Source organism: Carya illinoinensis, chromosome 4 (assembly GCF_018687715.1).
Source record: "Carya illinoinensis cultivar Pawnee chromosome 4, C.illinoinensisPawnee_v1, whole genome shotgun sequence".
NCBI lineage: Eukaryota > Viridiplantae > Streptophyta > Magnoliopsida > Fagales > Juglandaceae > Carya > Carya illinoinensis.
Window position 1 is genome coordinate 44,810,453 of NC_056755.1, and position 72,089 is coordinate 44,882,541.

The 72,089-nt window shown below is 38.4% G+C and overlaps 2 protein-coding genes across 2 annotated transcripts; one reads left to right on the plus strand and one right to left on the minus strand.

The window, feature by feature from the left end:
- The first annotated feature begins 2,105 nt into the window (after nucleotides 1–2,105).
- LOC122306170 (flowering time control protein FPA) lies at nucleotides 2,106–26,748 on the plus strand. Its single transcript, XM_043118610.1, has 4 exons — nucleotides 2,106–2,349; nucleotides 2,667–2,978; nucleotides 22,601–23,802; nucleotides 25,278–26,748. The coding sequence occupies exons 1-4, from the start codon at nucleotides 2,347–2,349 to the stop codon at nucleotides 26,512–26,514; spliced, it is 2,754 nt and encodes a 917-aa protein (XP_042974544.1). The 5' UTR covers nucleotides 2,106–2,346; the 3' UTR covers nucleotides 26,515–26,748.
- Nucleotides 26,749–58,096: 31,348 nt separating this feature from the next.
- Nucleotides 58,097–59,515, minus strand: LOC122306172 (chlorophyll a-b binding protein 8, chloroplastic). The gene is made up of 3 exons (XM_043118612.1): nucleotides 59,209–59,515; nucleotides 59,001–59,062; nucleotides 58,097–58,883 (listed from the first exon to the last, which is right to left on the minus strand). The coding sequence occupies exons 1-3, from the start codon at nucleotides 59,359–59,361 to the stop codon at nucleotides 58,268–58,270; spliced, it is 831 nt and encodes a 276-aa protein (XP_042974546.1). The 5' UTR covers nucleotides 59,362–59,515; the 3' UTR covers nucleotides 58,097–58,267.
- Between the last annotated feature and the right edge of the window lie 12,574 nt (nucleotides 59,516–72,089).

The window sequence follows — 72,089 nt, forward strand, 5'->3', positions numbered from 1 at the left end:
TTCCAATCCGAAACCCTTCAATCAAGTTAGGCCCCTCATTGATTGAAACCCCTGATATTATTTTTCATTATTACACAAATGAATATTCACTCACTTACTTTATTATGATCTTGACAGACACCAAACGTCTCAATTAATGCATGTATTATTTTTAATTAATAACCTATAAAGAGCATTATAATATTATTTTTCATAATATAATTTTAAACATATTAATGTGTCATGCATCAATAAATGAATATGATTTTCTTACATGATCAACGTTACCAACCCAATAGGATGTGCCTAAATTCTAAAAAAGGTGCTCACCTTTGATGCAAGCTAATGTGTATATATATATATACCGCAAGTATTTTGATGGGGCAAGTGATGCATCATGAATGGATCAGAGCCTAGATCGATCAAGATAAATGGGCTTAATCCTTCATTAATTAATTAGATATTAGTCATCCGCATTAATTGAAAGTGGACCAACTTAGGCTAGGCAAGGCAGCCCATCATGTGTAGCCTTTGGAAAATATCATAAATCGTACGTAGGTGTTAATGAGGAATTTAGGAGGACGTACGTAGGTGTATATAATATCATTTTTAAGTCCAAATGAAAAGGCCTTGGCCCATGTTGTGCCTTGAACCGCATCATTGGCACGACGCTCTAACCAGCTGAGCTAATAGGCCCATTTCGAACGTGTTATCTACCCCATGCGGTTCATGCATGTGGCAAAAGAAGATTGTTGTTTATAAAATTTTAAGAAATGCCTAGATCTAAAATAAATTATCAAAACTTATTTATCATTAACTATTTTGAGATTTATCGTTTTCAGTCCTTACTATATTAATTATTATTTTAATTTTCTTAGGTATCAAAAATGCAATGGATCTATAACCCTATCCAGTTTAAATATATTATATCCCGTTAAATGCAATGAAAATATTGAATTTAATTGTTACATTTCTAATTACTCTTAATTTTTTAATAGTTTACAAACTAGTTTCTAAACCCCATAAAAAAATTAGGGACCCCACAATCCGAAACCCTAAATCAAATTTAGGGGTTTCAATAGTTGAAACCCCTAAATCAAATTAGGGTTTCGGAGTGAGACCCTAATTTAATTTAGGGTCCCAATCCGAAACTCTAACCCCTAAATTGATTTAGGGGTTTCATGAACTCCTAAATCAATTTAGGGGTTAGGGTTTCAATGAAATTTACAAAAAAAGAAAAACAATCCAATGAATCCAAACAATCACACAATCACACGAATCCACAGCACACAATTCACAAATCCCATCCTCCATCTCCGATTCAACTCCATCCTACCTCCAATCTTCGATCAAAACTAAAAATAAAAATAAAAAATAAAAACTCAACGGAGAAAATCAAAAGAGGAGGAGAAATGTTACCGTGCGGCGTGCGTCCGGCGTCGTGCGTCGTGCGAGAGAGAGGGAGGATGGAATATGTGCGGCGGACGGACTGGTTGCCAGTAGGAGGAGGGAACATCGAACACGGGGGCGTTGCAAACGGGGAAGGCCAAAGGGGGAGGAAGGGACTCGGGAGGGGAGGGGAGGGGAATCAGGGGATCGGGGGGGTTATGGGTTAGGGTTAATGAAACGGCGCCGTTTCTTTTAGATATCCGATTATATAATATATAATATATAATATATAATATATAATATATAATATATTATATATATATAATATATAACCGGTGCGGGGCGGGGGAAAAACGGACTAGGGGGTTTGTTTCCGTCCCCCGCCTCCGCTAGGGGTGGCCATACGGGCCGGGGGCCCCTGCCCCGGCCCTAATGGTGCGGGGCGCCCCGTACCGCCCTATGCAGGGGCGGGGCGAACGGGGCGGGTCAGCGGGTTTGGGGGCCCCGCTGCCCACCCCTACCGCATTATCTTCTGACTTCTTAAAAAGAATTAAAAAAATAATAAAAAAAATTTTTAAATTTGAGATAAAAGTTTTAAATTTTAAGATAAAATATTAAAATATTATTTTTTAATATTATTATTATTTTTAAATTTAAAAAATTAAAAAAAAATAAATTATTTATTATATTTTATATAAAAATTTGAGAAAGTAATAATAATGAGAGTTTAATCTGCCAAACCGAACCTAATCACCACTCAATCCCAAACCCTACAACTTTCTACACTTTCTACAAGAAATTCGTTGTGGCTCTCTCTGAGCCTCTGAGATAGCAACCGAGGGTCTCTGAGACAACGATCCTGTTATTGCTCCGACCCTTTCAAATTTTCTCAGCAAACCAAGAAGAAGTTAGGTTTCATAAATTGGAAATTGGATTTGGTGGTGCTCCTCCCGTTACAACAAACATCACTGCAACACAATGGTAATAGTTATTCACTGTGAAACTAATTTGCTCTATTTTGTTTCTCTTGTCTCGGCCATCAATTTCATTGGAATCAAAGCGAATCTCTTAGCCTTAGGGTTTGTGCCCTTATTGAAGGCTTCTTAGGCTTTCATGTTTCGGGCTTTTATTCATGCTTACTCATTTTATTAGTCACTTGAATTGGCTACTGAAACTGACCTAATCAAATCCACGTTTTCATACTTCTTCTTTATGGTTACAACTGCAATAACAGTTCCATTTTTTTGGAGTAGCAATTATTTTATTTATTTATTTAAATTTATGTGTTGGTATTTTAGTCGGGCCGTGGAGGACGGGGCCGATTCCGAAGGGCTTCGAGATTTGAAGACAATTTTGGCAGCCGCAACATCAGTAACAAGAATCCGCCCTCCAGACACCTCTGGGTTGGCAACCTTTCCCACGCCACACTCGAGCACGACCTTAGCCATTATTTCTTACAGTTTGGGGAGCTCGAAAGCGTTGCTTTCCAGCCTGGCCGTAGCTATGCTTTCATTAATTTCAAGAGGGAAGAAGATGCCTTCGTCGCCATCAATGCACTTCAAGGGTTTTCCATTGCCGGCAACCCTCTTAGAATTGAGTTTACCAAGGCGGTTAGTCCTGCCCACCCCCAGCTACCTTTTATCATGTCTGTTACATTCTTAGGCACGCTTTCTTTCTCCTTAAAATATTGTGTGATACGTGTATGCATGTATCTATGTATACTTTTACACAGTTAATATTTCAATTCATTTCGTCAATATCAGGGCCCCCATATATAGTACCCACCTTTCATAGTTTTCAAGCAAGAGCAATAGCAAGAGAAATATGACTCGTTGTTAATCTACTTATTTGCATAATCTAACCAAGGCAATGGATGCACTCCATCATGTACACATTATGGTTAACAACGGTGGCACTCTCCATTTAATTGTCCATTTAAACGGAAATTACTAAGCGATATCGTCAAGTTTCACACTCCAATGCCGTGTGCTTATTAATATCAGAAGTCTTAGGTCTTAAATGCCAATATGAAGGCTTGAATGTGCCTTCTATATCACAAAAAGACGAGGCATGCAACTTATTTGGCTTTCTACTTTCTTTCTTGTGCGCTTACTCGTAAGAGTTTCGAATTTGGTCTGGTCTCAGACCCTCAATAGTCTAAAAATAAACACTAAAAGAACACATGCAAAGTGTTCATGGGGAAATTCAAAAGAGGAAAAAAAAAAAAGATGAGGTAAGAGGCAAAGCGGCCTGTCTTCTAATTTTCCAATTCATTAATTGTGGCTATAGAATGAGTGTAATATATATTTTTTTGATAAGTAAGAAACTATATTGAAGTGAATGAAACTAGGCGAAGCCCATGTACATAGGAAGTGTACAAAATGAGACACCTAATTACATTATAGAAAGCCGAAAAGAAGACAAAATCTCATGAGCATTCGCTCCCTTTACAATAATGAGTAATATATTTGGACATATGAAAATAAGATATATATATATATATATATATATAGCAGCTGCATGGTTACCTGAGAAGTATGTGCAATAACAGGAAAAGTTTTTTCATCGCTGCTGTTTAGTGTTGAAACCACATACAAGCTTGAGAAATCAAGGTTTTATTCTAGAACGGAGTATGGCATTTTTCTGCACCTGTTGTCCCTTTAAATTAGTAGTTTATAAATAGACCATAGAAAATGAGTTACGCCAACCAAAAAAAAAAAACAAAAAAAAAAAATGAAAAAAAAAAATCTCCCTTTGCCATAGAAAATATCATGCTTGCAGTTTAATGGGGGAAATTTTCATAAAACTGATATAGATCATCAAATTTAGATAAAATTTATATAATCTAAAAAACAATTATTCACAATGTTTTTAGTGTTTAAAGTTATTTTTGATTTAACATTTGGCTTTTATCACAAGGACCCCATATGGGCAAAATGCCTTTGGAGGAGATTGATCTACAGTTGTGGGTTATAGCATATAGCATAGGACAATAGATGGTGCTCTATCTGCTTTTTCAGATGGGTAGTCTAAAATCCATTGAAATCCATTGACAATTGCTATATGTAGCATTGGAAAGTTTAGAATTGATTTTCGTTAGAAGAAGGTCGTATAATTATGCTAACAATTGACTGTTCTCCTTTTCAAAATCCTTCAATATCAGTACAACTAGATTCCTGAGAGGAAGGCATGTAAGTTTCATTTTTCAAGTGGCTTGACAGTGGAGGAACTAAAGTTACAAATTATCATGATCCAGTAGTGGAATCTTGTTTCGAGTCTCTCAGTGCATTTGAGAAGTTTTTCACATGTTCTAGCACAAGTCCAATGAATCTTCCATTGGTATTTCTTTCTACCTTTTGATATGCGCACATTTTCCACAATACAGTAATCTGAAATATCCTCTTGGTCCAGTAAAGCTTGAATTACTAGACGAAACAAGGTCTTTGCATTTGTTAACCAGCCATATTCGGTGGTTCCACATCATGAATTTCAATTTGGATTGCTAATCTCTATGCACATTAACATATCCAAAAGACTTGCAGAGGGTGAGAGGCCATAGGATCATGGTTATATACTACGCTAGGGTTAATCTTCTTTAAGCATGTCCATTTTAATCTGCCAATTGTGGTAGTGGTCACATAAAGTTTACTGGTTTGTCGGGCTTCGCCTAGTCTTTTATTCATATTAATAAAATTCTTATGTATCAAAAACAATTTACTGGGTCATGATGAGTCTGCAGCCTATACTGGGTCTACTGATGAAATATTCATTTGATGTGGCTCATTTAAACAAATTCAAATCTAGGTATTTTTTTTATTTTATATCAAAAGGTAAGGTGACCAAAAAAAAAAAAAAAAAAAAAGTGCAAAATGCAATGCAAGTCGGATGTAATATGAGATGTAAGAAATTCTGGCTTCATATCCATTGGTAGCAATTCTTGGTAAGAGTAGAAGATTGTATGAGAAAGATATGGGTGCTTCATGTGTTAAATAACTAAATGATTTCCATCCTTAATTACTATCATAATTTAATAAATTGCAATTGTGAGGTAGCCTTGGAGCATTTGTTCTTTGACACATGCTGAAAGTTAAACAAAAAACTCATATGAGTTGAAACAAAGGGTGTCCACCATTCAGCATAAAAAATAGCTTGAGCAGACTGATCTCTCTTTTATATATGAACCTTGAGCACTTCACTAAACTTCCTGATTCAAAAGAAAAAGCATCTTGTCTGGAAGAAACTTATTACCGGAGTCCCAAATAGTTGCCTCGGGGAACTGATATGATGGAAGCCCACTACCTTTACCACTAATGATCAACAAGTGAGAGAATCCTGCAGGTCTTAATGCTTTAACAAAATTGTTGTTTGCCACTCATAAGACTTGTCTTCCAGTTTAAAAACCTTTCATGCTTTTTTTCTATATGTTGGAATTATCTTTCGTTTTAAAAATTTAATTCAATTGTGCCTGAATTGAAAAAGGTATGGATTCACGTATACATGGGAGAAACAGCTCAAAAGGTTCTGTTGCTTCACTTTTGCTACTAAGTAGTGCAGTATGTACATTTTTCGTGATTGTATGGTGTTATATTTGGGAATTGCGGGAGGGAGTGACATATATGTGTGTTTGTAATGGCCTACTGCATCTGATGATTTTGCTGCAGCATCTAAAATGTACCTCATGGAAATAGCATTGGGAACTCTTATTAGGAAGCTTCTTAGATAATGTGCTCTATCTTTCGGTTGTGATGTTTGAGCAGCTGCTGAATAATTAATTTTCTTTAATGGGAATTGTCAAGGTGGGGGAAGGAGAAGTTCTTTTCTACCATTTTAATATGCTTTATGAGAGTTTTGGAACTCTTTAGGAATTGTTGAGATAAGTTTTATTTAATCAAAAAGGGTGTGATCTTAGTCCAGAAGAAGCATACAAGAGATACACTAAAATGCAGAAGGAAATAAATATAGGAAATCCTGAAAAGTAGAAGTGGGAAAAGCATTACTGTTGTGTACCACAATCCATTGACCCACTGTGTTAAGAAAGAAAAGACTTGAGGTCCAATAATCAATTCTCACAATCTTTAAAGCTATGCTCAATTCGCTCTCACCAAATATGTCGCATCATACAATGGGTTATTGTCCAAAGTAATGCACCTTGATGACTATTGAACTGTCCTTTCTGACATGTTGGAAGATCCACTGGTCGAGATGGCATAACCCAATGTAATATTCTATAGCAAGTATGGAAGCCTACGTTGTTTTGGAGGGAAAAGTCCTTGCCTTTTATAATGATTCTAAGAGGTTCTAATTGTAGCAATGACTAGTCATTTTAAATAATAGGCCTAAATCCAAATGTGGCTTGAGTCTTCCTTGGATCGTTATAAAAGGTATTGGAGAAAACCCAAACAAGAAGTGTGGGGTTTAAGCCATGCCATTTATGATAGAATGGCCTGACAAATATGCAAATATTTAATGGATGGAGATTGTAATACCCCGTAATGAGTATAGGTAGGTGGTGATGGGAATCCTACATTACTTGGGAGGGAGAGATTCTTGCCTTTTATAATGATTCCAAGAGGTTCCAGTTATAATATTGACTATTCTTTTTTGGAGTATAGGACTAGTTGTGGCTTGGACCTTCATTAGTAACTACACTCAATCTATCTTGAATAGGACAGAGATGGCTTTCCTTGGGTTTCTAATGATATCCACTTCCTAGTCATTAGCTTCTCTAACAAAATTAACACACCATTAAAAGAAATTATGTGATAGTTGACAATGTTCCTCTCCATAAGCATCCGTAACACTTGCAATGCTGAATTTGTTTGGGAAAGTACCTTTCAAGGATTGATTTTTACACTGCACATTATGCTAGAAACATATTTTGGATCCATCACTACCAAAAATCTAGTAAAGTGGGTAAAATCAATCCAACCCCTTCTAATGTTCATCCAAAGGCCAACCCCCAATAGATCCATAACCTCATAAGAACGCCAACCTCCATCCAAACTCCCATACTTTATCTCCACTAGTACAAAGGCTCTCTCTTTTATAAGCATAATGCCATAGTCACCTTCACAAGAAAGTTTGGTTGAACATAACTGAATTTGTCACCCCTAAACCACCTTTTACAATTGACGAACACACATTGGACCACTTCACCAGATGGAATTTAGACTTTGTCCTCATGCCTCTACACAGAAAATCTCATTGTATCTTTGCTAGACAAGGTGGTTTAGGGGGAAATGAACTGGGCTTACGCCCATTTAGGCCCAACGGAATACCCATTTCAAAGTGGGATCTACATCTACATCTGGGCTCATGACAACACTAGCACAACGGCCGGGGGTGTCACTGACTCCTCTGCCAACAAGGTCTGTGGTAGTTCCCAGCTACATCTGTGCCGAAAATCTTGCACCGATACTGACCAAGAAATAAATACAGAGGGCAAGGCACGATGAACTATTGGGAGGGCCAATGCTCTGTGGGATGTCACAGATCAATTTGCTGGTGACCTCTGGGCTGCCTCCTATCACCATGACTGCGAGGTTGACGTCTCTGATGCTGGACACTGAGATTATGTCTCAATGTTTGGTAGATGTGAGGGTAGCAGTGTATCTGGGAGGTTAGACGCAAGGGGGAATATCACATAAAGGGTCTTTGGAGAGTTCTGTGTAGGAGATTGACCATAACATGGTACAAATTACTATTCCAGCGCCAGAAAAAGACCTAGCAACTGAGACAATCTGTTCTGTCATTTCTAAGAGTATGGCATCAATGGGTGAAGTAAAAGGAACATTGGTGAGGAGTTACAACAGTGTGAGGAAGCTAGATCCTAGTTAGCTTCCACCCGTTCCAGTGATGTTTCCCTGCCATCTTGATAATATGGAAGATAAGGAAGCTGGGGATGATCCTATCCCTATTTGTATTGTTCCTCCTTGTTCATCCTCAGATTGGGTCATTCGAAAAGTGGAGTAAATTCAAAATTGTGTAGGGATCTCTTGTGAGGGTTTTGAAGATCAATTCAAGGCACTCCTAGTAGCAATTGAGGTAGGTCACTACCACCAAGGTATGGGGTCTAAAAGAAACAGAGAATTGAGAAGGCTATCTTGGTCTATTAATTATGAAGGAAAGGAGGGGAGTGGAAGCCGAGGTAGGAACAAAGGGAGGGCTGTAGCTATTGATAAATGAAGCCCAAGCTTCTTGTTTGGAATGTAGGGGGTTGAATGAGATAGGTAAACGCCTCCGAATAAAAAATTTGTTGAGACAATGGAAGGTAGACATCATTTGTTTGATGGAGACTAAATTGAGTTTATCACAAGAAGTATTATCTGGAGTATTTGGGGCTGTTGGTACATAGGCTGGTCATATTTAGCTTTGAATGGGGTGTTGGGTGGGGTCTTGGTAATGTGGGATAAAAGGGTGGTGAGGATCTCGATGAGTGTGTAGGGGAATACTTGGTGGGGCGTTCGTTTAAAAATTCTGAAGATGGTTTTTTGTGGGCCTTTGCTGGGGTTTATGGTCCTAATTTGGATAGCGAGAGACGGTTATTATGGGAAGAACTCGCAAGATTGTGTACTTGGTGGGATGTCTCAAGGTGCATCGGTGGGGATTTCAATGTGACAAGGTTCTTGAGTGAGAGATCGGGGGAGGGATGTCAAAACTATGCAATGGTTGAATTCTCTGATTTCATATTCAAGATGAATCTTATTGACATCCCTTTTGTTGGGAATACTTCTACATGGTCTAACAATCATACCTGGTCTAGATTGGATAGGTTTCTTATATCCCCATCTTGGGAGATGCATTTTTCAGATGTATGCCAGAAATGATACCACATATATGTTCAGATCACTTTCCTATATTATTGGATTGTGGAGGTATCCAAGGAGGATGAAGGTACTTTAAATTTGAGAACACGTGGTTAAAAATTGATGGGTTTGTGGAATTGATTAGACAATGGTGGAGTTCATACCAGATATAGGGCACTCCGAGCGCTATTTTGGCAGGCAAATTGAAAGTTTTGAAGAATGGTTTGAAGTCGTGGAATGAGCAGATATTTGGCAATTTATAACTCCAAAAGAAGACCTTACTACAAGAGTTACAAGGATTGGAGGGTGTAGAAGTAGAGAAAACCCGCAAAAGTCAAGTCATTTCAGAGTTAGAAAGGGCAATTCTAATGGAGGAGATTTTTTGGAGGCCAAAGTCAAGGGCATTGTGGCTTAGGGAGGGGGGTAAATGCACAAAGTTTTTTTGTCAGGGTCGCAGACTCACATAGGAGGAATGATGCCACCAAGACCCTGACCATGGATGGTTTTGTTTCTTATGACCAATCAATTATCAAGGATCACATTGCTGGACATTTTGAAGAGCTGCTTGTGGAACCTTTTGATTGGAGGCCTAGATTAGATGGTCTATATTTGGAGGCCATTGATCAAACAATTGTGGTTTGGCTTGAGAGACCTTTTGAAGAGGAAGAGGTACAACAGGTAAGTAGGAAAATGAATAGAGACAAAGCTGTGAGCCCTGAAGGTTTTTCTATGGCATTTTTTCAGACTTGTTGGGAGGTGGCGAAAGAGGATGTCATGCAGGTTTTTCATGAATTTTTCACTTTTGGGAAATTTGAGAAGAGTTTAAATGCTACATATATTGCACTTGTCCCCAAAAAGGTTGGTGCAATGGAGGTGCAAGATTTTCGTCCTATTAGTCTTGTGGGCTGTATATACAAGTTAATTTCAAAAGTTCTTGTTAATAGGATGGTCATAGTCATGAATAGAATCATCTCTAAGTCTCAAAATGCATTTGTTAGAGGTAGACAAATATTGGACTTGGTCCTTATCACTAAAGAATGCTTGGACAGCAGGATTAAATCAAGAGTCCCGGATATTTTATGCAAATTAGACATGGAGAAGGCTTACAACCATATTAATTGGGAATTCCTTTTTTAATTTGTTGATGAAATGTGGTTTTGGGGAGAGATGGAGGTTGTGGATGAGGCATTGTGTGCCAATAGTTCGCTTCTCGATTTTGGTGAATGGTGACCCCGTGGGATTTTTTAACAGTTTGCGGGGGTTGCAATGAGGCAATCCATTATCACCCTCTTATTTATTATTGTCATGGAGGACCTAAGTAGAATGTTGTCGGCTTTAGTTGAGGGTGGTTTTTTCTCAGGTTATTCAGTGGGGGGTACTAACCAGGGCTCTACCATTATTTGCATCTTTTGTTTGCAAATGACACACTGTTGTTTTGTGAGTTAGATCGAGGTCATATCCAATATCTAAAGGCTATTTTGCTTTGTTTGGAAGCGGTCTCCGGCTTAAAAGTAAATCTCTCTAAATCTGAGCTGGTTGCTGTGGGTAACAAGCACAATGTCAGGGGGTTGTCCAACATATTGGGCTCTATGGTTTCTTTGCTGCCTATGAAGTATCTTGGCCTTCCGTTGGGAGTATCATCTAAAGCCTTACTTATCAAAAAAAGAAAAAAAGTATCATCTAAAGCCAAGACTATTTGGAATGAGGTGTTAGAGAAGATAGAGTGAAGGTTGGCTGGGTGGAAAGGTTGTATTTGTCTAAGGGGGGTCAGATTACCTTAATAAAGAGTACACTCTCAAACCTTCCCACATATTTCTTGTCATTATTTCCTCTCCCAGCTAGTGCTGCCTTTCAGATCGAGAAGTTCTAATGAGATTTTCTGTGGAGTGGACTTGGCGATGAGTTTAAGTTTCATTTAGTTGGGTGGGACAAGATGTGCTCTCCAATGAGGGGTGGCGGATTGCAGGATAGCAATTTAAGGGTCTTCAATAAGGCTCATCTTGGGAAATGGCTGTGGAGATATAATTATGAGAAAGAAGCTTTATGGAAGGTGGTGATAGATGCTAAGTATGGTAGTATAAGGAGGGGTTGGTGCTCTAATGAAGTCAGGGAGCATATGGAGTGGGGCTATGGAAGCACATCCGGAAAGGTTGGAGGTCTTTCTCTAGCCCCACTAGGCTGTGTATGGGGGATGGCAATAGAATTAGTTTTTGGCATGATCTTTGGGTTGGAGATACGGCTCTTAAGGATGCTTATCCCTCTATTTTCATAATTGCACAGGAACAAGATGCTTTGGTGGTTGGCTTGAGGGAAATTACTAATGGTTCACAGCAGTGGAATGTCAGTTTCATTAGGGAGGCTCATGGTTGGGAATTAGGTGTCCTTGTTGAGTTCTTTAACTTCCTATACACCATTGGACCTGTTGATACAGTGGTGGATAAGTTGGTGTGGCTGCCTTCCAGCAAAGGAAAATTTCCATTGGACCTGTTGATACAGTGGTGGATAAGTTGGTGTGGCTGCCTTCCAGCAAAGGAAAATTTTCTGTATGCTCTTTCTATGAGGCTCTCACTACTCAAGCTAGTAATCACTTTCCTTGGAAGAGCATTTGGCAGAGTAAAGCGCCTCCTAAGGCTGCTTTTTTTGTTTAGACAGCATCCTTAGGGAAGATTCTAGCCATTGACAATCTAAGGAAACGTGGGCTTATCCTCATTGATTGGTGCTGTATGTGCAGAAATAGCAGTGAAACAGTGGATCATTTACTTTTACATTGTGAGTTTGCAAGGGTCACATACAGAATTACTTTTTCAGTAAAGTGGGATTAGCATGGGCTATGCTGGGGAGGGTGGTTGATCTACTAGTTAGTTGGAGAGGGATCACGGGGATACCACAGATTGCAACTATGTGGAAGATGGCTCCCATTTGTCTACTTTGGTGCGTCTGGAGTGCAAGAAATGACTGAAATTTAGAGGATTGTAAGCGCTCATTGGAAGAGGTTGTTTTGTTTTTTATTTTTTTCTTCTCTGGAAGACTTTATTTATGTAGGCCATTGTTATAGACTTAAATGGTTGCACCTTCCATGATTTCCTCGTAACCGTTTCTAGTTCTTACCTAGGTGTACTCACATGTATACATCCTGTGTACTTGGGCTATACTTATTTCTGTATTAATAAAATACCTTCTTACTCATTAAAAAAAAAAAGAAAAAATCTCTAGACAGCTGGAAACTCCTACAGGGAGTGGAGTTAGACATAATAGGCTGGAAAGTTGAATAGCATGCTCTTCATGAACATAATTCTACCACCCCTCAACAAGGACAACGATTTCCAACTAGAGAAGCATCGTTTTGTCTTCTCAACGGCACTGTTCCAAAACATATTTGGCCTTGTAGGGAGCTTATAATGGAAGAGCAAGATAGGCAATGGGTGAGGTTGAAACCTCAAAACTGTGGATATCTATCACACTAGCAGCGTCCTTTTCCTCTTTCTGTCAATATTGCCAATTCCCAGAATACTAATAATGTACCCTTGTGCATATAGCTGCCCAACTACTTTATTCATCTGACCTCTTTAACCACTTCCACATCTATCGTATTCGAGAGAGCTTGCTTCTTGGTGGAGCATTTAGCAATGCCAGCAGCCTGGTGAGGGCTGGCTGTTTGGGGACAAGTTAAGGTAGGGTCTGCTGGGCTTGCTTCTCATGAGATTGGGTGAGGGAATCGGAAAGGGGCTCATAAACCGGGCGGACGGGGACCATTGAAGAAGTGCCTAGACACACCGCAGCCACTACTTTGACTCCTTTTTTGCAATTATGAACTCCACAGAACTTTCTCAATTCCAACACAACTTATCCTTTTGGAGCTGATGTAGCAAACTACACAAGCCTCCCGACAAAGCCAACATAAATCCTATCCAAAAAAGAAAAAGAAAAGGCAGTTTAATTATGGTGGTGTACCAGCAGCTTGTTATGGAACTTCTAGTTCCATTTGAAGCATATAGATCCATAAATGGATTTGTATGTATAGCCACTTCAGTCGTGCTCGTAGTTTCTCGAAAGTATCTTTTTTCTGGGAACATGGTCAACCAGAAATTATTTGCTGGGGATCTCGGCAAGGAGTTTCTTCCAAGTGTGCCTCGGGTAATTCAAGGGAAAAATCTCCCAATCTGATGACCCGTAGAGATTGTCTACAAACAAAAGATGAGACATACCAACCCCTACTTCCTCCCTGACACTGGTGGAAAAGCCTGACAAGCTGCCCGCCGATATACACTGTTGCAGAGATCATCCCACTCAAAGCCTCCATAACAATAACAAAAAGCATAGGGATAAGGGTTCTCTGATTCTTTTTTTTTTTTTTTTTGTTTTTGATAAGTAGGAAAATTTATTAATCCACATAATTAGGCATAACCCAAGTACATAAGAACTTTTTGGTCAGATCATTGTACAAGGTTATGTCGAACCAATCATCTAATGCTTTTCCTTGGAAGTGTATTAGGAGAAGTAAAGTGCCCTCAAGGTTGTTTTTTTTGGTTGGTTGACATCTCATGGGAAAATCCTGACTATAAATAATTTGAGAAAGCATGGTATACTTTTAATGGATTGGTGCTTTATGTGCAAAAGGAATGGTGAATTGGTGGACCACTTTCTTCTCCATTGTGAAGTGGTAAAGGTTCTGTGGGATGAGATTTTTGATAGGCTTGTTATTGCCTTGGTGATGCCTTGGAGGGTGGTGAATCTATTGGCTTGTTGGAGAGGAAGTTGGGGTAATCTTCAAATTGCGGCTGTTTGGAAGATGGTGCCATTATGTCTTATGTGGTGTATATGGAATGAGAGGAATGTAAGATGTTCTAAAAATAGAGAATGTTTGCTGGGAGGGTTTAAAGATTTTTTTTCATACATTGTTACTTTGGGCATCGGCTATTGTATTGGATGAGACTAGTTTTCATGATTTCTATGCTGCTCTCTCCAGCTTCTAGCTTGTAATTAGGTGTTTTATCTTGTATACTCTGTGTACTTGGGCTATGCCTAATTATGTGGATTGATAAATTTTATTACTTATATAAAAAAATAATTCTTGTTTGCAAATTACTTATCACTCATCTGATCTCAATCTTCTATCAAGGCATTCATTAGAAGTGAGGACTGGGTCAAGAATTTGCCTACCTTTGCCAAAGGCAATTTGGGAGCTGGAAATCACCTATGTCAAATCCGATTTTAAAATCTGTTTTGGAGAACTTTGGCAATAATTTTATATACAACACAAAGATTCTTGAATATACCATATTCAGAATATTGAGACTAAATGAAAATGTGGAATCCCCTTCAAACAAAATCTTTTTGTAAACAATATTAAAACAGCCAGTGAAAGGAATGCAGATGTTTCGACATGTGGTTTGCAGCCCTTGGATTTAGGGCTTGTTTGGCAAACATGAGAATTCAAAAAATTTCTCATAACTTCATTCCCAAACATCACTCAAACACAAAACACTTTTCAATTTCAAATTTTTATTGTTTGCACTAATCATTACTCAAATACAAAAATCAATATAACTTTTACAAACTTCAAAACAAAAATAATATTAAAAAATTATATTGAAACAATTTTTTTTTTAACTTTATCTAGTCACTTTCACAAACTCCAATACAATACTTATTTTAGAAAATACTTTTATTCAACTTCTCTCTCCTTTTCCAAAATTGAATAAAACATCTTCACTTAAATCATTTCACTACTATTCAGAAAATTTTGAGATACTCTAGGCATCCAAACATGCCCTAAGCAGTTATTAAATGATTGAGTATTTCATGAAGCATAAAAGCAGCAGCTTAGAGGGTGCAAGTTTTCGTAAAAAACTTAACAGGTCCCCCCCCCCCCCCCCAAACCCCCCTTTTCCTGGCCCTGAAAAAACCCCAAAAGATAATTTATTTATTGGAAGCTCTAGTGATCTTGCTGCTTGGCAATCTATTCTTCTTATTTATTTTTGGGTACTATTTATGTGTTGTAGAGAGAACTTGTATACTACTAAAATGCAACAAAAATGTTACAACTGTGGAAATTGTGAAAATTTAGGCTTCGAAGGATTTGATTAAGTAGCAATGATTCCCTATGGCCGAGCTAAAAGAGAGTTTCTGCATGTTGTGAAAAGCGCTCCAAGGTACTGCCCCAACTGACTGATTGGTTTCCTTTACTCAACTATGACCTATCAAACACACAAGTTTGTTGTGTTTGTTATGATGTCAATAAACTGTATACAGAATCTGAACTCCTAATGGTTCTTGTCCTTTTGACATACTGCATATAATTCACTTTTCATGCCAAAACCCCTAGGGGTTGGCTCAAGTGGTAAAAGCCTTGGTCTTGGTGGTATGCTTCCTCCAAGGTCTAAGGTTTGAATCCTCTTGGGTACAAACAATCTCTAGGGGTCATTGGACTGGGGGATTTTGAATTAGGCAAGGTGCACTTGTGGGAAACTCCTTGCTGAGGACCTGTGCACCCCCGGGATTATTTGGGACGTTGTTCTTGAACACCCATGCCAAATAAAAAAAAAATACTTTTCATGCTACAGACCATATTTTATTTGCTGCAGAAATGAGTTATATGGTTGTACTTTGTGATACTAGGAAGTTATAACTAAAGAATCCAGTACATTGTGTGATGTCAAATTATTGGTTGAATTGATAGCTTGAAACAACTCAAGGAAGATCCAAGCCACACTTGGGCTTATAGTCCAAATTGACTAGTCAAGGTTACAATAGAAGTCCTTTGGAATTATTATAATGACTAAGAATTCGTCCCTCCCAACAAATATGGGATCTCATTCACCACCTTTCTATACTTAACGTCCTCTTTTGGCTATTCCATCATAAGTGGCATAGCTCAAGTCCTACACTTTTGATTGAGATTGGCTTTGATATTATTTGTTACAACTCAAGGAAGGCTCAAGCCACTTTTGGGCATATACTCCAGATGGATCGGTCAAGATTACAATTGGAGTCTTTTGGAATCGTTATAAAATGTGAAAATTAGCTTGAGCCGTCCTTGAGGGGAAGGAGACCGAAGAGTGAAGGATCCAAATCTTACAAAGCCCTCCGATACATCGTCCCTCCGCCCCGGAAAAGAAAAAAAAAGCAAAAAATCACGCTGGAGCTTCTCAAAATGGGCCGCCACACTTGCTGGTATTGGAAATAGAGATAAAAAAAATAAGTAGGTAAGTTAGAAAGTGTACTCTTTATCAAAGTAATCCTTCTACCTTTTGACAAATACATTCTCTTTCACCTCGCCAATCGCCGCTCAATTTTCTCAATCACTGTATCCCATACTGAAGGAGCCCTCGAGGCACTCCCCAGCGGAAATCCCAGGTAAGTCAAAGGAAATGAGGTTATTTTGCACTCCAACGTTCTTGCTAACTGTCGAAAGTTGGGAACTACCCCAATTGGCACCAATTCTGATTTCTCCAAATTTACCTTCAAACTAGAAACTACCTTAAACCAGAAAAGTAAAGCCTTCAAAACTTGCATCTAATTTTGCTCGGCTTCACACATAATCAATGTATCATCTGCAAACAGTAAATGGAAAATATTAATACTACTATTCGGGGTTTTGATTGAGAAGCTGTCTAGAAAGCCATTTTCAACCATTGCCAAGAGCATCCTGCTTAGAGCCTCCATAACAATAACGAACAACAAATGTGACAACTGGCCTCCTTGTCTCAATCCACGTGTGCTTGGAAAAAAACTCACTGAGACTCCATTTACCAACATGGAGAACTTTGCCGAAGATATACACCATTGAATCCACACCCTCCATCGCTCCCCAAATCCACACCTCCTAAGCAAAAGAAGTAGGAAGTCCTAGTTAACATGGTCATAAGCTTTTTCCATGTTGAGTTTGCACATGATCCCTGTGTTCCCAGCTTTCATTCTACTATCAAGGCATTCATTAGCAATTAAAACCGCATCCAAAATCTGTTTTCCTTTTACAAAAGCATTTTGAGTTTGTGTAACAATCTTTCCCATCACCTCACTCAATCTATTTGCAAGAACTTTGGATATTATCTTATACACTCCATTTACCAGACTAATAGGCCGAAACACCTTGATCTCTGTAGCCTTGACCTTTTTAGGAATCAATACAAGGAAAGTGGTGTTAAGACTTTTTTCAAAATTTTCAGCCTAGAAAACTCCCGAAAAACCTTCATAAGGTCCTCCTTTATCACTTCCCAACAGTCTTGAAAAAAACCCATAGAGAATCCATCCGGTCCTGAAGCCTTTTCCCTAACCATTTTCCTCACTACTTCATATACCTCTAATTCCTCAGAATCCCTTTCCAAGCTTGACATATCGCTTGTCCCGATGGTATCAAAGTCCATCCCATTCAGTGGAGGCCTTCATCCCACTTGCTCCGTTAATAAGTTCTCATAGAAATCAACAACATGATTGTGGATTACCTGCTCGTCTCTGCATTCCACCCCATTAACTTTCAGCATCTCAATGTTGTTATTTTTCTGATGTGAGTTTGCAATTCTATGGAAAAAACTCGTGCTTTGGTCTCCTTCCCGCAACCATAATGCCCTGGACTTTTGATGCCAAGACATCTCTCTCTTCTAATAATATCAACTCAAGGAAGGCTCAAGCCACTTTTGGACGTTATAAAAGGTATTTTTTCCGTTTTGATTAGTAAAGTTTATTTATTTATAAAAAAAAAAAAAATGTGAAAACTTCTCTCTTCCAAGCAACATGGGATCATATTCACCACCTTTCTATATATCTTATACTCAATCTGGTCTATCTCATAACTTCATTTGAATGATCTCATTTTTTAGATGCTTATATGATCTTGTGCTTATGTATATTGAGAAGCCTGTGATAAGCTTGATGGGTTATAGAAGTAAAGGGGCATATAATAGGCAGTTCGCACGCTTTATCCCATAATTCATATTTGGTATAAACTTTTAGCGGGTGAAGGGACAGAATCCCTACTATGGACGTGATTCACGAACACCGGAATTTGTTGCATTAATTGACAATTCTTAGAAGTGTAGGAAGATATGGGTTGGTTTAAAAGCAGCATTGGCACTGCTTAGTGTAAATTTGTGGTCATGGATCAATGGTGTCCAAGTGCATTTCTGATGGTGGGAGGATATCCTACTGCAGTTGACATCCTAAGTTATTAATTGTCAAAAAAGGGAAAGATATCCCAAGTTATTCTTCTCTTCTATTCAAGATTCAAAACAAATAGCCAAAATTCATAAATGTGGGTATTGGGAACCAAATTCTGCTTCAATGTTATTAGTAATCTGAATATTAGGAATTAAATGTTTTAGTGACATGGTCTATGGCATGATCCCGTTGATGCAAATGCGGGATCCTGCTACTTGTGGGCCTTTAGTTACAATGAATAGATAGACTGATCAAGCAGGTAGATGTTTATCACCCATCTTCATATCTTATTTCCTTCCCTATATTAATATAAGATGAAGTCAAGAATTTTCATTATGGAAAAATCTTTGGTTTGACAATGCTGCTTTCCGAACTTGCTTTTCCTCCTAGGTAACAAGTTTTCATGGGTAACATAATTTTATTCTTCATGTGAGCCATTTTGGAATTTTAAGTCTGCACATGTAGTCAGTTGCTTATTGTAAAAAAAAAATAAAAATAAAAAAATTTGTTTGACTTGATTACATTGAAATTATTTTTCCATTTATTGGAACTGGCAGAACATTCTTTTGTGGTCTTGCATGGCTATTTTCGTGTCTAATTGATCATCTTTGGCTTGTTTCAATTATATGTCAAGACATTTTGTTTGCCCATTTTCCTCTTCTGCTTTTGTATTGATATTTCGTAGGTGGTTAGAAATTGTTGCTGGATGTTGTGCAAGCTTGTTGAAAATGATGTACATGATTTTCTTGTGTCCTCTATAGCGACCTAGATAGGTCTTATCTTTTGTATACCATCTTGGGCTTTGCCTATCCTTATTAATACTACCCTTTACTTATCAAAAAAAAAAAAAAAAAAGCTTGTTGAAAATGATAGAGGTACCTTTGTTGGTGCTTGGAGAAATTATTGGGATTTGGTGCTTGTGTTTGTGTATGTCTTTAAATTACATTCAGTGCCTATTGGTGAACATTTTGAAGCAATGCTTTGAATTGGTAAAAATATAATTGATATTAGTGAGGAAAATAGGCGTAGCCCAAATACATTTTTTTTTTTGTAAGTAAAAATTAGAAATATGCAACCCCAAATACATAGGATGTATACAAGAGAAAACCGAGAGCTAGAAATGATACAAGGAAATTGTGGAGGCTAAGCCATTGAAATCTATAGCAATTGCCCATAAAATAAAGTGTTGAAGAAGCAGCTTTTGAGAGTGTCCATGGAGCGCTCCATCTCTTCAAAGTTTTAGTCATTCCTCTCCCTCCAAATGCACCACATAATGCATGTGGGAACCATCCTCAAACTCCAAATGCAATCTGTGAGATGCCAAATAAACTTTTCCAGCTAGCAGATCGACCATGCCGCCAAGCATAATCCATTCTATCTTAACTCTACCTAAGACATCGTTCCACAAGGTCCTGGCAACCTCACAATGAAGTAGCATGTGATCCACTGTCTCCATTCTTCTTTCATATGCAACACCAATTAATTGGTAGAATTCCACATTTCCTTGGATTGCCCATGGTCAGGATCTTTCTCAATGAAGCTGTCCATACAAAGAAAGCCACCTTGAATCGCATCATAGTCCTCCAAATACTCTATCAAGGAAAAGGATTGTCATCGTGTCTAGAGATGGCCTCATGGAATGAACATAATCTGAATTTCCTCTTCCTAGGGAATCCAAAGCATCTTATTTCTCTCCTATTCTCTTACTTCCATGGAACACAGTACTTTGAAGAACTAGAATAAAACCCCAACTTTCCATTTCTGAGCCACCCTGAGGAAATTGACATTCCGTTGCGGAGAATCACTTGAGATACTCAATGCCTCTGCCACAGATGCCTCCTGATCTTGTACAATCCTATAGACTGCAGGAAAGGTGTCTTAAGGGCCCGTTATCCGCTCAATACATCGTGGCAAAATCTGATCCTGGAACTGCTACCCACCATGAACCTTGTATTAGTAGTATAACCCCCATCCACTTCTAATGTTCTTCCAAAACCTCACACTGTATGCTCCGTGTACCTCATTGGAACACCATCTCCCCATGCTCTATCATACTTGGAATCTATCATTGCTTTTGCAGTGCCTCCCTCTCTTGGTGATTGCCACACAATCACTTCCCTAGAAGTGCTTGGTTGAAGGCCCGCAAGCTTCAAACCCCTAGGCTGCCATCTGAGATTGGTGAACAAGCCCTGTTCAAGTTAACGAGGTGAAATTTGAATTCCTCCCATAATCCACTCCACATGAAGTCTCATTGAAGCTTCTCAATATGATTAGCCGCTACAGCTGTTGTAGGGAACAAGGACAAAGTATGTGAGCAGGTTAGAGTGGTGTTTTGATTAAGGTAATCTGCCCACCTTTCGGCAAGTACAACCTCTTTCAACCTGCCAACTTGCGCTCCATCTTCTCAATCACATCATCCCAAATGGCCTTAGCCTTGAAAGAGGCATCCAAGGGAAGGCCCAGATACTTCACGGGCAGGAAGGATGCTTTGCAGCCCAAATTGCCAGCCAAGCTCTGTATATTGTTAGCATGTCCGACTGGGGCCAATTCGGATTTTGCTAAGTTAACTTGCCTGAGACAGCTTCAAAGCATAAGGGAAGTGCCCTCGGTGACTGAATAGGTTTTCAATCTGCCCCGCAAAAAATCAGTGTCATCTGCAAATAATAAATGAGAAATGTTTAGAATGCCACTGTTACCTAACAAAACAAATTGTTGAGAATGCCACCACTCCACACTGCAGCTGATCTTGCAATCCGTTAGTTATGTGTTATTCATGGTAGGGTAGCAGATTTTTTCTCAAAACTTTCATTCATAAGAAGGTTTCCACTAATTATGAAATTAAAAATGTGTGAGTCCATTGTAGAGGGATTTGGAAGATTAAGTGGTTCTTTTTAATTGCATGAGCTTCGTGTCAATTTGAGTTTCAGAGTTTCTCCATCTCTCTTTTTCATTTTGCAGTGTTTTGTGTGTATAATAAACGAATTCATTTCCAACCAAGGAGGTAATTTCTTTGTTCACCCCTTTCAAAGGGGAATCAAGGAAAACCATAGTCCTGATCACGGTTCGTTTACCAAGAGAGTGCATTGCTTGTTTGCAAAGAAAAAATTCCTTCAGCCCTTACTAATTTTTCTTTAAGAAGGGATGAAGGTACTCATCAAAAATAGAAGGGGTGAAAGTATCATTGCTGATGTACTTGTCGTGTACATCACCAGTTATCTTCTCTCAGTCCTCGTTGGCTTTTCCATTAGTGGCTCAAGTATATGAAGTAGATGTTAAATTATTATATCCACTCCAGGGGAACAAACAGGCAAACCTTTGTCCTGAAGACGGTTCCTTCATTAAATGAGGAGGATGCTTGTCTTGACAATGCCAAAAGGGTGCTTAATTGTTCCCTTCAGTGCCTCTTTAGTTTGTTTTTTTCTTTTTAGTTTGTTTAAGGGTGTTACTGAATTCGTCTGAATTGTTTTGTTTCAATCATTGCTTTGCCTTTTCATTGGTGGTTTACACAGGCTAGACTTTTGTCGATCTTATAACTGTTTGAAAATGTCTCGTTGTCGATTTAGTTTTTTAAATTAACATTGACTGTATTTGAGTGGTCGTATGGCATTCTTGGGCTTGATATTGTAATATTGCATCAAGATATCTGACATTTAAAAAAACAAAAACATGAGGGTTTGGTGTTTCATGTATACACTGAAATAGTCCTTATTAATTTGGGTGCTTTGAAGCAGAAACTTATTGAAAGAGAAAACAACGGTGGATTATGTTGTATGCATAAAATACTGGTGAGACAGTTGACAAAGTTATCTTATTACTTAGTTGCTAGGATTTTTTGGTGCTTGGCCAATAAAAAAGGTTGCTAGGACATTTTGCTCTGTGTGTGTTCTTTTGCCATCCTATAGAATCCATTACTTTTCATGGTAAAGTAGGTTGTGATGGTTGCCCCGATCAAATTATTATTATTATTATTTTTTTTTTCCGATCAAAAAAGTAGTTTGTGATGGTTTCCTTGCCAGCTGTCCAGAATATCTTCTGATAATAATTGTTACTTGCACAGTTGCGTGATACAAAATTTACTAGACATTTCAATTTTCATACTTCACATACTTGAGGTCCAGTTCCAATTCCTTTATTTTTAAACCATCAGTTCTATGAAGCTTAGTGGCAATTTTTTGGTCTCCTTTCAATGTGTACTGAAGCATAAAGCGAACTCCACTGCTTGAAATACAGGTTGGTTTTGCACTTGAACTTGATAAGATTTTTAATCACAGGATAAGCCATCAACACCATTACGTGATGAAGATTACTCTCAGCATCATGATGGGCATTCAGCATCGAGAGGATCTCCTTTCTCCCAAAGGGAGTTTAGAGCACGACATGCTAGTCCTGATCCTTTTTATCCTGAAAAGTTCAATGGGAGCGACAAAAGTGTGGAGCCAAGTTCGGTGTTATGGGTAGGGTTTCCAGCCTTGTTGAAGGTGGATGAAATGATCTTAAGGAAGGCCTTTTCACCTTTTGGGGAGATTGAGAAGATTACTGCATTTCCTGGTCGCAGCTATGCCTTTGTTCGATTCAGGAGTGTAGTGTCAGCTTTCAGGGCAAAAGAAATTCTTCAGGGAAAATTATTTGGAAATCCCCGTGTACATATTTGTTTTGCAAAGAGTGAAACTGGCTCATCCAACGGTGCAAGGAGCTCAATGAATGTCCCCCCTTCCCCACATTCCAAGTCAAACATTCACCTGGGATATTCTGGGAACCTTCGGCAGGATAGGAATTTTGGGAGCTTATCTGGAGATCTTGGCATAAGATCTCAGTTTCTTCCTGATTTGGATGCTGGAGATTCTGATGCCCATGGTTTTAAGAGGAAGCGTACTTCATGGATGGGTGGAAATAATGCATGTGAATTGGCAAGGTTTGGAGATGTTGGGTCTGATTTAGGACCACCACATGATATTTATGAACATCGCGATAGTTCTACAAGAGAGGGGCGCGCTCCGTTATCTGATTATCCTGAGGATCCATGGGACTTATCAGAAGATGTTAATTTCTTTCATGGAGCCAAGAAATTGAAGACTGGCCCCTTTCCACCCGAGAAAGACCTTCCAGAGCATCCTTTTTCTGATCTTAAACAAGAGAAACATAGGTTGCCAAAGGTATTCTCTGATTTTCCTCGACATGAGGTCTTCAATAAAAACTTTGAGGCTGTATTTCATGTGAATAAACAGAGCCCTGATCACACAAATATAGCTGTACCTCATGGAGAAAGGAGTGATCAATGGGGAGAATCTTATGATAGTTTCCAAGTGGGTTCTGGTTCTCTACTATCAAAGCCTATTGAGAAAAAAAGATTCATGCCGGAATCGGATCAGTCTTCTCTGAATGAATGGAAATGGGAAGGGACAATAGCGAAGGGAGGAACACCTGTATGTCGTGCTCGCTGCTTTCCTGTGGGAAAAGTCCTGGACATCATGTTGTAAGTAATAAATAAAGTTCATAATTGGAGATTTCAGAATTAGTTATCGTGATAAGTTTTAAACAGCACTAGGAATGTGAAAAGGGCTTCCTGTTGCCTGTTGCTTGCGGCTTTGACATCGGCTAGTTAATTACTTCCTCTTACTGCTTCTTCTGTCTTTGGTTACTTAGATGCTCTGATTTAATATTATCTTAGAGAATGCATTAATTGATATTTTCTTCTTATTCTTTTGGCTGTAAGTACTGTGTTCATCCAATTTTGGCGGTGCCCCATAGAAATCTGTCCTGCAGGTCATCTGAGTGTTTAATTTCTATAATTTTTCTAGCTGCATTACATACTGGTGCATGTTTCATACAATAGTATCATAATTAACTAACTCTGTTGCATCTTCTACTTTCCCTTCTATTTCTCACCTGCCAAAGTAACTCATTGGTGCTTACGCTTTGGAAAAGTCTTGCCTACCAAGTTTTCATCAGCCTAAATAGTTTTTCTCATCATCTTGCATCATCTGTTATTCTTTACTGTCTTTGTTTTGGTGCAATGTTTTATTTCTTATACTTTTGTTTTACTTTACCCCGAATGTTCTCATCTTGGAAGAATTAGGTCTTTCGTAGGTTCTATTTAGTTGCAATCACAACTTTCCTCCAGCATAAGTGAGTTTTTAATTACATTATGAGGTACCGTCTTAGTTATGGATTAAAAAAGAAAAAGGAAAAAACTTACTGGTCGAACTGAATTTTATTTATTAGTTTTTCAGGTTTCGTTGAATTCTCAACTGTTTGTCTGAATTTGAGCTGTATTTTAATCAATTAAAAAAGACCGTATTTAAATTAATTTCCTCATTTGGCCCAATCTACTGAATTTAGAGACTTTTCTATATAATTTATAGATGATAAAGAGTTCAAAATATCTGGATATTAATGAATAATTTTTTTTATATTGTATGTTGTCCGCAATTTAGATGGACTTGCTTCAGTTGCTATAAGAATAAGATGAATTTGTTTCAGATGATGTCTAGAGAATGGAATGTTGCAATCCTATGGGGTTAATTGTATGCAAGTTAGTCATTTCCTTCCTAAACATCATTCAAATGCAAACACTTTCAAACTGATCATTACAATATTTTCAAACTAATTATTACAATTTTTTCAAATTTTCAAATAAAAAACAAAAATTTCAACTTTTTCAAATCTCAAAACAAAAATAATATTAAAAAAAAATTCTAATAATATTTTAATTTTATAATATTTTTTATTCGACTTTTTCTCTCTTTTTCCAAAACCTAATAAATACTTAACTCAAACTATCTTACTATTATTTACAAACCATCTTACTACTATTCACAAAATTCTCATCTCATCTCATTCCCCAAGCATCCCCTTGAATTCGGTGTACAGCTGCTCATTTTTTTCTCCTTTTCACACCTAGCGGTTGGAGTCCCACTAACTCACCGTTACAATAATATTATGATGCAGGCCTGAATTCTTAGACTGCACTGCAAGGACTGGTCTAGACATGCTTTCAAAGCATTACTATCAAGCAGCTAAAGCTTGGGTTGTCTTCTTTGTACCTGAAAGTGATGCTGATATGGGATTCTACAATGAATTAATGCATTATCTTGGAGAAAAGCAGCGAGCAGCAGTTGCCAAGTTGGATGAAAAAACTACCTTGTTTCTTGTACCCCCATCAGACTTCTCGGAGAAAGTACTGAAAGTACCTGGGAAACTGAGCATCTCTGGTGTTGTTTTGAGGTTAGAGCATCCTGGTTCAAGTTTTGGGTCTCTTCATCTTCAAAATGAGAAGAAAAATATCAATTCATTGCCCATTAACAGTGATGCACCATATACAAAGCCATCAACAGCCTCACTACCTATTCATCCATTAACATCTTTCCAAGATTTGGGTAAATTAGGAGTTCCAAATGCATCTTTTTCGGGGAATGTGGTTACATCAGCTCCACTTGGATCATTTTCAGGTTCTGCTCATGCTCTCAATGGCGTATCTGACTCTTACAATGAAAACAGGCATGACTATCAACTACATCAAGGAAATCCTATGTCTGGTCAGAATTTATCGTCCCATCATCTGCAGAATTCAATTTCTGGTCCTAGAGATGTACCATCACAAGTGTCCAATTGTGCTGTTCCTGTTGTTCAGGAGCACCATTCATTCGTGCCAAACACAGGGCAAGAAACAAGCTCTAGTCATTATAAAGGTGGAATTTCTGGTATTTCATTATCCGGAAATGGCAAGTCATTTCTTCAGGAAACGCATACTTCAGCTTCTTTGTCTGTGGCAGCCCTGCAACCAGATCAACTAGCGCAGTTGGCATCATCTCTTCTCGGACAGCAGAGGCAGTCAGGGAGCACGTCACATATATCTTTGGGTGATGAGTTTAGGTCAACAAACAGAACGAATGATTCTGAAAACTCCTTAAGAATATCCCAGAAATATGTTCTACAGAATAATCAGGTGAGTTCTGAGCTTTCGACATCTCAGTTTGGTCAAGTTCAACAGTTGCAGCAGCAACAACAGCGGACATCAAATGTGCCTGCAGTTTCTCGCATGATTCAAGGGGTCCAGGGAAATCAGCTGCTTCAGAACGGTAATACGCAGAAAGAAGCAGAAGCAGATCCACAGAAACGACTGCAAGCGACATTACAGCTGGCAGCTGCTCTTCTTCAGCAGATCCAACAAGGGAAAGGAAGTTGACCGGCGTAGGAAACTGAAAAGAGTTTCAATACATTGGCGTCCTCTGTTACTTGAGAAGATGGTTATGGAGTGGAGTAGCTAGAGTCTGCTAGACTAGAAGCTGATAGTTTCCTTGCCTGCTTTTTTGTATAAAAATCATATGTAAATATCTTTTCGGCTTTCTAGAATGGTCAATGTTAAGATAGGTACATGTGTTTCGTCTGAATTAGCTATGCCATCATTAATTTGTGTTCAGCGCATTTGTTTATCGTCTGACCTACAAGTTTACCGTAGGAGCCTAAGACTTATTTAAGCTGCGGGGTTGAGAATCCCTTGAATTATGATGGGGTTGCGTGGTAAACATCCCATTGATTAGGGCTGCTGGGCGGGCCCTTCTTGAGATTATTAGACTATATGGATCAACTTGAATACTACTTGTTTAATTAAAGGGTCAAAATCTTAAAATACTAACACGATCCATATAAATAGTGAGTGGCACTACCTGCATAGCTAGTTTAATAAAGAACTTTTATTGAGTTAATCAGGGCATGACCCATGATTTGTTTAACCCAATTCATATAAATTGGTCTGTTTAACCTGTTTCATATACAATGGTTGAGCTGATCTTTATATTTATTTTTTAGCCTAATTAATATAATTTTATATATAATACATGATAATTGTGCAAATCATTTACAATTATAATTGAATTTATGATAAAATATTTGATGATTAATATTCAAACCAATAAGAAAATTAAGACTTTCATAAAATAAAACTACATATTAACAAAAAAAGGTTAAATAGTTTGAGATATCAATTAGTCAAATACACTTCTCTAACTTGAACCAAGATACCTTCTCCAATTTGACATTTTCTCCTCTCTTTGGATTCTCTCTAGAGTAGAGGCCTTCTTCCTGTCCACATATATGAGTTTTTATAGCCAAATCTACATAATATTAATAGTTTTGAGCTTCTCTTAGCAGTGAATTAGTACACAATGGAGGAAGAGCTAAAGAGGCTTTGTGAGAAACTTTCTATGACTAGGAATAGTAGGAGGAAATCCAAGTGGAAACGAATATGCTGCAAGGTGCAATTCTTTGAGGCGAAAAGTGTTTGATGATGAAGTTACTGATTGATCGACACTATAATAGGCAAACAAACCATGAAGAAAACTTGGCGTTCGGTAAAGACCATAAAATTCAGAGATTTGGGATCAGTCTTAATACCAGTTGAATTTGAAGATATTAGGGATAAGGAGAGGGTGAAACGGGAGGGACCTTGGTCTTTTGATATGCATTTGGTGCTGGTTAAAGATTTTGACAAAACAATAAGTTCATCAGATTCATTTGACCAAAGCTCTATTCTGGGTAAGAATTCATGACCTGTCGCTTATGGCTAGAAACGAGTTGACCTTGAGAAAGGAGAAATGGCTTGGGGAGAGTTTATGCATGTTCAAGTATGTATTGACACATCAAAGCCTTTGTTGAGAAGGAAAAAAATTAGCATTGGTTCCACATATCCATGCTGGGTTCACTTTACCTATGAATGATTACCATATTTTTGTTACTATGGTGGAAAACAGGGGCATGGGCATCGCGATTGTGGGGAATGGAAGATTGTGTAGGAATCAGATGCGTTTGATGTTTTCCTTTATGGAAAATGGTTACATGCTAGTGGTATTGGCGGCACTAGCGGAAAGGGTTGGGAAAAGAACAAAGCAACAAGTTGTTGATTGGAAAACATTTTCGATGCCCATTTCAACAAGTGAAACAGTGAAGGCGCTAGTTTAGACAGAAATCATGGCAACATCGGATAATTGTTGTGAATTGTGGAGAAAGTGGAAGGCACCAAATATGGAATTGGTAACGTAGATGGTAAATGTCCCACTCAAATCCCAAAAATAATAAGAGAAGATTATGGTAGTGGGAAATCTGGAGTTGTAGTTACGGGAGTAGATTCCCATGAAAATAGGAACGTGGTGGAAACTTTGAATCGGAAAGAAGAAGACAAACCTTTCCCTAATAACTCGATGGGCTTGGGCCAAGGTATGGAAAGCCCAGGACAAGATATGAATCAATAGGAAACCCCAATTTTAAAGTTGATCCATAATGCAAGTGAATTGGGCCATCCAAGATGGAAGAGAAAACAAAGAAATCAAAAATCCAGAATGAAGACACTCACTCTAGAGATGCGAAGAGGAAGAAGAGAAGCAATGAGTTTGTGGGGAAGAACTCCAAAACGGGCCCTAACATTAAGGACAAAACATGTTGAGATTGCATAAGAACAACCCAAGATATCGACGGAGGCTGGGTCACAGCCCTACCGGAAGCCATGAAGATTCTAAACTGGAATTCCCATGGGTTTGGGAACCCATGGGGAATTCGTACACTTCGAGACATTGTCAAGAAGGAAGCTCCCAACATCTTGTTCCTTCAAGAAACTAAACTGAGGGCACAAGTCATGGAAACCTTTAAGTATCATATTGGTTTTTTCAATTGCCTTTTGGTAGATTGTGATGGTAGAAGTGGGGGTGTTGCTTTACTGTGAAAGAAAGATATTAACTTATCTGTGATAAATTTTTCTAAATTCCATATTGATGCTTTTATTCAAGATGATGCTAATAATTCAAAAGATTGGTATCTCAAGGGTGTTTATGGACATCCATATACTGCCTATAGAATGCAAATTTGGGATTTAATTAGATCTTTGTCAGGAATGGGTGGGAAATCATTGTTGATTTTTGGGGACTTTAATGAAATTTTAGATTAATTAGAGAAATGGGGAGGCAGACCTAGACCGGAAAAATGATTGCTTGATTTTAAAGAGGTGTTAACTGATTGTGCTTTAATGGATTTGGGCTTTAGAGGCCCTAAATATATGTAGTGTAATAGGAGAGAAGGTATAAATAATATCGGTGAGAGATTATATAGGTTTATGGAAAATTAGCATTGGTGCCAAATTTTCCCACAAGCAGTCATGGTATTGCTACTTACTCTGATCACTTATTACTATGGATAACTACTGATTGTGGGTTTATGTATGACAGAAGGAAGAAACCCTTTAGATTTGAAGCCATGTGGGTGGGAGAAGAAAGATGTGCACAGATAATTGAAGAATCCTAGAAGGAAGGTCAATTAGGAATAATATGGGGGAGGTAATGAAGATGATACAATGCTGTAGTGAGAAACTAGATAGTAGGAACAAAAATACCTTTGGAAATGTTCAGCACCAATTAAATAAAGCAAGAATGACATTAAAACATATGCAAGAAGTAGATCAAGCTTGTGTAGAGATTCCTGATAATATTTCTACAAGGGAAGAAGTCCAGATGTGGCTAGAAATGAAGGAAATAATGTGGAGGCAGATGTCGAAGGCTCTATGGCCGAAGGAAGGGGATCATAACTCAAATTTTTTTCATTCTAAAGCTTCCCATAGAAGAGAAAAGAATCTCATTAGGAAGCTACAAAATGAGAGGGGTGAATGGCAAGAAGGAGACCAAAAAGACAGACTAGTAGTGGAATATTTCCAATCTCTTTTTATAGCATCTGATTAGAGGGGCTCTTTGGATCTTTTGGAAGGTATAGAGAGGAAAGTGTCTAGTGGCATAAATGAAGACTCGCGAAGGTATATACAATTGAAGAAGTAACACATGCATTGAAACAAATGCACCCTACAAAAACCCCTAGACTTGATGGAATGACTTCTATCTTTTTAAAAAAATATTGGCATATCATTAGAAAAGTTTTCACTACTGTTGGGCTTCAAGCTCTAAATACATGTGTGTTTACTAATGATTTAAACCATACTTTGATAACTCAAATTCCAAAGAAAAAATGCTTGTGGTCGTTGCTGATTATCATCCTATTAGTCTATGCAATGTCACTTATAAACTTATTTGAAAGTGATTGCAAATAGACTGAAAAAAATGCTCCCTTGTATTATTTTTGATTCTCAATGTGCTTTTGTACCTGTGAGACTAATAATTGATAATGTCCTTGTTGCGTATGAGTTAATACATTATTTGAGGCAAAAAAGAATGGGGAAGACATGATATATGTCTCTTAAATTAGACATGAACAAGGCATATGATAGGGTTGAATGAGATTTTTTGGAGAGGATAATGAAGAAGCTAGGATTTGATAGTAGACTTGTCCACTTGATTATGAGATGTGTTCAATCTATTTCATCTTTTGTGTTGGTCAATGGGGTGCCAAATGGTCCTATCATTCCTATTAGAGGATTGAGGCAAAGGGATCCTCTATCCTCTTACCTATTTCCTGTTAACCTACTGAATGAAGCTGAAAGTGTTGGGTCTTAGAATTTGCATAGGAGCACCTTGAATACATTATATTCTTTTTGCATATGATAGTGTTTATTTTCTATAAGGCAAATGCTACTACAAATAGAAATATTCAAACTTTGTTGATTCAATATGAGCTTGCATCTAGATAGAAAATAAACAAAGGAAAAATTGCTATGATCTTCAGTAGGAATTTAATAGGAGGAATTCAAAGAGAAATTATATCAATGCAGGGTGCAAATAGTATCCAGCAATATGAAAAATATCTAGGCTTACCCCCAGTGGTTGGTCAATCAAAGTCAAAGCTTTTGCTGACATTAAACAAAGAGTTTGTCAAAAGTTTCAGACCTGGAAGGAACAACTATTATTCCAAGGAGGAAGAGAGGTATTTATAAAAGCAGTGACATTTTCTATTCTTACCTATGCAATGAGTTGCTTTAAGCTATCAAGTAGATTATGCAATGAATTGGAGAGTATGATGGCACGGTTTTGGTGGGAATATAAAGGAAATGAGAGGAGTGCATTGGATTAGTGGGGAACACATGTGTGAGTCTAAGTTTAGAGGACTATTGGGTTTTAAATATCTACGGGTTTCTAACAAGGCTCTTTTGGCTAAATAAAGGTGGAGAATCTTGCGAAATGAAGGTACTTGGCTGTATAAAATATATAAGGCAAAATACTTTCCAAAAGTTAGTATTTTTGAGTCAAATTTGGGCACAAACCCCTCATATGCTTATAGAGGAATTTGGGAAGCAAAAACGTTGTTACTCCAAGGTTGTAGATGGAAAGTAGGTTATGGGAAATCAGTGAAGATCTGGATAGATGTATGGATTAGTAGACATCGGGCTAAAGAGGTAGATAATAAGGAAGATATTGTGGATAATCTTATTGATAGAGATACAATGTGGTGGAAGGTTGAAAAAGTTAGAGCTCTATTTAATCCAATAGTAGCTGCTGATATATTGAAGATAATCCTTTGCCTAACTTATAATGAAGACCAATGGATATGGACACATTGAAAATAATGACAATTTTAGTGTTCGAAGTGCTCATAGATTTTTTAGAGAACAACTTAGAGGCAACCACGAGGAAAGCTCCAGAGTTCATAGCCAATCTTAGTTGTGGAAAGTCCTATGGAGGACGAAAGTTCCCAATAAAATCAGGATATTTGCATGATGAGCAAAGGAATGTGGAGGTTGAAAATGAGTGTTGGTTTTGCAAGTCCTGTCTAGAAGATACTTGACATGCTTTAATCTTTTGCCCTACCATTCGAGAGTTGTGGAACAAATATATACCTACAATGAGGCACATTGTGAGGGGTTTATGTATGTGCTGAAGAAGGACAATATAAATGACCTGACAACCTTTTTCCTAATAGCTTGGGATTTTTGGTTTAGAAGAAACAAGATGCAAGCTGAAAAAACTATTATTGATCCAATCGGTGTGATTGATTATGCATTATCTTTGTAGAAAACTCACACGGAGCTGGCCTTCTTACCAACTACAAAATCCAAGACTGTTTGCTGCTGGAAGCCACCCCCAACTGGCTACTTCAAATTGAATGTGGATGGAGCAATGTTCTTTGACATACATAAGGCTGTTGTAGGAGTGGTACTCAGAGATGGGAAAGGAAACCTTGTGATGGTTGCTAGCAAAGTAGACAATAAAGTGCATGATCTAGAAACTATTGAGCTTCTCACTATGTTTCGAGGCTTACAATTGTGCTCATTTGGGATTTCAAAACTCATCCTAGAAAGTGATTGCTTGTTGATGGTTAAGGAGCTACAAGAAGATGCGGAAGACTTTTCAACTATTAGGAACTTGCTAAAAAAAACAAAGTGTTTGCTAGAACCATTTGCTAAGTATAAGATTCAACATGTGCATTGTACAGGAAATGAGGCCGAGGTAATAGGCTTGCGTGTTATGCTTGGATGTTGAGAATATTGAAACGTGGTGGGCTCATGTTCCAATGGTTGTTTCTTAAGCCATTTGGCTTGACAAACACAGTTTGTAATGGTTGTTACAACCTTATTAATGAATGGTTTTGTTATAAAAAAAAGTAGTCAAATACTAATATTAATATTACATCCCAACAACAATAAAGGCATATAAAAATAAACATTTATAGAATTTGAAACTAGAATTATTCTTATTATATGGGTTAATTGTGAGTTTCATAGGTTGATCTACAATTGACTCATTTATTAATCGTTTTATTGGGTCAACCTGTTTTGACCTAAACCCATTTATATAAAACCAAAACTAGCTTATTTCATATCGTATTCATGTCCAATTCATGGACCGTGTCATATATTTTCACTCCTAAGGATGGGTGGTAAGATACCTGGTTGCATAGGGCAGGTAGCAGACCTACCATTGATCGTATGTCTTTGAAATGGAAAATTGACTGACAAGTCCTATTGATCTTTTTTTTTTTTTTTTAACAAAACATAATTCTTTGAAAATGAGTTAACAATAGTGTATATACGAGATATCATGAGCTTATAATGGAGTGTCTTTTCACTATGAAAGTTAAAGAGATTAGGATGGATTTTGATGGGGGAAATGCTTCCATACAAATTATTCAAATTATTTGAAGATGCCCATTGCATGATTTGATGCACACATCGATTTTGCAATCAATGAGCTTTTGTTGTTGTCCAGCTTTCACAATGTTGTAATAAGAAATTTGTGTCCCATGCCATAGATTGCATGCTCCAGTCAGAGGCAAGGTGAGGTTGAGCTATAGCTTGGATTATTACTTGGGAGTCTCCTTCAAGGATGACTTTTCTCAAATTTCTTGAAACTACTTATTGGACTACCATGAAAGCTGTTGTAGCTTTTCCTTGGTTAGGGTTAATGTTGATAGTGGGGCATGTTTTGATAAATATCATGAAGTCATTGTCTGATCTACATTTGGATGCTACTGTACTACCTGTGTTTCTTGTTGCCACAAAATGTTAAGGAAAAAAATTTTTTGGAGGTGGGGATTAGGTGAGATTTTTGGAGGTGATGCTAATAGACCAAATCTTGATATGTTTCTAGTATATTAGTAGGCATTTGGCAACAAAATATTAGGAAGTGGACCAGGAGAATTATGAATAATTGGTTTCTCAAAAACTAGATGTTGTCCATTGTTAAAGTAACAAACAACTGGAATTGGTGGGTTTGTTCCTGTTGGAGGCCTAGTTTTTTGGATGGATTTAAGATGGTCTTAATCCAAAAGAGAATATGTTGGTTAGCAAAAATGGAGCTGTCCAAAGGCCACTCAAAATGCCTATAGGATGCAAGAGTATGGACAATTTAATAATAGATATGAAATATATTCTTCTAGCATTTGACATAAGGGGCAATTGAGTTATTCCTCTTGGAGATGAAGAGATTGTTTTAGGATATCTCTAGTGAGGAGGATATTGTTGCACATCTCTCAATGAAAAGTTTTAGCCTATCTTGAATTTACAATAGCCAAAGTTTTCTAGGGATCAGGTAATGGTTTTGTGGTAGAAGAGAAGGTATTTAAAACTATATTAGCATAGGCAGATTTATCGAGAGATTACCTAATGAATGGCAAGTCCACTTAGGTTTATCCTTGATGGAATGAAAGTGAAAATGAGATAGAAGGGATTTTATTGCATTCTAGATGCTTTCCAATTTCCCTTTCAGCATACAATATAGTGTTAGACACCCTATAAACATGCAAAAGGGCCATGGGCCATACTATCGGACTTGGACTCAAGTAAAAATAGAAACTAATAATAATAATAATAATCATAACTTGAACACATGCACTTAGGCCCAAGGACATATGCCTTGACCCACCTAAGATCACTACTTAACATAATTAAAAACAGGCTCAGAATGCCCTAAGTCCACCTTGAGGTCTAGCCCACTCATGAGTACATTGACTGACCAAACTCAACACTTAAGCTAACACTTAAACACTAAACAACAAAAGATCCTCCACGTGCACTGAGGGTTTCATCACTTTGGCCCCTTCTCAAAACAACACCTCCATAGCCACTTCCTTCCTCCAAACCCTAGGGCTTGTCAGTTGGCTTGTCACAGGTCTGCTCCCTTCAAAACACCTTGCCTGCAAGGTGTGGAAATCTTCTTTCACCTTGGAGTAGACCTCCCATGTAGAGTAATCTAGTCCATGGCCGCGCCATCGTACAAGTAGCTCCACCCTATCTCGATTTCCATCCTTCGTCATATGGCGGCTTAGAACCTTGTTTGTTTTAGGGCGCATGATTCCCTTGTATTGATCGAAAGCAAGGCTGGGATGGTTGTCACCTTAGCACCAATCTTTCGTTTGATACGAGACATGTGGAAGGTGGGGTGGATCCACGAAGAATAAGGTAGATCCAACCTATATGCAACCTTCTTAACCATCTATGACACCTGAAATGGTCCATAAAATTTGGAGCTAGCTTAAAGTTGAGCCTGTGAGCCATGGACATTTGTTAGTACGGTTGGAGTTGTAGGTATACCCATTCCCCCTCCTTAAATTCTTGCTCTTTTATTCTCAAGTCTGAGTATTTTTTAATATGCTCTTGGGTCTTATGTAAATTGTGTTTGAGTAGCTTAGAAATCTAGTCTCTGGTGCATAGGGTAGTCTCCACATCTTCCACTTGAGCTATTCTTGGAACATAGTTTATTAACCTGGGTGGGGGGTAGTTGTAGAGAGCCTTGAAGACAGGAATTTTTGTGGACAAATGTTGAGTGGTATTGTACCACTACTCGACCAAGAGGATCCACAAAGACCTATCTTTGGGTCTGCCTTTAGTGAAACAACACAAGTAATTCTCCACTATTTTATTCACTACCTCAGTCTACCCATTAGTCTAAAGAAGATAGGTGGCGCTCAAGGACATTTGAACTTCTTGAAGAGGAAAAAGCTCCTGCCAGAATTAACTTGTAAAGGTGTTGTCCATGTCAGACACAATTGACAAAGGCAATGCATTCAACTTGAATATATTCTTAAGAAATAACTCAGCCACCACCTTTGTTGTGTAAGGATGTTTTAAAGGTACAAAATGGTTGCACTTAGTCAGTCTATCAACAACAACCTAGAGACTGTTGAACCCTTGAGAGTTGGGCAGCCCTTCAACAAAATTCATGGTTGGGAATGTATGAGAAGGGGCTATAGTAGTCCATTAGGTAGAGTGTTATCTGCCTTGACCCGTTAGCATAAGTCACATGCTTTGATGAAATTATTCAGATCCTTTTTTCAATAAGGGCCACTAAAAATCCTTCCTCACATCGTGGATGAACTTATCATACCCTGAATGCCCTCCCCAGGGGTTGATAGAAGCCAATTCCATGATTCTATTTTTGAATTCCTCATGTTGAGGAATATACAACCCATTCTTATACAGAAGTAACCCCTCCCTCAATGTGTTATTAGGGCTTATCTTGCCTTCCTAATAGAGTTTGAGAAGGAATTTAAATTCTTCATCCGAGTCATATGTTGCCCTTAAGTCTTCCACTCATTTCGTATTGGGAAATGTGATCAGCATGAGAGTTCCTTCACCCTTCTTCCCATTTCTTGATAGGGCATCAACATCCCTATTTTTAGACTCTCTTTTGTACTCTACAACCAAATCATAACCAAGTAGCTTGGTGATTTGATTTTGTTGCATCAGAGTGCCCACCTTCTGGTCTAAGAAATGCTTAAGCCTTCGCTGGTCTGTTCTGACCACAAAGGCCTACCCTAAAAAATAGGGCCTCCACTTTAGTATAGCTGAAACAAGGGCAAAAAATTCTTTATCATAGGTGGACATCAATAGGGAACTTCCGTTCAAGGCTTGGATGTAAAAAATTATAGGTCTACCCTGCTGCATTAGTACTGCCCCTATTGCATTCCCTGAAGCATCACACTCAATGGTATAGGGTATAGTAAAATTTGGTAGAGCTAAAATAGTGGTTATGTCACAAACTCCTTTAACTTGTAAAAGACACCTTAGCCTTTTTGCTCCACTGAAACCCATCATTCTTAAGCATTTGGGTTAGGGGTGATGCAATTCCCCCATATCCTCTTATGAATATGCAGTAATAGCCCATTAGTCCTAAAATTTCCCTTAATGCCATTAGGGAATTAGGTAGGGACCACTCAATCATAGTACTCAACTTCTCGGAATCAACCCTTACACCTTCAACCGAAATCCAATGGCCTAAATAGTTATCTCATTACACCCATAGCTACATGTGGACTGCTTGGCATAAAGCTTGTGTTGTTTCATTATTTCCATAGTGACTTCTAGGTGTTTCACATGCTCCCTTTTTGTTTCATTGTAAACAAGAATATTTTCAAAGAAAAAAAGTATGAATTTTCATAAGTAAGGATGAAATACCTCATTCATGAGACTTCGGAATTCAAAGGGAGTGTTAGTTAGCCCAAAGGGCATCACTAGGAATTCAAAGTGCCCTTTATGATCCTAAATAAAGTCTTAGGTACATAATTGGGCTTGACCCAAATTTGGTGGTAGCTGGATTTTAAATCCATCTTAGAAAAAGTAACTGTACCTTGCAACTCATCCATTAGCTCCTCTACCATGAGTTTAACCCTTCATGGTAACGTTGTTCAGCCCTCTATAATCTACACATAACCTCCATGTTCCATCGTCCTTTCCAACAACACCAGAGAAGAAAAGGGCTTTGGCTTTGCTATATGACTCTCATAGCTAGCAGCTCTTGCACTATTATCTCAATCTCATATTTTCAATAATACGGGAATCTATAGGGCCTTATAGACATGAGTTTAGTGTGTCAGGTATAATATTAATGGCATGATCATGGGTTAGTGGTTGTGGCCACCTCTAAGGTTTAGAAAACATCACCCCAAACTACTCTAAATGGGTGTGTAAAGCTGTTGGAATTTCCTTTGCAGCTTGATGTTCAATATTGGGTTCCACTTTCAACAATTGTAGGATCACCCCCTTCTTTTCTAGCTTGTTAAAGTTATTTAGGGGGCCTTATTCTATCATCTATACGGCAGCCAAACCTTGCATTTTCACTTCTTTTCCATTATAACAAAACTGTATTGTCAGCCTTTCAAAGTTCTAGAGACTAATCCCAACTCCCTAAGCCACTTAATGCCCAGAACCATGTCACATCCAACCAATATAACTACTTGCACATCCACCATGAAGGTAGTTCCTTGAATTATGACTCTTGTTCCATTGCACTTTCCTTCACTAGGTAGGAGTTACCCACTAGCAACCCTCACCTTAACCCTTTCCCTGTCATCCAAAAGTAATTTGGTTCTTTCATTATGGCTGGGTCCAAAAAATTTTGAGTAGACCCTAGGTCAATTAAAATGGTAACCAACTGTGTCCCAATCCTCCCTTTAACCCTTATAATTCTCGAATGAAATGATCCTGTCAAAGCATGAAGGGATATCTCTTGTTTTTCTTGGGCTGTACACATATCAATGAATGTTGTCTCGTTTACTTTCTCAAAAACTTCTTCTAACACTGATTGAGCTGAAATATTGTATATTTTAGCTATTTATAACCAATGTATTTTAAATTCATCATGACATTATTATTGGTTTTAAATGAAAAAATGGTTAAAATGAATAAATCAAAGTTGTGATTTTAATTGATTAAAAGCATGAATTTCTGCTTGAATTCTACCAACTATTGATTACTGTGCATTCTAGTCCATAATTTTTCTTGCTTTCCATTATCATTTGCATTTGTACCATTGTTTTTCTTGTTCTTCATGTTCATAAAGTTTCTTGAGCTATCTTTCCATCTTTTGGGTTCAATCCATGAACCTCAAAAGATAGAAGCACTTCTTGCCATCTTTGAATGGAAGTTGCTCAAGCTAATTTTTCATTTGTGTTATTTTGTTGTTGAGTATATTTTTTTTTAATCTCCATCTCCATTTTTCATGCATACCATGGTTCATTATGTTCATGCCTTGTTCATACTTTGTCTTGAGCTTTCCCACCATTCAAACAATCCCAACTCAATCTAACCTCATACACGGCTACACCAATCACCCCTTTTCACACTCAAATAAATCCACCAACTCATTTCCAACCCACCTAAATTATACATTAATTGGGCTGCTTGTTTGGCTTAACTTACATCGGTTGGTGTAGCTAAATTAGGGTGAGGAACATGTGATGGATTGGAAGAAGAGGGCTGCTGCTGTCCACCGAAATGAAGGAGAAGAAGTCATCAAATGCTGCTGCTGTCCACCAACTGCTGTCCACCGAAATGCTTGAAGTAGAGTGCCATATTCAACAAGAGAAGTCAACTGTGAATTGTGATTGGGAGAAGTTTGGTGCCGACTTAATATATAAATATATTGCTGGATGAAAAGAGAAAAGAGAGGTTTGGGATGTGCTGGAGTTGAAGGGAGACGTGTGGAGTTGAAGGGAGACGTGTAGGCCAATGCTAAAGTCGGCTGGAATTATTTTTCTGGAGGTGTGTAGGTCGGTTGGATGTAAGTGAGGTGCAGGAGAGAGGTGATTGAAGGGAGAATGAATTGTGAGGGAGTTTGGACCGACTAGAAGCAGTAGGTGGGTGAGTGTTGTGTGCTGAAATTGAAAAAAAAAAAAAAACAGATTGAATGAAGTTAGGCATGAAGTTAGTCAACAAGTTAGGCATGAAGAAACCGTGTGGGATTTGGTTGTTTGGTTTGAATTAATAAACCAATTGAATAAAATGAGAGAAGAGAAATGCAAGAGGCGGCTGAATTGTGAAACCAATTGAGTGTGAATGCAACAAGTTAGGCCGAAATAAAGAGGAATGCAATAGCCGAAATTAAGTGTGAATGCAATTGAGGTGTGAATGCAATTGAGGTGTGAATGCAATTAAGTGTGAATGCAAATGAAGTATGAATGTGTAGCCAAGATGTTCGGCTATAAAAGGGTGCAATCCGAAGCTTACAAGGGAACTTAAGCTTACACAACTCAAACTTAGACAAAGACAACTCAACACACAACTACAATTTTCTGCTTTTGTTATGTACTTAAAAGAATTAGCTCCTTTTTGTTTTCAGAAATTTTGTTTCTCCTTTTAGTTTCAAAACTTTGTTGTTTTAGCATTTTTATTAAGTGTATTAAGATTTGTTCTAGAATTTTATTTCATTAAGTGTAATACCTTAATTTTAATCAAGTGTGCTAGTTTGTTTCATTACTTGTTTGTTTCATGCAAAAAAAAGAAATTGTTTTAGAAGTTTTAATTAAGTGTGCTATTTTGTTTCATGCAACAAAAATAATTGTTTTAGAAGTTTTCATTAATTGTGTTACCTTAATTTATTGCAAGAAAGGTTTGGTTTTAAGCTTTTGTTTTTGTTTTTGTTTTTTTTTTTTTTCTGAAACATCATACATGGGGAGTAGATGAATTGTTCTAGAGTTTTTATTAAAAGTTTAGAGATTAATTTTCAAGAGTGATACGTGAGAAGTTGTTTCCTTTTTGTTTTGAATTTAAATTGAATAGTGAAAGGAAGTTTTCGTTTAGACTTTTCGTTTCCTATTTTATTTTAAAGTTTATAGAATACTTTTTATTTTCTGTTTACTTATTTCGTGTTATTTATTTTTCGCACATCTTTAAGTTTTCATTTAATAGTGATTAAAATTGTTATGTGTTATTTTGAGAATTTGTGATTTAATTACAAAGATGAATTCTAGAATCTTGGTTTTGGGCATTTTCAATTTTCAGTTCATGTTTTGTCAATTACTTTTTAATTTAGTTTAATTCTTAATTTGGTTTTAGTAGTTTCTGAGTTTAATTTATTAGTCCTTTATATTCCATTCCAACAATCAAAATATAAAACATGAATCTAGTCCATGACTAGTACCCTTTTCCATCCATTGCACATACCATCATTTTATTTTCTCTTTGTGAAGTTTTTCACCTTTTTCAACGAGTTTGATTTCTAAGTAACTTTCCTTGAGGAGACGATCTAGGAATTTATTCCTAATTATTACATGACATCCTCCTGCACTTGGGATAGCTGTAGTGCTACTTATTTTTGAGTGAGTCAAACACCTCACCAAGTTCCTTTATAACAACACCTCTTCTAGCATAAATTTTGGGGTTTGGACACTTATGTCCAGGGCTCCATTCATGTCACAATAGTAACACAATCAATTGTTTCTCATTTCTTTTATTTGGTTTTGATTGATTTTCTATATGGGTATGTTTGGTTTATGGTTGGTTTTTCTAGGTTCTGTTTAGTTTTATTTTTTGTGGATAGGTGTTTTAAGGATGCCTGGGTCAGGTGAGTAAGTAAGGCCAGATCTATGACCCCTCTTGGAAAGGTTTACATTCTCCTCTTGGATTTTTGCTAAATTGTAGGTTGAGGTTAAATTGGTTGGATTAAACGTCCTAATTGGTAATCTAATGTTGTCTCTTAGTCCAGTTGGAAAGCATCTACATTTGTAGGTATCCATTAGTCCCTTTAGTTTATTAGACAAGGTTTCAAACCTAGCCTTGTATTCTCCCACGGTATTAGTTTGCCTCGACCTAGTGAGAGGCTTCATAGCATTTTTATATGCACTAGGTGAGAACCTAACCAACAGTGCCTTAATAAGAGGAGTCATAGTCATGGATTTGTCCAGACTCTTATAGGTTTTGGAACCAAATGAGGGCTTTACCCTCCACGTGGAAAGAGGCTAGCCTTAATTAGTGCTATGGTAAAGTGTTATGGAAATTGAGAAATTGATGGACTTTGCAAATCCAACTTGTAGGGTTTTCATCATGGAAAATCGAGAAGTCCAACATCACCATCCCGGTTTGTACTTCACCCATGTGCTGATGCTGTTGTTGGGGAGAGACAACCTCTTCTTTGTTCTACACACCAGACAAGGATTCCGCATTGCTGCCTGCATTTTGATTCTTTTTCTGTAGCTCTATTATTAAATCTATTTCTTGTACTGTTGAGTCTGTTTGCCTTTTTGAAGCTAGCAACTCAGTCTTTAAGTTATGATATTGTGAATTAGTTGATTTCTTTAGGGCAGTGAGCCCATCTTGAAGTTGATTTAACCTTGTACCTTCTGCCATGCTATGTATGTTGATAGCATAGAGACTAGTGTCTCTCTAATGCCACTTTGTAACACACCAAAAAATAAATAGATTCATAGGTAAAGAGCTCTCTTCAAGGGGAGTGCCTCCAGGAATAGGGTTAGAGACTAAGAGAAGATGAGAGAAAAAAAAGTAAGGTTTCTATTACATTCCACATGCTTTCCAATTTCCCTCCTAGTGTAAAATTTAGTGTCAGACACCCTACAAGTATGTAAAAAGCATGTGCCTCACTAACATACCTAGACTCAAGTAAAAATAGAAACTACTAAAGGAAATAACAATAACTTGGACACACTTAGGCCCAAGGACATACCCCTTGGTCCACCTAAGATCTCTCCTTAATTAATTAAAAATAGGCTCAGAATGACCCAAGCCCATCTCGAGGTCTAGCCTACTCATAAGTACACTAATTGACCGAACTCAACACTTTAGCTAACACAAACAACAAAAGATTCTCCATGTGCACTTAGGATTTCATCACTTCGGCCCCTTCTCAAAAGAAAAACCTCCACAGTCACTCCCTTCTTCCAAACTCTAGGGCTAGTCGGTCGGCTTGTCATAACATGGTGTAGGAAGGGATGAAACTCACAACTGATCATTTGTGAGTGGAAGGCCCAAGTATGTGAGCTTTGGAGGGAAAGTTTTGAATTTCAGAATGTCCTTAATATCTCTTTTGCATGTAGGCAAATGGGGGAGGAGGTTCTACAGAGTCATTAAATTTGAGGGCTTTGAAGATTTTGGGGATTGTGTATGGGTTTTAGAGGGGAATTCTTAATAGTGGAATTGCGATATGGAGATTTTTTGGTGTAGGACTTCCTTGGCATTTGGGTTGGGGGGACCAGATGTAACAAGCTATATTGAGACAATTAGGCTGGACAATGTAAGCAACTCATCTCCATTGCTTTTTTTGTAAAGCTTCTAAGACTTTTTTTCATCTAAATTGCCGCCATGTGGAGAGTTAGATTTGCATGGAGAATCAGCATTTTTGCATGACAAATCTTCAAGAAGAAGAAGCACTGTAGATTGTAGTTGCACCATTCTTTGACTTTATGGTTAAAAACTGTCTTTTCTTTATCTCTTGTGGAGGAGTTTGTCTATGTACAGTTCCTGAATGGGGACTCCCACTCAAGCTTGGACAATTTTGTCCCTAAAAACTTTTAAAATTACAATAATATCTCTAAAACATTTCTAGTGGTATATCTTCTGTCAAAAACTATAACCTCTAAAATCCACTAAAAATTCCCCCCTCCTCTCTCCAATCCCTGTATGATGGAGTAGTGGTGGTCAAGTCCTCCACCATCGTCGACCTTTTCCACTACATTCGGCCTCTTCCACCATCATTTGTTTTCTCATAAATCTCCCAGGTGGATCTTAGAATTTCCTTTTGAGTATTCCGATAATCCATCTACTTCACCACCATCGACTTGAGTTTCTCCTCCACCACTCTTGACATCAACTTCAACCATTCTCTCATTATCCTTGCATTACACCAGCACAAAGTTATTGTGTTGTTTGGTATGTTTTTCCTTGACCTTAAAAATCATCGTTACTTGTTGGTTTTGAAGAATTTTTTTATTTTTATTTTTTGCTATTCTTTGTTTGATTTTCTTTGTTGGGTACCTAACATTTTATTTGTTTACATTGTTATCATACCGACATTTGATTACATCCCTTATTATATTGCATCATTTTTTATGCACTCTACTTACTAGGGAATCAGATTCATTTTACAGCAACAATTTCCCATTTAAAAAAACTTACAGTAATGATACTATCCATGAGAAACTAATCTAGATTCCATAAAATAAAATATGTCAGCAGAGAATAGCAACAACAGGGAACTAGAAAAGTTGAAAACAATTTGTAATTATTAGTTAATAGCATTCTTGCAGTGGAACTAAAAGATTAAATAAAGGTGGACTTGATTTGTATTTTTTCATTTTTATTTTGGCAATGAGTTTGATATGAATAATTGCAATAACAAATAATTGCAAGTACAATAGTATTTGTAGTTATGTATAAAAATAGGCTTTGCCAGTTGTGAGGAACCATATAATTTTATTTATGGTGAATTTAAAACCTAGATTCAACTAGTTCAGGATGGTGAATTTGATTGCTTACATTCCTTAAATCATTGGTGTTATCCATCATGTAGGATGTTGACCATTTTGGGGTTTAAGATATGTTTTCATGGATGATGGGACACTAAGGGACATCATTATAAATTACTTAATACTTTTTTAAATATATCAAGATGGTTCATTGGAAGATTGTTTATGTTAGTTTTTCTCTACGAATAGGTATTCTTGGTGTTCAACTAGATGGAGAAAGGGGAAGAAAGTACATCTGCAAGACCTGCCAACACTACTACAATGCCTTCAAGCACTACTGCAATGCCTGCCAACACTACTACAATGCCTTCAAGCACTACTGCAATGCCTGCCAACACTATTGAATGCACTAAGGTATTCTTATCTTATTTGACAACCATGCTATTGCTTTTTATTTAGAATTTGGTTATAAATCATTAGTCAATATTATTTCAGGAAATATCAAGATCATTATATCTATATTGGTCATTAAGTCCAATACCATGTTTATTGCTTTCGTCGATATCCCACACAATAACTTGATGTGAAGCAACGGCACAATAAATGACATTTTGTTGTGGTTGGTACAGCCAGGATAAAGCTTGTGCTTTACATCTTCCTACATTGCAATGAAATTCTCTAAATCAGTCCCTCAACCACTTGAGGCATTGTCATCAACCTCATCCATAAACCTTCCAGCTCCAATTTCACCCAACATCTTCTCCATCTCATCCCACTCATAATCATCATCCATGTGCCGCATATAGTTCAGATGGCCGAACAATACATCCGTTGACTATTCATATGGCTCACCATGCAGTACCCATTGAGAATACCCCCAATCCATACCATTCACAAATATATGACTTTCAACTTCATCCAAACCTATCGCATACAAATTTCTACACTCTTGACATGCATACTTAATGTAACCAAAACTATCAGCAGAGGTCAGAGTAAAATCAATTAAGGTTCTTACTCCACGTGCATAGGGTATATAATCCTTTCCAAGTCTATCGCCTAGACGCATTAAACTTTTATCTATTTCTAAAAATATCTATCTATTAGTATAATGCAAATAAATTCACATGCATATCATGCTCCAATTCTCACTACTTCTTTGATAAGGTAGTTGATCCTATCCCATTTGAGATTACATTATCCATATTGCACAAATTTCATCACTATACTACTTTCCACATCAGTGAAAATTTTAGCAGCATCTCCTCATAGTTATCTAAGTATACAGTTCACATAGAGGGATTGTGACTCTACAAATAGTATACTCGAAGAACATTAGATGAAGACACCAAAATTTCGTACTAAATGTGTTCAGTAAGAGTAACAAAAATGTGCAATACAGATAATCTAATTACAAACTGTCCACACTAAACAATTTAGGAATTAGTGGACACCTAAATATACACTAATTTCTAAATGGGTCTAAGGTTATTTATGCAATGTCACACAATATCTATCAAAAAACACTACAAACAACATTAGCAAGTAATTTGAATTACTTACGTCAAACAAATAGTAGTGTTATAGTGTTAAACCAGAGAGAGATGGAAAAATATGCTAACAAGTATTCTGTCTCGAAGACAATGAGGAAGAATTATCTTGAAAACATATTGGGGTTTTAGTCTAATTGCTTAACTACCATGAATTTAAAGCCTTGAGAACTCTGATATCCGAAGAGACTATGACAATCAAGCAATTAGCCTTCATGCACCAACATTTCTTTAGGATAATTCTCCCTCGTTATACTCTATGATAGTGACTTGTTAGCCAAATTTTGTAGGGCCTATTTGTTTTTGTAATTTCCAAATTCTTGGTCTAGTTTGATGGTATAATACATGATACTGACAAAACTAAAATTTTGTCAAAGAAAAGAAACTTCAGATTTTTCAACAGATCACAAAGTACTCTATAGTGATCTTGGATTGGCTGTGGCTATCCTATGTGAAATACTTCATTTATTGATCTCGGATTAGTATATATAAATTATAGTTTTAATTGTTATTATATATCTTAGTTACTTATTATATAACTTAGTATAAGTTGATTTATTTTAATTACTTAAAAAAATAAGCACATATTAATTATAATTAGTTATTATGTCTAAATACTTATTAAATCTTAAATATTTATTCCCATAGTAAATGTATATTAAATGTTAATATTATAACCTTAGTGAATAATAAGTTTATCCTTAGTCTTAAATAAGTTCCTAAACTTATAATTTTCCTAAAAGGCTTGAGAAAAATCAATGTTATTATAATTGATACCTATGTAAAATATAATTTTAATTGTTATTATATATCTTAGTTACTTATTAATTGATACCTATGTAAAATCTTTTAATTCTTATTTATTTTTTATTATTTATAGTATAACTTAGTAGAAGTTGATTTATTTTAATAAAAGTATACAAAAATAAGCACATATTAGGTATAATTAGTTATTATGTATTTATCATAGACTTGATATTTATGAGAAAGCCTCAAGACAGAAGACTAATAGAGAGAAGATTTCTATGGTATTCAGTCATAATGTGCCCTCAGCTCAAAGAATGGAGATCATGCAGTTTTGGGGTGTCACTCATTTCCAACAACATGATAAATACTTAGGGTTGCCACCTACAGTTGGAAGAGATAAATATCGAGCATTCTCTATTTTAAAACATAGAGTTTGGTCTAAATTACAAGGCTGGAAAGAAAAACTCTTACCACAAGGAGGGAAAGAAGTTTTGTTGAAACCTGTGGCCTTTCCATTTCTACTTATACTATGAGTTGCTTTAAATTGCCTAAGTCACTATGTTCAGACCTCGAAGGATTGATGGCTAGTTTCTGGTGGGGTTAAAGAAATGAAGAGAGAAAATTAAGTTGGGTTAGCTAGAGGAAGATGTGTGAGTCAAAATTGGATGGAGGAATGAGATTCAAATGTATTCAAACTTTCAATAAGGCTCTTCTAGCTAAGCAGGGATGGAGGATAATGAATGAGGATTCTACCCTTCTGCATAAGATTTTTAAAGCTAGATATTTTCCAACATCTAGCTTTATAGAATCTAGATTGGGTGCTAATCCTTCTTATGTGTGGAGAGGCATATGGGAAACCAAGTATAGTTTATTAAAAGGCTATAGATGAAGGGTTGGCAATGGTCTGTCTATAAACATCTGGTCTGATTATTGGCTTCCAAACCATAAGTTGCTAGCTAATCTGGTTGACATACCTACTACAACTAATTTACAAATGGTGGCATCTCTTATCAAGGCAGAACAAAGCAGCTGGGACATTAAGAAGTTAAGAAGTGTGCTACCAGCAAGAAAGGCCAATGAAGTGTTAAGTATACGATTGTCATCAGATAATGTACCTAATATACTTATATGGGAGCATGAGAAGAGTGGGGTTTTCAGTGTAAAAAGTGCTTACATTTTTTTTTTTTCAATTCTCTGGAGCAAACTAGAGAGGAGGCCGAAAGTTCAAGTACTACAGATGCTATATATAATATATAGAATATATATGTATATATATATATATATTATATTATGTATATTATATTAAATATATTATATATATAATATATATAATATATTTAATATATTATGTTAAAGTTCGAGTTCGAAGTCGAACTATACATCAAAAGGGTCTCATTTTTTGGAGACTTAATCTTAGCCTTTGGCTTAACGCTAGTGCTTAAGACTCTGTAGTAGATGCGGTAAACTAAAGACGTAGGTCTGCTACCTTCAACCATATCAAAACCAGAGGTTTGGACATTTAAAGTTAAAACAGACAAAACATTTTTATCAAATAAATCAATAGATAAATCAGGATAGCAGTTAAAATGAACAGGTCCATCAATCAGAGAAGTTTGAACTACTTCTAGAACACTATCATTAAATTTCTTAAATCTGCCATCACGCAAACATAAAAGAACACAAGCATCAATACCTTTTCTGACTAAAGGTACTATAGCTACTTGAACAGAAGCAATATGCATAAATTGAAAACCTTTTTCTTGAAAAGATTTTATCATTTTCTTTTGAAATAGAACACATTGTTCATGTGTTCTGGAAACAAGAAAAGTTTGTTCTATGGTTTTTACCTGAAACCAGCTTTTCATTTTTGGTTGAATCCATGTGCGATTATAAAGAGAATCAATTTTGATCTTTGGCATGTGCCATTGATCAGAAGTATTTGAATCATTTTCGGAAATCTCACAATCTTCTTCATTAATAATATCAGGAGGCAAACTTGACTTGGAACTAACAGATGAGCTAGATCTAAACATCTTGCTCACCTTGGTAACTACTGAAACAAAATTCTTTAGTACATCCTAGACTTAGGTCTTTTCCTTTTCCTAGTTGCAGGACTCACACATACTGGAGGGCCACAAGACCAAAGCACAATCTCTATATCCCTTTCACATCCTTCACACTTCTACTCAGCTTACACGGACAACTTGGGACTCCGGAGATATCTCGTAAGGTCTATTCGACTGCAGTGGTGTACAACAGGAAAATCGAGAGAATAGCTAGGAAACTTTCAAGGAGAACCAGAATGTTTCCAAAAGTTATCAAGATAAGAAAGTGATAAAGATAGAGAAAAGCTGTTAGCAACCAGAACCAGAAAATGGCTTTGATACCATAAAATGCGGAATCAAGTGAAGATAGAGAGAAAATGAGTTCAAAGATTAATGGCAAGAATAAAATATGAACAGAGTATCTTTGGAGTCTCAGACTTCCAATGCATGCTATGCCAAAATAAGAAAATATATGCCAAAATAAGAAAATATTGAACCAAAGCTTTCAAATATTATTAATTGAAATTAAACATTTAAACAAAGACTTACAAGCTTGAAATAAAGAAAAAGAAGAGAAAGAAGGTGAATTTGGGCTTGCAATTAAGTAGGGGAAGCAGTTCTTGCTGAAGATGAGTTCGGCTTGAAAAGTTCTGTCTTACAAATGAAATGAAGCATCCTTTTATAGATGAACGAAATGCCTTTACAAATAGTAAATCCCATAAATCACGGAATGAATAGTGAACAGTGAACAGTGAAATATTCTTTCGCCGTCGAAAGTAGTTTTGTCTTCTTTCGCCGAAAGTGAAATATTCTTTCTACACCAAAAGCACCGAAAGCAACTCTGTCTTCTTATGCTATCTTCTTGTGCCGAAAGTAAACTGTAATGAGTAAACCATCTTTCCACCCCCAAAAAGTTGAGACTCCGGGGTTGAGAAGAGACCAAATGGTCGGGCATGATTCAATCATCTTCCAGTCGAGGGGGATAGTCTTCTGAGTCATGACCAAAAATAATGTAAGGATCAAAGTCTAATGAAGCCTCTGATTCCTTAGCGGAACCTTCACTGTCGGAGTTGTCTTCAATGGACTTCTTCAACAGTTGGAGTAAATCTTTCTTCCTCAATTGGTCAAAAGGAGACTTTTTCTTTGAAGAAGAGGCTGAATCTTTTGAATCTAGAGAATTCTTCTTTTTGGCTGAAGATTTTGTCTTCTGCTTGGATGAAGAACTCTTTGATTCTGAGACTGAAGCTTGATCACTTAAACCTGGGATGGTTGGGTATGTAATCAAGGCTTGCTTTGAAACAAGGGAAGGAAACTCCTCTTTGTTCTTTAGATTAGGAACTACAAGAGGAAAATCTGTCGAAACACGAGAAATAATATCATCTGTGTGAGAAAACTTATCCCACCATTTGACGAAATATTGGCGGATTAAGATGTCTTCATTTTTGGTGTATTGCCATCTACAAATCCAAGGGGGCTTGTATTTGGCACATAAATGGAGTAAGGGAGGGAGTTTGGTCTCTCTTCCTTTCATCTTAGGAGTATTGGAAATAATAAAGTGTTTGATCGCCATCTGAAGACTATCAGGAAATAAATCAGTAATTGGGCCAAAGAAATGCCGCCATTTCTGAAACCAAAAAGGGAATGAATATTTGCACTTCTTTTCAAAGTTGAAAAACCAAGAGTGCTGCATACCGAGGGTTTGAAATAAAGGAAACCTTAACCAAGTTTCAATATAATCGTAATAATTATACTGAGTTTTAGTTCCCTTAATGGTTTTGAAAGTAGAAGGGTGGGTTTCCCATTCTTCTTCCATCATAACAGAAATAATGAAACAATTATGAAAGATGATCTTTGAGGGATCAACTTTACAATAAATTGGTTTAATAAAGATGAAACCGGTGTTAACCAAGATTCCAAGGTAAAAGGAGAGGTTTTTGTTTAGATCTTCGAGGATCCAATGAAAACCTCGGGGGAAATAATCTGAAGCAATTTGGAAAGGAACTGTTTTTACCTATTTCTCAATGTAAAATAGATTCTGAAACCAAGCTTTCTTGAAATATTCTACCTTGTTGGCAGAGGGAAATCTGGGTGCCACCGAAGTCAAAGAGTTTGCATACGGATCGTATGGCATGGATAAGGTGGAAGCAAATGAACTGGGGGGAATAGGTATAGGAACTTGTCCTAGACTGGTAAATCTGTTGGCCATCTTCAGTAGGGAGGAGGCCAAAGTAGATGCAGATGCCGGAGGCATAAGCATTGGATAAGCAGACGCTGGTGGTGGTGAAGTAACCGGTAGAACAAGTTTCTTCTTCTTACTCATGTTTTCTGCAAGAATTCACGGGTAAGAAAATCAATAATAGAATTATTAGAACCTTTGATAAATTCAATATCATAATAAAAAAACACTTAAAATAGCTTGCCATCGTGCAAAAATCTGTTTTGATGCAATGTTTTTAACATCTTGTTCTAAAACAGTTTTAGCAGTTTTGCAATCAATACGTAAAAGAAAATGTTGATTAACCAAATCACTTTGAAATTTGGAAATACATAGTACTACAGATAAAATCTCTTTTTTGATAGTACTATAGTTATGCTGTGCATGATTCCAGGTTCCGGAGTGGAAACGAACAATCTGTTCAGAGGAACCAGGTGAAACAACTTGTTTTAGGATGCCGCCATAGCCTGTGTCTAAGGCATTAGTTTCGACAATCTTGAAGCTATTTGAAGTAGGAATTCCAAGACACAGAAGAGTTTTGACATGTGTCTTGATTTATTTAACAACATTGGTGTGAACATCAGTCCACAGAGAAGGATTAAAACGCAATCTTGCAAAAAGAAGGCGACATTGTTTTCTCATATCCTTGTAGAAATCTGAAATATAATTCAAAGAACCAAGAAATCTTTGAAGTTGATTTTTGTCAAGGATGACATCAGGAAATTTGTCAACAAATTCAATAGCTCATTGAATGGGCCTGATTTTGCCTTCAAAGATGTCATAACCAAGGAATCTAATCTTGGTTTGAAACAATTTAATCTTTTTTGCAGAAACAACAAGTCCATTTCTTTTGATAATCTCAAGAAACGTTTTAAGATGTTTCCAGTGCTCATCAATAGATTTGGAGAATACAAGAACATCATCTATGTAGACGATAGTGAAATCAGTGAATGATAGAAAGATATCATTCATAATATTTTGAAATTCACTAGGAGCGTTCTTTAGCCCAAATGGCATGACGTTCCACTCATAGTGACCAAATGGAGTAGTGAAAGTAGTCTTGTACCTGTCCGACTCCCTAATTTGGATTTGCCAAAATCCAGACTTAAGGTCAAACTTGGAGAAAATAACTGCATCACTTAACCTATGAACCAAGTCATTCTTGTTAGGGATGGGATACCGAATCCACTCTAACACCTTGTTCAATGGTTTGTAGTTAATGACTAAACGGGGTGTACCTCGCTCAATCTCAGCATTTTTCTGAACCTAAAAAGCAGCACACGACCAAGGTGACTTACTATGCTTGATGATATTCTTAGCAAGAAGATCCTGGATCTCATTTTTGCAAAACTTCAAAGTTTCTCTATTCATTTGAATAGGTCTTGCTTTGGTTGGAATTAAGTTTTCAGAAAAATCTTTAATATAAGGTAAAGAAACAACATGTTTCTTCCTATGCCAGAAAGCAGTAGGAAGTTTCGAGCAGACTTCATAAATCAAAGTTTTTTGAAAATCTTCAATTTTTTATCTAAGTAAGGAATCATGCAAATTATCAGAAACACGCTTGAACTTGATTTCTTATTTAAGAAAATCTAAATGTTTTCTTTTTGCAGAAAGCAAAAACACAGATCTTCTAGCAGTATCTCGTTCAAATTTAGAAGTAAATTTAAATTTAACTCTCTGTCCAAAGGGGTCAGTAGTGATCCCATCGGCTTTAGAAAGGAATGGATAAATCATGTTAAGAAAAGGCATACCAAGAATAACATAATGGGTCAAATTCTTAACAAGCACAGAAGGAATTTTAAAACAAACATTGTCCTAGTAGACATGAGCCGTGTTTAGCTCATAATGAATCTTCATCTTAGATCCGTTTACCGAGAATAAATTCTCTTTGAATTTTTCAAAATAGGAGGTAGGCACTAAACCTTCCCGGATACAATTAAGATCCGCCCCTGAATCGATCAAAGCAATAGCAGAGAATTTGTATTCATGACTAACAATTATTTCTACCAAACAAAACCATTTTTGCATAACAGAATGATGAATTAAGCAAATATCCTTAGTTGGACTAGAGGGTTTAGCATGATCTGACTGGTTTGATTCTTCACCAGAAGGACTATCATGATCAAATTCTTTATCCAACTTTAAACATGCTAAATCTTGTTTACAAGAAGCATTCTCAGATTTGAGAGTTTTGATCTCTTCTCTGAGTTAAGTAATCTCTTTTTTAACAAGAGATATTTCATGCTACAAATCCTTTAATGAGATATCTTTGGGTTTTTATTTTTGAAAGCGTCCCAAAGTTTCTTCAAAAGAAATCTTGCCCTTGGAAGACGAGGGTTCTTTACGATTCATTGTCTCTTTGAGCTTCTTGAGATATTTCTCTTTTAGCTCAGGGTCTTGAATCTGTGAGATGATAGAGAGGAGTATGTTTTTATATTCCTGCTCTTTACTCAAAATAGGTTCTTGTTCTCTTCTACCGTCTAAAACATTGATTGTTTTGACTTTAAAAATACAACAAGAATCATTGCAACCAAGCTTAATATTTGATGAGTTAGAATGATCAGAATCTGAGTGGTAATCTGAGCCACTAGAACTAAATTCATCCTCATCCGAAAATGTAGGAGATCTATGTTTGAGTAAACGAAACAGATCTTCTTGATCAACAACATTGATATTTAACTCATTAAGCTTTTTCTTAAAACCTTGTGGCTTCTTTGTACACTTATTCACATAGTGTCCAGGTTGGCCACAATTAAAACATGTTCCTTTTGCAGGGGCTTTTGAAACCTTTTTCTGAAATGGTTTCTTTCTTGAAACCGGTTTTGAAATAGGTTTTTTGTAAAACTCCTCACGGGATCTGTTGTACTGATGGAGCAATAGGAGGAAGGCCAAATTGTTCGCAAAAGTTTCTCATCTCGTATTGGGCTTTCTTTCTATCCTTCATCTATTGAGCAATCATCCTCTAATCATTGCACATACTAATACCAAATTTCTAAATAATACTTACAATGTCACCGTAAGTATAATTATCATAATTCAGATAACCCGAGATATCAGTAAGTGAGTCCTTTACCTTAATAGCGAACAAACAAGGCAATCCATCAATGAATTTCTCTTTTCAGTAAGGTTTTTGGGAATCATCTCTAAGCATAACACGAGACATAAAAGCATCTTTATACCAACGATAATCAGACATTTTATCAAATTATTCAAATAATCAGAAATTCTATTTGTGATGTTGGAAGGGGTTCCAACAAACTGTTTAACTATAGTATAGATCAGGGTATTGACACCATTAGGGGACCCTTAGGTTCCTTCCCTTCGGTTCCCTTCAGTATCTAAAACGGGCAAACCATCTTCATCCTTTTTGATGGCTGAACGAATGGTTTCCCTTGCTTCAGCAGTGAGATGTTTATCTCACCAAGCACGAAGCATCCCTAAAAATGCACTGGTCAAGATATCAACAATATCAGTCTGGTTGAGTTTGTTGTTATAATAAGCAATAGCAACCATAGACAAACGATTCAGAGTATTGAGGATTTCTTACTCAGAGAATCCATCAATATTCCATTCATACATTTGGTCAGCAGATACAGAGAATTGAGATTGAAAACCTCTCTCTTCGTACTGTAAATCAGGAGGAGTGGGTCTAGAATACCAATTTTTCGCAAGACATATTGGTTTAATGTCTCTCGAATATATCCTGGCAAGTTCGGGTTTTTCAACTTGAAAACCTTGAAATTCTTTTTCAAGTAAATCAATTTTCTAAACTAAGGAATTATCACACAAAGAAACATCATCATCAGAATCATTCCAAGTACGCACAGAAAAAGAATCATCGAAATTAACCCCTAGGTTGTTTCTATCTATAGTTGAAACAAAGGGTTTTTCTTACTTAACTTCAGCAAGCATTTGATCAAGTTTAGCCATAATACTGGTCTCCCCAAAATGGATCTTTGACCTATCTTCTGGCAAAACAATCAAAGCTTTTTCAACCATTTTCAAACTTGTTGAAGCAGGTTTTTCAAAAACAGGTTTTTCAACTTTATCCTCTATACGGTCGAGGTGTTGACCTATTGTATGGAGGGTTTGGTTGACAAAATTGTTTTGCTCTATGATCTTTTTTGTTTCAGCTAAAACGTTTTCATTCGGACCTGACTCCAAGATTTTGAAAGGTGAAGCTTTTACTTCTTTCCCTTTAACTGAAACAAGGATGGTTTCTAAAGGAGGGTGGCTGGTTTTCACAACTTTCCTGCATTCTTCTTTAGTAAAACTTGATTTTAAAACAGTATTTATTTATATATATATATATATTTATATAGATCTTCTTCACAACAGGTAGAAAACTACCATAACAAACCGTCACTACTGCCTCTTCAAAATCGAGCACTCCATTTCCCTATCGTGAACCACGATTGTCCCACCCAACCACTTAAACCACCCCTCACGGCCATCGAGCCCTCCACGTAAATCCCTCCACCCCTGTCTCATGGATCAACTGTTGCCGCAGTAGCCTCCCACACCTACCACCACCAAATGTAACCCACTACTGTAACCTCCCATGAAATTGCATCCTCACAGCCTTGCACTTGCATCAAGCAGTGATGTAAAGGGATTTTTTTTCCTTCCACCACCCCATTCTCGGAAGCCTCTGTTTTTAGGCAGGAAAAACAAAGTAAGTCTTGTGCTCTCAGCCCCAATTCTTCCCTGCCCCACCACCCATTCAACCTTCTCAGTCCCTTCAACATTGCCCAATAGCCATCACAAACCTCCTGTCAAGCCCCATGCTACTGCCTTAAGCCCTAAATGAAAACCAGCCTATAACATGCTCCTCCATAATCCACAACCCAGATTAACAAAAGAATACTACCACCACCGTAGCCCACCCTTCACCACCCAGCAGCACGAGGACTCTCTCCCACGTCGAAACTCCACCCTTGCCAACCAGTAGGTCCAGCCATCGTTAACACAACCGTGAGTTGCATGCCTTTCCGTTAACACCCAAAGAAAACCACCTCTGTTTTGCTTCACCAAAACAGAGCACCTAAGCCATGCACAAGTTTGCCACACAAACGGCTCAGCCATTAGCGACTGTGTTAGCCCAGTCATGCTACCATCAATAGTCTCTCAGGTCGCCGCTACAACTAGCCCTCTCGGTGTCATTGCCTCCTCCCTCTTTTTATTTTTTTTATTTTTATTTTTTTTATACGGAAGGTAGTTGGTTAGATTTTTCCTGTTTGTTCTACATAGTGTAGTAAAATTTTTGTTAGGGAATTACGATTTTGCCATCAATTTTTAAAATACAGTGCTTTAAGGATTTATCTCTGTGGGTTTGTTTTTAACTGGTTCTGTTTTATATATTTTTAGTGTGTTAGGTTAAGTGATTTTGAAGTAAAATATTTTTGGGTTGAGTTCGGGTCTTAAATTATTTTTGGATTGAGTAATATATTTATTTCAACAAATTTTAATTTTTTAAAACAGGTTGGGTTTTAATTTTTAAGTAAACCTTGTAAATAAGTGGGAATTAGGTTGAGTGAATAGGACATATATTATTTCTGGGAAGTGGCGATATTTTAGAGTTATGAGAGTTGTAGAATATTTTTAAGGAAAAAATAGATTCCTTGGTATTTTAGGTTTAAGTTTTGATATACGTGCATGATTGAAAAATTTATGGGAGTATGTGACTATTTTTATAGGTGACAATTGATTTTTCATTTGGTACAATTGTGGAGAAATTCTAAAAGGTTAAGAAGTTCAGGTAAGCGGGGTTTCTATGCTAAACTTTGCATAAAAGAAATGAACTGATGTTGATTTTGGAAATATATGCATGTTTTGTTATGAAAATAATTTTAAAACACCTCAGTTATTTACTCTGTATTACTCATGAAATTTTATAAAATAATAAAGTAATTTTTTCTGGCATGGCTGGTGTAGACATGAACTAGTTTGGCATTTTATATCTTAACTGTGCAAAAAAGAGTGAATATGAAATTTTGGCATAAATTATATTTTTGTGATTTGATTCTATTATATATAATCTGAAAATGTTTTGTACTCTGACATGATACGATGTAATTTCTGAAAACCTCTGGCATGACATTCTATTTTTATTTTTGTTCTGTTTTTGACCTTGCCAAAGGTGTAAAACTGTTGCCTCTATTCGGGTTGGTACCAACTTTTTTGTTTCCGGTGAACCCACTTTGGAAGGAAAGTGATTTTCTGCGTAATATTTCCTGTGTGCACACTTGAGGCTCCGAGAATAATAAGAGGAAGATTCACATTCTATTTTTACTCAGTTGGCCACTGGGATTTGCAAAACCCTACCACGGGGGTTAAATATGGAATTCTGTTATGATATGATGTTTTAGTTATGCTGTGCCAAAGGAACTTTGAATAAGAATATTTTTCTAAAACTTTCGCTGTGATATTTTTTATAACATGTTCTGATTTTGCATTCTGAAAGTAAAACCATTTTGTTCTACATTTTTAACTCAGTAAATGCTCATGTTTGCACACTAGTATATGTTCTCTGCTTACTGAATTGTTGATAACTTACCCCTTATTTTCAAATATTTTTCAGATAATTTTGATGGTTCAGCTGGAGAACAAGAGTAAGAACTTTTAGCAAGATGTGATGATCGTAGTGAAAAAAGTGTCTGAGGGTACGAGTGCTTATTTGAGAGTCATAGTTAATAAATTGATTTATTTTCGGATATTTTGATTTGATGAGTTAAGGATATTTTCGAGTCTTTTGAGAGTTTTTAATTTATGTTAATATTGGGAATTTCTTTGTTGTCCCTATGAAGGAACGTGGATATTTGGGTTGAATGAATAAATTAATATTTTATGGAGTTTTCTGAATTTTATAGTTATGATATTGAAGTTGATATTAAGTAATAAGAGTTAACTCTCTAGACCTCCGAGAATGGGGTGTTATACTAAGAGTCAATGTTTTTGGTGTAACCCCCAAAAAGATGAGGCTTTCAAAGATTTTGAGGAAAGGAATTGATGGCATAAGCTTGGTTTCTATGTAGTGAGGGTCGATCCAATCGTGGAAATGTGTTCAATCAAGTTAATAATGTAGAAGGTTGTAATTGTTTGGACTTTCTGTCCTTGTATTCTCCTTCATGTTGTAACGGAATTGAAAGGTTAAGTATGCGGTTCCTTTGATGTCATGCTGATGGGTTGCTATCGGCTTGTGCAACCCTCACCATCGAGATTAATATTTAGAGGAATTCATTCAGACGAGCTAGCTTCAATGGAGCTCAGACATGATATTATGAATATGTCGAGTTGGAGGGCAGAACCACATTACTGTAGATCAAAGTTTCTATATGTATGTGGAGGGGACTAAGATTCTGAATGGCGAAGCGCTTGATCGCACCCAGCACTTAAATGAAAAGAGCCAGTCTGATAACGCATTAGTTGATTTCTAGTCTTCAACCATCCATGGTCGGTGCTCAGATACTCGCATTATATAGCATGCATATTTTTCTTTGTTGCTTTTTGTTGAGTGATGTCTGCTTCTCCCTTGCCCTGATCTTCAGTTTGGATCGCTTGCCCAGATTGAGGAAAAACCATAGCAGCCAAATCGAATGCTGACGAGTCCTCGAGAATGATATATACAGTCTTGCATATTCTAAGATGGTCTAATAATGAGGAATTAACAAGTCTATTTTCAGTCCTCATGATGTCAATTCGTACAGTTACACAAGGAGCACAAGACTGACACACCCACATCATGTTATAAAACATAGACAAACACACGCACACGAAGATAGTTCCAAACAACAAGGCGAGCAGGAAATATTACATGTAACTCTCTTAGTGGAACTTGAGGCTAGTCAAGACGTTGTTGTTGACAGGATCGGCCAAGTGATCCAGGAGGTTTTGGAAAGGCCCAACGCCGGTCACAAGACCTTGTATAAAGTAACCCAAGATAGCCAACATGGCCAACCTCCCATTCTTTACCTCCTTCAGCTTCAAGTCTTTGAGCGACTTCTCGTCCTTCCCAAAGCCGAGAGGGTTAAATAGGGGTCCACCAGGGTAGGCTGGGTCACCAGACCCTCCCAAATACTTCTCCAACCCCAGGAAGTACTGTTTTCCCATGGATCCTGGCTTGGCCCAGTCTTGAAATCTCCTGTGCTCAGCAAATCCCATGAGTGCCATCTCAAAGACAAATAATGTGTAAGGATCTGCCCAGTAATTGTATGTCCCCGCTGGCGGGATTACTCCTGTTTTGAACCAAGGGAGGGCTGTTTCCGGAGGAATGAGACCAAGCTTCCCTAAGATCTCGGGTGCTATGGCTCCAACTGCACCCAACATGGCATAGCGTCCGTTGATGACTTCACCGTAGGCCAACCATTTTGGCTCGATGAACCCTCCTGTACCTTCGGGATCCGAGAGCCCTAGAGGGTCGAATCCATAGTCACCCGGGAGGCTGTAATTATTATTATTATTATTATTATTTTTCGAACAAAAGTGAATCAAAACGATCCCGCTGGTGCAGGTCAGCCTAAACCGCAAGGAAGCAAAAGATATTGCATGCATTGATTACCTGCCGTCCAAGTAAGAAAGGCTCTGCTTGGATGCAAACCACAAGGGTCTATCTGCTCCTTGCTGAAATCAAAACAATCGAAGTACAGAAACAGGAAATGTACAATATAAGCAAAACTTGACGCTCTATATATAGCAGTAAATGTGGACAGAATGATCCAGACGGACTAATAAGATGCTAGTGACTAATAAAGGAACAATTAACAAACCTTAACAGGTGGAGTGGACGCTGCCCTTACAATGAAGGAAGCTTTTCTTGATAACCCAATTGGAGATTGGAGTGATCTTGGTCCAAGTATCTGCCTGGTGGCCACCACCGAAGAGGTAAGAGACGATGACGATACCAGAGCTTGTGTTGCCATATTTTCTTCTTCTCTCCACTAACCTCTCGCTCTTTACAGCAGTTTTCTTATCGAAGTGGTTGGTAGCCTCAGAGAATTGATTATCTAGGGACTGAACTCTCAACTCTTGGTTGTATGATTTCCATCTACTAGAAAACAAATAATTGGCAGCGCTAGGGGCTAAGCTAAACCACTACTTGTGGGCATGGTGGCATTGATTTTCTGGCTGCTGTTCGAGGTGGCCCGACTTTGAGATTAGGTTACGATCTGATTCTCCAACAAGCAGTGTACACGTATCATTGTTACTTGGATAAGATATATGCAGTTTGCACTCTCAGAAACTCAATTCTCACGTGGCGGCCTCCCTTTTATTTATCTACTAGTTTAGAGTCAAATTTCTCGCACGTGCTTGATTTTTCATTACTTGATGAATATTAATATAAAATAAACAATTGATATCAAGAAATTTTATTTAAAAAATATATTTAATATCCAAACCATGCAAATAATGAAAAAGCATATCATTTATATCTCAAGGAAATAGATGATAAACATGCCTTTTGAATTCGCCCCACCCCGGTTGCCTGCACGCACCCATCCACCCCCCAACCCCACAGCCACAGCTCCATTGGGATAAAGCAAAACTGCGGTAAAAATATCGACACATGATACTCACGCACAGTTTGTTCCAGGCGTGGCTGTCCCGCACTGTCGCTCCAAAATGTGTTCAACGGCTACATATGCCATACTAGTAGATTCGCTACCTCAAGATCTTCTAGATTTGATCCATCCTATCTCATAATTATTGATGCGTGGTCTCCATGCACCGCCACAAGCGAGTGTGAAGAAAATCGGTATGTCATAGTCCATCCCATTCGATGCCGGTCTTCCTACTATGTTTCTGCTTTCCTAATTGATGAAATTGAGGAAAGGAATACGGATCTCTTCAAAAACCATCTTAGGACAAAAAACTGCAATGTACCTTCAGCATCCACTACCTCTAGTGGTGGTATGAATTTAGGATTATAATCGAGCCGAGGCAAGCTAAGCCATTCTTTGGCTTGCCGAGCTTGGCTCGATTTTTATTTAATTTTTGTTCAAGCTTGATTAAGTAATCTAAACTTCCAACTCGAGGTTGTCCCAAAAACAAGTTTGAGTTGTTATTTTATTTTATTTTAATAATATTTAATAATTAATAGATTTGATAAATAAAAAATATAATATTAAATTTATACAATTAATAAGTAGAACCTCTATTGAATTATAAAATTTTAAAAATTTATAAATAATTAATATGTAGCTAGTTGATATTTATCCAAAATGACAATATATTATATGCTTCCATAAATTATTAATACATATACATAATATGATAGCATATATCTATTTCATATATGGTTTCTACATACTATTATATAAAATTATTAAATCTTATTGACTATTTATTGTACAAATTATAAAATATATATAACTATAAAGCATATTCAATATATAGGCATAAGTAATTAAGTTACATATTATATATTTAATTATAAAAGTGTTATGCTTATATTATTAGCTAATACATATATATTTATATGTATATATACATAAGTGTATGTATATATTTATCAATATATAAATGAGTTTTAATCGAATCCAGCTAAAGAGTCGACTCAGACATAAACGAGCAGACCTTAACGAACCTTAGTCAAGTCGAGTCGAGTCGAGTTTAGTTGGAAATGTGTCATTTATTAATCGAGTAGGTATCTACTTTCACAGTCGAGCTTTTTTTTTTTATAAGTCGAGTTCGATTCGAGTTTAACCGGGCGAGAGCAAGTGGACTATCGAATAGACTGATTCATTTATAGTGTCAAGTATCATAGGTTGCACAGCTATGCCAACTATAAAAAAACCATCAGTTAAGATGGCGCCTTCTTTGCATGGTATGGGTGGGGACCAAGTTTTTGGACCTAAAACCAGATTTCTTTTTCATTTTTACAATGTGGTTGTTGTAATAAGATGTTTGTTAGGGAACCTCACCCATTTCTCATGTATCTCGTTTTCCGTTTATTAATGAAATATTTGCTTGCTTTGAAAGGGGAAAAAAAAAAATTCAAGCATGTGTGTGTGTGTATATATATCAAACTCAATACTCAAAACAAAGCAAAATTTAACAGTACATATTTTGAAGGAAACAGACTCGAGCTAATTAAACTAGTTGTTATCTTATTTACAATGACATAGACCCACCCATTCACAAAACCAATAATTGTTTTGAGGGGCTTATTTTTCTATCGTGTAATACATTTATGTAAAATAAAAATGGAAAAATCTTAATCTTAATTTTACAAGAATTCATAAAAACTAAATGATATATAAAATTAGATCTCGATGATTTGCTACAAATATATAGAAATAAAATTCTAAAAATACAACTTAATATGTTTTAGATTTCTTTCGACAATTTTTCATGCAATAATGTTCATTCATTGTTACTTTTGTAATGAAATATTTATGATTTGTATTCTTCTTAAAAACTATCAAGTGATCTTTTAGAAGGCTATATTGTATTCTAGTATGTAAGCTAGTTTATCAAGTTTCATGTAAAATCTAGAAGTTTTTGTCACATTAAGCATAAAATGCTACAAATTAGACATTAAATAAGTTTTTTCTTATTCATTAATAAAGTTTAGAAGATAAAACCTTTTAACTATTTTCATACAAATCATCAAACTTAAATGATTCTTCTTGTATTTTCACTTTGGATTCCATATTAAAAAGCTTAATATGGCACCCCATTCCTCGGTAAAAAATATGGTTACGATTCGTGGTACCAAAGGTGCCAGCCAGTCAGCACCACCTCGGATTTAGGACAAGAATAGGCATGCAATTTTCACAAAGAATGACATGTAAGCAAAACATATGGGTGTATTGCAGCGGAATACATAAAATTTTACTTAGAGACTATTTTACTAGAGCTCTAAACCAAAAAAAGGTTCATCCATTAATGATATTAATATCCATGTCACAGTTCCCAAATCATATTATACAGCACCAACTGTTCATTGCTTACATCTAGGAACTACAAACCAAATATGACTTATTGCATGACTAAATAATACATCTCCAAAAATACAAACAAAAACTATTGGTTCAAACAAACGAAATCATAGGTAGGTTAAATAGTTATGACAAAACTGTTAATGAAATATTTGTGAACACATATTTATGCACAGTGAGGAATCATTGTGACGCCCCCAAAATCCCCACGCCCGAACACGGGGAAATTGAGACGTCCGGATGGTGACACCCCGGGTCACCATCCCATCGACGGGTGCCGAGTGTGTGCAAGGCAGCAATTGTGTACAGAGAGACATGCAGCGGATAAGAAAGTCATAACTAAGTACCAGAATTTTTCTTAACGTAATACAAGCTGTTTAAAACATACATGATAAAATATTACAAGAAACACAAATACAAGTTTGAAAACAGATAAAAAGCACAGCATCAGCAACCCGGCGGAGCCGCATCCTCGGGCTCAGCCTCCTCCTCCTCTTCCTCGAACTCTGCACCAAAAGCTACGGAACCAAGAAAGGTTCCGCAGGTAAGTATGACCCAAACACTACCAGATGAAAATACATATAACCCAAACAACAAGAAAGCAAGATCAAACAAACACACACCCCGCAACACATATATATTTTACCACGCACGCCAAGACCCAAAAGGCCCACCAACCTCCATAAAGCCACACCTCGCCATTATCCCAGATAATGGCCCAAACCACCATTTTTCCCAGAAAAAGGATCATAACTGAAAAACCATACCACAACCCGCTCCGTATGCACCATGATCTCCCCTAGGGATCATCCGCACACCCTGGCTCAGTGCCACACCATAGAGAACGGCTACGCGTGCGACACCTAAACGAGCGATGCCCAGACTCGTGCCATGCACGTACCGGGCAGGGCCATCCTCTAGCCCTCGCCAGCGAAGGGCCACGGGATCGGTGAATAGAGCGATGCCTGGACTCGTGCTCAGCACGTACCGGGCCAGACCCATCCTCTAATTTCCGCTCCCGGAGTCAGTGAGTAGAGCGATGCCTGGACTCGTGCTCAGCACGTACCGAGCCAGACCCATCCTCTAATACTACTCCGTCATCGCGCAGGGCCTCAGAATCGGTGAATAAAGCGATGCCTGGACTCGTGCTCAGCACGTACCGGGCCAGACCCATCCTCTAGTACCGAACTCGTCAGCGCCCAGACGACTACTCAGGGGATGTCACTCAGTATTGACCGCTCCCGAGTGATCAGAGGAGCTCCACCGTGATAATAACCCATCACGGCTTGGGCTCGTGAGACACACGCACCCAAACGCCAAAACGCCGATAAGCATGATGCACATGCACGCGATATGCAACGCACACAAATAAAATGCAACGCACGCCACACGGCCCAATCAAAACAACCAAACACAACCAACCAAACAAACACTCCGTCCTCAATCCATCCGACCCCCGAAACTCCTCGGACTCAGTCCGGAATCAACAACCAACAATAATCAATTAAATATATAATTAATTAAATAAAACCATTGAATGAGCAATATATATTAAAATCTGAAAATAGGGTTTGGAAAATACTTACAGCGCTATACGGTATTTTTAGAAAGCTCACGGTGTTGCAAACGGCGGAAAAACAGCAACGTCACAGTGAAAATTCACTGTGGCCGTGGGTCCGAAAAACCCACTTTTGAACGGGGACAAACTAGGACACGTGATTGATAGGGTATGGTCTAGAGGTGGTTGTGAAGCTATAGGAAGTGACGGACGGCCGTGGGTGGCGGCGGAATGGCCGGAAATGGCCGAAAATGGCAAATCGGAAAACAAGCTCGTGGGAGCTGCTCCGGTGGTCGATGGAGGCCGGAAATGGGTGGGTTAGGACGGCAAGAGGTCGGTGATGAAGTGGTGAAGAAATGGTGGCCGGAGGTGGAGCGACGGCGGCGGATCGGAGGAAAAACCGTGGAGGCTTTGGAGAGCTTTTCCGGCCAAACGGCCGGCCGGATGGGGGTGATTGTCGGTGGGGAGGTGCGCCGGAGGTGGACGAACCGAATGGCACCGGCGGTGAGCCGCACGGTGGCCGGACGGCGGTAGATCGGGGGCAAGACCAGTCCGGCGTGAGGGAGAGGGAGGAGAGAGAGAGAGAGAGCTCGGGGGGGGGGTGAGCCGATCGGGGAGAGAGAAAGGGAGGGAAAAAGAAAAGAAAAAAAAAAAGAAAGAAGAAGAAAAAAGAAAAAAAGGAAAAAGAAAAGAAAAAAAAGAGGAAAAAGGGAAAAGATGTAGGGAAAAGATGAGGTCTAAACCTCATTCCGGAAAGCAAAACTAACCCGCCAAAAAGATTAAAAAAACACAAAACAACTAAATAAAACACAACACCAAATAAAATAAATTAATTTAAAAACCAACATTAAAAACGCAAATAAATTAAAATAAATAGCTAATATATTAATTAAAATAAAAACAATTATTTCAGCGAAAATACACTCAAAAAGGGGTCATCACATCCTCCCCTCCTTAAAAACAATTTCGTCCTCGAAATTGCAAGATCACCACCAACTTAAACCAAGCCACACAAACGCACATGAACCAACTGAGACCAAGATTAAAATACATACCTTTATCATTCAAACAAATATGGATACTGCTCCCTCATGTCCGCCACTCGCTCCCAAGAGAAGTCTTGTGCTAGCGGATCTCCCCAAGCCACTTTAACCAACGGTATCGTCTTGGACCTCAATTGTTGCTCCTTCCAATCCAAAATCTGCGACGGAACAACTTCATAAGTGAGATCCGGTTGCAACTGAATACTTGCTGGGTCGACGAAGCGTGGCTCTTGCTGTCCAAAGCTTTTCTTCAGGGATGATACGTGGAAGACATCATGAACATCCCCAAAATAATCTGGCAAAGCAACTCTGTAGGCGACGGACCCTACTCTCTCCAGAATCTGAAAAGGGCCGACATACCTTGGATCTAGCTTCCTCTTTTTACCAAAACGCTTGACACCTCTCATGGGAGAGACTTTAAGATAAACCCAATCACCAACTTCAAATGACAATTCTCTCCTCCTGGTATCAGCGTAGCTTTTCTGGCGACTCTGAGCTGCCGCCATTTTATCTCTGATGATCCGGACTTGGCTTTGCATCTCTTGAATTATTTCGGGTCCAATCACCCTACTCTCCCCAACCTCATCCCAACACAAGGGCGACCTACACTTTCTCCCATAAAGAGCTTCGTAGGGAGCCATCTGAATGGTCGCATGGAAGCTGTTATTGTAGGCAAACTCAATGAGCGGCAAATGATTTTCCCAACTCCCTTGGAATTCCATGACACACGCTCGCAGCATGTCTTCCAAAGTCTGAATGGTGCGTTCTGACTGGCCGTCTGTCTGCGGGTGATAGGCAGTACTGAACTTCAATTTAGTACCCAAAGCTGCCTGTAAACTCTTCCAGAACTGCGATGTGAACCTCGGGTCCCGATCCGACACTATACTCTTTGGTATGCCGTGTAGCCGCACTATCTCCTTGACATACAAACGGGTTAACTTACCCAAAGAGTCGGTGTTATTAACAGGCAGAAAATGAGTACTCTTCGTTAATCGGTCCACAATCACCCAAACAGAATTCTTCCCACTAGGCGTTCTCGGCAAACCCACAACAAAGTCCATCGTGATGTCATCCCATTTCCACTCAGGAATAGGGAGGGGTTGGAGCACACCTGCAGGTCTCTGATGTTCGGCCTTTACCTGTCGGCATGTGTGGCATTTTTCAACATGTAAGGCGATGTCCTTCTTCATTCCATCCCACCAGTAATTCTTCTTCAAGTCCCGATACATTTTTGTACTGCCTGGATGAACAGAATAAGGGGCCGCATGAGCCTCCGCCATGATCCGCTCTTTGAAATCTGAGTCCTTTGGAATCACTCTGCGATCTCGGAACCGTAAAATCCCATCACTATCCAAGCTATAGTGCAACGGCCCTCGAGACTTTCGAACTCTTTTCCTGATGTTCAGCAGCTTCGAATCCTTTCTTTGGAGAGCTTTCAATTCTTCAAAATCGGTTACCCGAATATCAAGAACTGATGATAAAATCTCCACTTGCTGCGAACTCTCTAGTAGGAGCCTTCTCATCCCACAAAGTAACGAATCCACTTCCGACGGCTCAGCTTCATCTTCCAAATGTAACTTCCGGCTCAAAGCATCAGCAACTATATTAGCCTTTCCTGGATGGTACTTGATCTCACACTGATAGTCACTGATTAGCTCCAGCCACCGCCTTTGCCTCATATTTAAATTTTTCTGGGAAAACAAATGCTTCAAACTCTTATGATCAGTAAATACCTCACAAGCTTCCCCATACAAGAAATGCCGCCAGATCTTGAGTGCAAAAACAATCGCAGCCAATTCTAGATCGTGCGTCGGGTAATTCTTTTCATGGTCCTTAAGCTGACGAGATGCATAGGCTACAACCCGTCCTTCCTGCATAAGGACACAACCCAACCCAAACTTGGACGCATCGCTGAAGACTACGAAAGGCTTATGCGGTTCAGGGAGTGCTAACACTGGTGCCGTCGTCAACCTGTTCTTTAATTCCTGGAAGCTTCTCTCACATTTATCTGACCATACAAATTCTGTATTCTTCCGAGTCAAGGCTGTGAGAGGTCCGGATAGGCGAGCAAAATCTTCTACAAATCTTCGATAATAACCGGCGAGCCCCAAGAAACTCCTGATCTCCCGTACTGTAGTCGGGCGTGGCCATGACAAAATGGCTTCTATTTTACTAGGATCAACTGCCACCCCGCCCCTGGAAATTACATGCCCGAGAAATTTAACTTCTTCCAACCAGAACTCACACTTGCTAAGCTTGGCATAAAGCCGGTGTTCTCTCAATCTTTCAAGTACCAGACTAAGATGATACACATGCTCTTCAACATCTCGAGAATAAATCAGTATATCATCAATAAATACCACCACAAAAGAATCCAGATAAGGTTGGAATACCCGATTCATTAAATCCATGAAAGCAGCAGGAGCATTAGCTAGCCCAAACGGCATCACCTTAAATTCATAGTGTCCATACCTCGACCTGAAGGCAGTTTTAGGCACATCCTGCTCTCTGATTCTCAGCTGGTAGTATCCCGACCTCAGATCAATTTTAGAGAACACGGCTGCTCCCTGAAGCTGGTCAAATAAATCATCTATCCGCGGGAGAGGATATTTATTTTTGATGGTCACCTTGTTCAACTCCCGATAGTCAATGCACATACGAAGAGTTCCATCTTTCTTTTTAACAAATAAAACTGGGGCACCCCACGGCGACGTACTAGGCTGAATAAATCCCTTCTCTACTAATTCTTGCAACTGAGTCTTCAACTCTTTCAATTCAGCCGGTGCCATGCGGTAAGGAGCCTTATGCACAGGAGCCGCTCCAGGTTCCAAATCTATAACAAACTCCATCTCTCGCACGGGGGGTAGTCCGGGCAAATCATCCACAAACACATCGGGGAACTCTTCCACAACTGGAATGTCTGCCAAGGACTTCTTCTCAGACGGCGTGGATACCATCTGGACCAAGAATGCATCCGCTCCCCATGCAATTTCTCTTCTTGCCTGTATCGCCGATATAATCATCGGTTTTTCTTTCAATTTACTCCCCGCGAATTCCAGACAATCACCATCCGGAAGCTGAAAGCTAACTGTCCGACTTCTGCAATTAATAGTCGCAGAATATCGGTATAGCCAATCCATCCCGAGGATGATATCAAAACCCAACAGCTTGAACACTACCAGATCAGCATCCAAAAACCTTCCCTCAAAATTTAACGGGCATCCCAAAGCAACTTTGGAACACCACACCCTCTCACCATCGGGTAGGGCCACTACCATAGCCTTCGGCAACGGTTCCATGACCAAGTTACACACCCGAGCAAACGTGGAAGACACAAACGATTGTGAAGCACCGGAATCAAACAAAGTACAAGCATAAAACTCATACAAACGAACTCTTCCTGAACCAAACACACAACCCATGAAATCCAAAAAACAAAGAAAGAGCCAAATGCACCAAAAATTAAATCCAACTTAAAATTAATTTAATCCATACCTGTGATTACTCCAGCATCATGGGTCGCTGGTGCCTCATCATCTACCTCTCCGGGTGTGACAGCATAAACCCGGGCTTGCACTGGTTGTCTCGGGTTGGTTCTTCCACCGCGCCTACCTCCACGGTTCCCTTGAACCATTCTTGGACATTCTCGGGAAAAGTGGCCCGGCTGGCCACAAGTAAAACATCGAGCTCCACCAGAAGAGCACTCGCCCGCATGAGCTCTATTGCAAATTCCACATACAGGTACACGTCCTCCCATGCGAACACTTGAGGATGCTTGCGATCGAGTCCCGGACCGCTGAACAAACTTCTGGGGCGAACCCGAACTACTTCCTTCACCAGAAAAACTCCGCCTCTTTTGTCCTGGAGGGGAGCCCATACCCAGATTATTTTCCCGCTCTATAAGGGTGGCCACATCCACTAACTCCTGAAAAGTGGATATCCGGTGGCTGACCACCAAACGGCGTATATCAGGGCGTAGTCCCTCCTGGAAACGCTCTGCTCGCAACTCCTCAGTGGCAACAAGATGAGGAGCGAATTGCTCAAGTTCTATGAACCTCCGGGCGTATTGTTCCACTGTTGCGCCCCCTTGGATCAAATTAGAGAATTCTCTTGCCTTTTGTTTTCTTACTGAGGCGGGAAAGAAGCGGTCATTGAACTCCTTCTTGAAACGCTGCCAGGTCACTGCAGCGAAAGATCCCAACTCAGCTTCCAGCATCACCCTCCTGGTACCCCACCAATCAGAAGCGATACCCTGCAAAAGATAGCTGGCGTAGAGTACTTGCTGAGCTTCAGTGCATCCACACACCTCAAAGGTTTTCTCCAAGTCTTTGATCCATCTTCCAGCCTGAAGAGGATCCTCATTTCCAGTGAAGTGTGGAGTCCGATGCGCTAGGAAGCGCTCATAGGTGCATCCGGCTTGCACCATGCTACTTGACCCGCCCGGATACATCCAAGGCCCTCCCTGATATGGCCAAGGACCTCCTGGTTGTGGCCAATACACTCCCTGTGGCGGACAAGGCCCTCCGGGTGGTGGACAAGGCCCTCCTTGTGGTGGCCAAGGACCTCCTTGTGGTGGCCAAGGCCCTGCCTGTTGTGGCCTAATATTCTGTTGCATAAACTCCGTCATCTGCCTTATTGCCTCGGCTAAGGAGTCATCTCTGGAGGTATTGTCTTGCGGTTCCTGAGTATTTTTCCTTGGTCTTCCTGGTCTTCCCATTTTCCTGACACAACACCACACTTGACCCTCCTTTAAGAAAACAAAATAAAACCATCACAAAACCAACATAAACAAAAACAACACAACACAACAAGAAACAAAAGAAACCGGCATGTTAAAACATAACTAAATAAATAAAAACAAGCAAACAAGCTCAAAAAAAAAACAAATAAAACAACTATACTTAACATAATTTTTAAAACACAACTTTAAAACATTCTGGTACTACCTACGGGACATGTGGTTTTACCCAGAGCCAAACTGCTCTGATACCACCTGTGACGCCCCCAAAATCCCCACGCCCGAACACGGGGAAATTGAGACGTCCGGATGGTGACACCCCGGGTCACCATCCCATCGACGGGTGCCGAGTGTGTGCAAGGCAGCAATTGTGTACAGAGAGACACGCAGCGGATAAGAAAGTCATAACTAAGTACCAGAATTTTTCTTAACGTAATACAAGCTGTTTAAAACATACATAGATAAAATATTACAAGAAACACAAATACAAGTTTGAAAACAGATAAAAAGCACAGCATCAGCAACCCGGCGGAGCCGCATCCTCGGGCTCAGCCTCCTCCTCCTCTTCCTCGAACTCTGCACCAAAAGCTACGGAACCAAGAAAGGTTCCGCAGGTAAGTATGACCCAAACACTACCAGATGAAAATACATATAACCCAAACAACAAGAAAGCAAGATCAAACAAACACACACACCGCAACACATATATATTTTACCACGCACGCCAAGACCCAAAAGGCCCACCAACCTCCATAAAGCCACACCTCGCCATTATCCCAGATAATGGCCCAAACCACCATTTTTCCCAGAAAAAGGATCATAACTGAAAAACCATACCACAACCCGCTCCGTATGCACCATGATCTCCCCTAGGGATCATCCGCACACCCTGGCTCAGTGCCACACCATAGAGAACGGCTACGCGTGCGACACCTAAACGAGCGATGCCCAGACTCGTGCCATGCACGTACCGGGCAGGGCCATCCTCTAGCCCTCGCCAGCGAAGGGCCACGGGATCGGTGAATAGAGCGATGCCTGGACTCGTGCTCAGCACGTACCGGGCCAGACCCATCCTCTAATTTCCGCTCCCGGAGTCAGTGAGTAGAGCGATGCCTGGACTCGTGCTCAGCACGTACCGGGCCAGACCCATCCTCTAATACTACTCCGTCATCGCGCAGGGCCTCAGAATCGGTGAATAGAGCGATGCCTGGACTCGTGCTCAGCACGTACCGGGCCAGACCCATCCTCTAGTACCGAACTCGTCAGCGCCCAGACGACTACTCAGGGGATGTCACTCAGTATTGACCGCTCCCGAGTGATCAGAGGAGCTCCACCGTGATAATAACCCATCACGGCTTGGGCTCATGAGACACACGCACCCAAACGCCAAAACGCCGATAAGCATGATGCACATGCACGCGATATGCAACGCACACAAATAAAATGCAACGCACGCCACACGGCCCAATCAAAACAACCAAACACAACCAACCAAACAAACACTCCGTCCTCAATCCATCCGACCCCCGAAACTCCTCGGACTCAGTCCGGAATCAACAACCAACAATAATCAATTAAATATATAATTAATTAAATAAAACCATTGAATGAGCAATATATATTAAAATCTGAAAATAGGGTTTGGAAAATACTTACAGCGCTATACGGTATTTTTAGAAAGCTCACGGTGTTGCAAACGGCGGAAAAACAGCAACGTCACAGTGAAAATTCACTGTGGCCGTGGGTCCGAAAAACCCACTTTTGAACGGGGACAAACTAGGACACGTGATTGATAGGGTATGGTCTAGAGGTGGTTGTGAAGCTATAGGAAGTGACGGACGGCCGTGGGTGGCGGCGGAATGGCCGGAAATGGCCGAAAATGGCAAATCGGAAAATAAGCTCGTGGGAGCTGCTCCGGTGGTCGATGGAGGCCGGAAATGGGTGGGTTAGGACGGCAAGAGGTCGGTGATGAAGTGGTGAAGAAATGGTGGCCGGAGGTGGAGCGACGGCGGCGGATCGGAGGAAAAACCGTGGAGGCTTTGGAGAGCTTTTCCTGCCAAACGGCCGGCCGGATGGGGGTGATTTTCGGTGGGGAGGTGCGCCGGAGGTGGACGAACCGAATGGCACCGGCGGTGAGCCGCACGGTGGCCGGACGGCGGTAGATCGGGGGCAAGACCAGTCCGGCGTGAGGGAGAGGGAGGAGAGAGAGAGAGAGAGCTCGGGGGGGGGTGAGCCGATCGGGGAGAGAGAAAGGGAGGGAAAAAGAAAAGAAAAAAAAAAGAAAGAAGAAGAAAAAAGAAAAAAAGGAAAAAGAAAAGAAAAAAAAGAGGAAAAAGGGAAAAGATGTAGGGAAAAGATGAGGTCCAAA

What these genes read in the sequence shown, in the direction of transcription:
- LOC122306170 (XM_043118610.1), top strand. An exon ending in GAATTGAGTTTACCAAGGCG is followed by an intron (nt 2,979 to 22,600) that starts GTTAGTCCTGCC and finishes TTTTAATCACAG; the next exon opens with GATAAGCCATCAACACCATT. An exon ending in AAAGTCCTGGACATCATGTT is followed by an intron (nt 23,803 to 25,277) that starts GTAAGTAATAAA and finishes ATTATGATGCAG; the next exon opens with GCCTGAATTCTTAGACTGCA.
- LOC122306172 (XM_043118612.1), bottom strand. Translation starts at nt 59,361, where the DNA reads ATGGCAACACAAGCTCTGGTATCGTCATCGTCTCTTACCTCTTCGGTG. An exon ending in CGTCCACTCCACCTGTTAAG is followed by an intron (nt 59,063 to 59,208) that starts GTTTGTTAATTG and finishes TTTTGATTTCAG; the next exon opens with CAAGGAGCAGATAGACCCTT. An exon ending in CTTTCTTACTTGGACGGCAG is followed by an intron (nt 58,884 to 59,000) that starts GTAATCAATGCA and finishes TAATAATTACAG; the next exon opens with CCTCCCGGGTGACTATGGAT.